Below are 64,412 nucleotides of genomic sequence, written 5' to 3'. Positions count from 1 at the left end.
TTCTTACCAGCCTATATAACCTGTGATCACCCCTGAATAAAGCCTCTTTGGCGCATACTCCTACGGGATGAAGAGTGTCTTGTCCTTATCGCCGCCCTCCACACCTTGTACGCCTCCCGCCGAGGACCTGGCCAAGTCCTCCGCCTCGCCCTCGCCTCCGGGAAAGAGCCCCCGCCGCCGGTACCCTTTAAGCAGCCCCGAGAGCTGAGGGCTCAGCTACCGGCCGCCACTCCCCCCAGAAGCAGTAACCGCGACCGCAAGCACCCTCCCGATCCCAGTTCCATACTCATGGCCTTAGAGGGGCCTTGGCAGCCGTGTGTCCTGCAGTCCCAGGTGCCCAGGAGATCTGTCAGGGAGGCAGAAGGTGGGTGCCTGGCCAGGGTCCTGGAAACACGGGGCAGAGGTACAGGGAGGGCTGACTGGGTGGGAGATCCGAGGTGGGCACTTGCCAGCAGGGCCAGAGTGGGCCCTGGGAGGTACCTCTGTGCCTTGCCCGAGCTGTGAGAGGCCCCTGGAGTCCAGGTGTCCTGGGCAAGTGGGCAGAGAGGCCCATGATATGAGGCCAGTGGCCTGGGCCAGGGTCCCATGGCCTTTTCCACAGGTGTCAGGGGACTGCCAGGCAGACGGTGGGTGAGCACTCAGTGCTGTTGGGGATATGGTGTCCTCTGGCCCAGTGCCTCCAGGGAGAAGGGGAAGTGCAGGGGACGAGGTCCTTACTAACAGCCTGGTTTAAACCAGAGGGGCAAATTATACACGATTAAAATCAGTCTTGAGAGGGCACGGGGCAGAGCACAGGCTGCTTCTTTAGGAAGGGCACTTCCCAAGCAAGCTGTGCCCTGTGAGAGCTGATCCTCTGCTGTCCTGCCCCGGGACCAGTCCCTCTGGATCTCTGGGGCCCTATCCTGGATCGCTGGGGAGCAGGTGCTGGGCAGAGGGCATTTTGTATGGTTTGGGGGGAAAAGAAGGCAGAATGGGTGCCCCCCAACTCTGGGTCAGGAACAAAATCTCGCCCAGCAGTGGGGATGGAGGGGCAGGCACACCGTGGGCCTGGGAAGGGCAGGCGAGGGCAATGAAGTTCCCTGTTGTCCCCATGGGGATCCCGTCTGGGGGACCCTCATCCTCAGCCCTGAGCCTTTCCCCACCAGCCTGGGCTCTTGGACAGTCTCCAGGGACGTGGCTGTCTTGGGAGCTGCCCCCAGATGTCCCCTCATCCTGCTGCGCGACAGCCGATGGGGCCTGGAGGGAGGTGGGGGAGTGAGGAGGCCACGCCTGCTGGGCTGGTGGAAAATGCCCAGCTCAGCAAGAGCATCTGCTGCCTCCTTGGGGCTCCTGGTCAGAGGCTTTTCCAGAAGGCAAAGTGACCCTGGCTATGGAGGCCGGGTGCCAACTCTGGCACGCACACACACACATGCACTCTGCAAACCTGCACACGCACACACAACACGCTCTGCAAACCTGCACACACACAATGCGCTCTGCCAACCTGCACACACATGCACGCACATGCACACACACACAATATGCTCTGCAAACCAGTGCACACACGCACATACACACAATGCTTTCTGCAAACCTGCATGCACACACAATGCTCTGCAAACCTGCACACACACACACACATACAACATGCTTTGCAAAACTGCATGCACATCAAGACACAGCACGCACTGCAAATCTGCATGCACACACAATGTGCTCTGCAAAATCAGCATGTACATACACACACAAACAATACACCCTGCAAACCTGCATGCACACGCACATGTACAATGTGCTCTGCAAACCTGCACATGCACAGACACACACGCATTCTTCAAGCGTGCCCACACATGCACATGTACACACACACATGCACACACACATGACAGCACACAGTCACAGGCCACATAAACCCCTGCAGCCTCCAGCATCCACTCTGCCCTGCTTAGTGGGTTGAGGGGGGTGGACGGTGGCTGAGCCACAGGGTCAGGTGAGGTGGTCCCCAGACACCAACCCATTCCTGGGGGATTTTGTACACACCCCCCACCGGGGTTAGATCACTGCCGTGCGGGTGGGGGTGGGAATGGAGGGAGGAAGGGGCCATGAACCCCTTCCCTGGATCCAGCTGACCCTTCTGGTCTCCTCCCTTTTACGGAAAAGGCAGCAGAGGCACCAGGGCCATGAGCTGGGGTCCGTGAGAATCTGAGCCCAGATGTGACAGGAGACCCACTCCGACAGCTCCCCCTGCTGCGGACGGGACAGTCTCCCCGGTCCCAGCAGCCCTGAGTGGGAGCTTGTGGGCAGGGAGCCCGTCAGCTGGAAGTGGGTGCTGGGAAACAGTGTCCCCCCACCAAGGAGTTGCCCCACGCCCTCCAGTCCTTCAGGCCCTGAGCTGGGAAGTGAGTGGGCTCCTGGGGGCATTCAGTTTCCATCCTTGAGGGGTCTGGCTGAGGGCCCAGCAGCTCCTGGGGCTGGGGGCTGCTGGAGGAGACGGCCAAGGATCCAGGAGGCCCCACGTGTGCCGGATTCAGCTGGGCTCTGTGTGGGCCTGGAGGAGGCTGAGCAGGCCCCCCTGGGGAAGGGGCAGCTACTTGTCACTGCAGTGTCATGCGGGATGAGGAGATGGCGAGAGGGGCAGGGGCAATGGACGGGGCAGGGGGCAGCTGGCCACACGGAGGCCATGGCCCTTTGTCAGACCTGGATGTCAGCCTGAGGAGCCAGGCTGAGCCGGGCGGGAGGGGGACAGGGACACCGGCCCAGGTGGGGTAGTGGGCAGGGGAGCCCGTTGGGTCTCCGCCTCACGTGGACTCAAGCTGTTCTAAGTTTGCAAGTTTGCACAGGTGTGGATGAGCACGGGTGCCGGGACCCACCAGGCAGCCACCCAGGAAGTTTCCTGTTGTCCCTCAATACAGCCCTAAGAGGTTTGTGGCAACTTTAGTTAATGAACTTGCCATTTAAGTGGCGGACATTTTTAAATCGTAAAATTTTTACTGCATATTGATGCCTGGTATGATTCAATAAATTGCTTGTAATTTAAAAAAACTAGTTAATATTCAAAATAAATATAATTACATATATATTTATTTTAAAAAAAGGGGGGGGATTTGACTTTCAGGAAGATGGAAATCCCTGTGTTTGGTGTTTGGAGGGGTCGGTGTTTGCAGGATGTCAGCTCTGATCACAGCCTGCAGAGCTGAATGGGGCTGGGGAGAAGTGGGTGATGCCTCGGTCCTGGGATCCCAGGGGAGGAGCCGGGAAGGGGCTGGTCTGACCCCAGATTAGCCTCAAAATGAAGAATGTGGGAAGACGGTGCCACTTTTCCCCCATCTCGGCCGGACCTGGCGAGACTGTTCTGTCACTAAGGGGGCTACAGCGACGAGCTGGCCAAGAAGAGATGTTTCTATTGGAGTCTGGGGCTAGCGTGGGCAGCTGTCTTCTGCCCACCGCCCGGCTTGTGCCTCCCCTGGGGCAGTGGCAGGGTGGGCACCGCGTCGTCCCCAGGGAGGCTTCACCATTGCCTCCTGGGGGTGACCGAGGCGCCAGCCGAGATCGCTACATGGCAGGGGCTCTGCACACCCCCCGTGGGCTCCCGCACCCCCCTCCCTCTGCTCGGTGGCTGGGGGTGTAGGCGTCCTGCTCTCCCTCCTCCAGCCTGTCTGGTCCCTGTCTTCGGTCTGCAGCTGGGGTTCTGGCGGCCGGAGGAGCCCAGCTGTGCTGCATTTGCTCCTCCTGGTAAGTTAGGCAGCAGTGGGCAAGACAGGGATTCTGGGGAGGGGGAGCATGAGCTGAGCTTTTCTAGAGACTTCCATGATCAGTGCAGACTGGTTCAGCCGGTGGGGGGAGTTCTCCCGGGAAGGGCAGGACTCGCACACGGAGCCCCAGGATGTAATGCCACCAGGTGAAGAAACGCAGCGAGTGGTGGCTTTTACCCGTCCAGTGGGGGCACATCCAGGCCCAGGAAGTTAGCAAAGATTCCCTCCCGCTGCCCCTCCTAGGCTACAGAACAGCCCCCCTGGGTGGGATTTGTGCCCAAGGCTTCACCGGATTCAATCATGAGAAAACAACATGCACAGACCTCGTAGGACAACAGCCCTGCTGGGCAAAAATGTCATAGCCAAGGAAGACGGAAAAGGGGAGAGGGCTCTCCTTGGTTAAAGGACACAGGAGACGCCGGCAGGTAGCGCATGGGCGATCCCAGACCCGATGGGGCCATGAAGTCACACGGCTCGTCACCAGGCCTCACTGTGTCCGTGTGGAACTTGGGGGACCTGATAACGGGGTTCAGTTTTTATAGCAGAATATCATTCTCAGGACACAAAGTGGTTAGGAACGAAGCGTTCAGTCGACCCTAAGTTATTCTGAAACATGTCAAAAATGTTGGGTCTGTGTGTGTAGGAGACAGAGAAAGCAAGTGTGAGCACAAGTAAGGGGTGAAATGTTGCCACCAGTGGGCCAGGGGCTATGGGCTCCTGTGAGCTATTCTTTCATGTTCTCTGGGCATTTCGAATCTTCATAACTCAGAGTCATCAAAAAAGCGGCCAAGTGTCTGCCTTTCTTTCAACCTTCCTCTCTGCTGCCCATCATCTTCCCAAATGCCGTACTTAATGGCTGCCAGCTGCCGTTCTTTGTGGCGATGGCAAGGAGCGACACTTTACTTTTACAAAGCACCCCCTACCCTGCATCGACTGCCACAGCTGCACTCATTCAGAAACTCAACCCGGAAGATCCCACCAGGCCGCGGCTGGAATGGCAGCAGGATGGCACGGCACATCAGTGGCAACATTTCAGCGTTTATTCCACCTGCTAACATTCATTCTCGATCTAGGCGAAACAATTAGGATGACTATGACTTGCTTTTCCATCATCAAATCATTTTTTTTTTTTTTTTGGTATGAATAACCCAAAGATTTGTTCTCAACTTTTTTTTTTTTTTAAAGAAGAAGCTATAAATAAATAAAGCTTTAAATGCTCCTGGGGTTCAAGTTAAAGTTTCAGTTCCCCAAAAAGTTCACAGACGCATTGCTGGCCCCTGGCCCTCCTCCAGGGGTCTCACGTCTGCAGGGTCTGTGCTGAGAAGGCCCTCTGGCCCCGGGCAGGTTCCCCACGGCTGGGCCACCTGTTCTGAGATGTCCTGGGTGACGCTGCAGGCCCAGGGCAGCCTCTGCCCCTAAGCCAGGGGTCAGTGAGGGGAGGGTTGGTGGAGACCGGGGGTGCGGGCAGGAGACAGGCCGTGCTTCCAACGTGACAGGAACTGAGGAGACACCCAAGCTTGCGAGAGAACTGGGCAGCGGGCCAAAGCAGGCACAGAACGGGTCGTAGGCTCCAGGTCTGCTGGCGGTGGGAACCCAGGGGTGCTCTCACCCTGGACCCGGCCACCTCCTGATGGGGGGCCTGGACCAGCTCTCAGCACCCCCCATGGCGCGGGAGCCTCTTCTTCCCCCGGGAGCCTCCCTGCATGCCCGCCAGCACTGCATCACCAGGAGCGCCCCGACCAGGCCGGGGTGGCCCTGAGCTGGCTGGGACCCCACCCTGACCCAGACTCCGGGGTGAGAGGCCCAGTGGAGGAAGCCCTCTTTAGGCCAGATCAGAAACCATTAAAACTGCTTTCTCCCTGGCTGCAGCTTCATTCAGCAATACCTGAGCTCTTCCTGTGTTCCAGAAGGTTCCTTGCTCCTGCTCCTGTGGCTACTCAGCCCCTCACTCCATGGTGGCAAGTGCTGGGGTGGCTGGAGGGAAAGTGGGGCAGGGAGGAGGGGGCCCCTGGTCGGATGTGCCTCCATTCAACACTGCCCCTGGGCCCCCGGACCCCTGCCCTGCCCACCTGCTTCAGGGACTGGATGATCTGGTCTACCCTCGTGCTCTCCTGAGTTTCTCTGTGGAGTCCCTGGGGTGCCCACCCAGGGGCTGGTCTCTCCTCTGTACCCTACCCTGGGTGAGGGGCTCACACTCAGCTCCCAGAGCCAGGCCTTGGGGCCCTGGGGGAGGACAGGCCTGGAGGAGCTGGAGCCCTGGCCTCCTGAGGGGTGAGAGTGGGGGGTGCAGGAAGTGGGCAGGGTCCTGGGGGGCATCTGGACACCAGGGAGGCCCAGGCTGGAAGTCTGTCAGCACGAGGGAAGCCCCTTCCCCTCCTACTTTGGGAGATGCCAAGTCCCTCTCGGATCACGGTGGCCTGGTGTGGCCGGGGTGAGTAGTGAGGGCTACTGGGTTCCAGCCAGGCCAGCTGATCATTTGCATTCAGGATCAGCAGACTGAGACCCACAAGCCCTTGAGTGTCTGAAAAATGGGAGCTTGGGGCTGGGAACAACATGCTAACCAATGCTGGAGGATCAGGGAGAACTGGGGCATGTGTATATTTTCCCAGCCCTTCCTGTCTGAGCCTAGTCTGGCCTGGCTGGCTGGGTGTCACCCCACAGGCCAGCAGGGACCCCTCTCTACCCAGGGAAAGGGGTACAGTGTAGTGTGGGAGCCACCTCCCCACAGCCCCCTCAGCCTGAGGCCTGTGGACATTGGACAGGGTCACCAAAGAGCGCTGCTTTGACCTTCTGACCTGAGGTTTAAAGCTGGCTTGTGGGTTTTAACCTCGGGCCAGGGAGGGGAGTGAGCTTCCTGGAGCCTGAGGGTCCTGCACTTTAAGTAGCTGCAGCCGGGTGCGGTGCCTGGGCCAGCCGCGGCCAGAAAAGGTACCCGTGAGCCGGCTGACAGCCCCGACTGGCCTCGAGGGAGGGGTGGAGAGGGGGCGTGCACAGGTGGGTGGGGGTCTTGGGGAGGTGGCCTGACTCTGCTTTTCTCTGCTGCCCACTACTGGGCTTGTTTGGATGGCACCCCTGTGGCCGGAGAGGCCCACTCCTGACTGGCTAAGGTCTCCTTCCCTGTTTCAAGCCTTCAGGCTGCAGTGACCTACCTACTTCGAGAAGGGAGAGGCCCCACCATGCCCTGCCCGGCTTTGAGTAGGACATGACCGAGCCCCCTGCAAGCACGCTCCTGGAACTGCACTGCCCCCGCCCCAGCTTGGTTTTGTGGAGGATGCGACGACCTCCCATCAGGCGGGCACGCGGGTGCTCTTTAGGTCTAACTCGGGGGCGGGCCGGCCACACGGGGGGCCCCGCGCCCCTACCACTTCTCCACGATGTGGCTCATGTAGTCCTCGGTGGGCACGCGGCCCGGCTCCTCCGCCTCGTCCCCCCGCTGCGGCGCCTCCTGGGCGCGGCCCCGCAGGCGCTGCTCGCGCCGCTCCAGCTGCCGCCTGTACTGGTAGCGCTGCTGGAAGAGGTCCCGCGCGTAGTCGTAGAGCTGCATGTCCAGGTCGTTGAGCTCCTCGATGCGCCGGATGGTGGCCCCGGGCACCTCCACGCCGCCGGCCCGCGTGCTGTTGTACTGCAGGAAGGGCCGGATGAACTTGAGGTGGAACGTCCGCTCGAACAGGTACTGCGTCTTGCGCTGGAACTCCGTCAGGCCGAAGAAGGCCATGTCCCGCAGGTTCTTCTTGGCGCTGTCGAGCAGCAGCTGGGCCCGCCGGGCCTCGGGGATGAAAGACAGGTTGTAGCAGCCCACCAGGCTGAGGTCGGCGAGCATGCGCACCTGCCGGTTGCTGGCCAGGTTGTAGGGGCAGTCCATGAACTCCTGCAGCGTGCAGCCCGACCAGTCCGTGCCCTCGTAGCAGGGCGGCAGCTCCTCGGGCGTGGGCGTGCGCCCGTCGCACATGTGCAGGGACGTCTTCCACGTGGCGCCCCGCTGCACGTGCCGCCACTCGCTCAGGTAGCGGGACACGGGGTCGCGCAGCAGCGTGATGTAGTAGAACTTCCTGCGGGGAGAAGGGACAGGAGGTGAGCTGGGGTGCAGGGGGACGGGGGTCCCGGGGACGAGTGCCTCCAGCTCTGACCCAACCCTGTGTTTAGTTGTCTGCACGACCCTTTCCAACCCAGGGTGGGATGTGAAGGGAGCTGCCAAGGACACGTGGCTACTGGGGAATACAGGAGGCCCCTCAGTGTTTCTTCCGCCAAGCCCCCCTCTCCTGGCCCTGGCTCCAGCGGCCTTCTGACAACCCGTCAGGGGGGTGCGAGCTGCCTGGGACTACAGGCTAATGAGCTGTTGGCAGTGGTGGCTGTGCTGCCACCGAGGGTGCTGAGCAGAAGGCCCAGGGGGTGGGTGGGGAAGGCAGGACCCCCTCTTGGTTCTCATAGGCTCCTCTCACACACAGAACAGGGAGGCTCTGCCACAGGCCTCCAGGGTGCCAGGAGGGCAAAGGCCTCCTCTGTCCTCTGGCTCAGCGCTGGTCTCGGGGCACACTCGGGGATGTGACTTTCAGCAGAAATAACCCCCTGGCCTTACTTTTCGCTTCCAGAAAATGGGGCTGGCTGGGAGAGGGGTCGGGAGTGGAGAGCAGGACTGGAAACCTGACTCTTGGTCCTTCCCCGAAGCCTGGGTTCTGTATGTGCTCTGTGCCTCAGGTCGTGGAACCTCCCAGCAGGCTGCCCAGGCCAGGTGGGGGTGAGCCTACCATGCCCCCAACTCCTCTGGAATCACCTCCTCCCTGCAGCCCCTGAATCTCACCACCCTGCTCCTATAGAACAGCTCTCGGTGGCTCTCACCCTTCCCTCTGGGGGAACAAAGTCCTCACAAAGCCCGGCAGGGGCCCTGTGCCTTGTCCTGTGCCTGACCCAGCCCTGGACCTCCTCTTGGCCCCATCCCAGAACCTGTTCACAGGCCATGCCTCTGCTGGGACCTCTTCCCTCCCGACTTCATCGGCCACCCAGGCTCGTTGGCCAGTCCTGGCTGGTGTCCCCTCCCCAGGGAAGCCCCCTGCCCTCCCCCCTCCACATGATCTCCAGTGTCAGTTTGGATGTATTATGTCCCCCAGAAAAAGGCATGTTCTTTGCTGCAATTTTGTGGGGGTAGATGTATTAGTGCTGATTAGGTTGGAACCTTTGAATTAGGTTGTTTCCATGGCGATGTGACCCACACAACTGTAGGTGAGAAATCTGATTAATTTCCATAGAGGTGCAGCCCTGCTTATTCAGCATGGGTCTCGATTAGTTTACTAGAGCCCTATATAAGAGCTCAGACAGAAAAAGCTGTAGCTTACAGAAACATTTTGAAGACAGCTGTTGAAAGCAGTTTTGCTGATGCATTGGAGGTACTAGCCCAGAGTTTGGCCGGAGAAGCTGACACTGGTATTTTGGAGAACGCCATTTTGAAACGCAACCTGGGAGCAAGCAGATGCCACCCATGTGCCTTCCCAGCTAACAGAGGTTTTCCGGATGCCAGAAGCATCCTATCACTAATGCCTTACCTTGTTCACTTTATGAACTTAAGACTGTAACTTTGTAACCAAATAAACCCCCTTTATAAAGCCAATCCATTTCTGGTGTTTTGCAAAATGGCAGCATTAGGTTATCTGACAAATGCTCCCAGGGAGGGAAGTGGGTGAGGAGGGAGCTGGCTCCAAGGTGCTCACTAGGCAGGGGTCAGGATGCCCCCTGGGGATAGGAGAGATGGGTCAGAGGGCCGCAGGGAGTCATCTCCTGAGCGCTGAGCCACCGGAAGGCCCCCGGAGCTCTGCACCTGGGTTGCCAGGATGAGGGAAGACAGCTCCCCCAAGCATGAGACACTGTTTTAGTTTGCTAATGCTGCAGAATGCAAAACACCAGAGATGGACTGGCTTTTATAAAAAGGGGGTTTATTTGGCTATACAGTTACAGTCTTAAGGCCATAAAGTGTCCAAGGTAACACATCAGTAATCAAGTATCTTCACTGGAGGATGACAAATGGTGTCTGGAAAACCTCTGTTAGCTGGGAAGGCACGTTGTTGGTGTCTGCTCCAAAGTTCTGGTTTCAAAATGGCTTTCTCCCAGGACATTCCTCTCTAGCAAGCTTGCTCTTCTTCAAAACATCACTCACAGCTGCACTCCGTTCAGTCTCTCTGAGTCAGCACGTTTATATGGCTCCCCTGATCAAGGCCCACCCTGAATGGGCAGGGCCGCGCCTCCATGGGACTATCCCACCAGAGTCACCACCCACAGCTGGGTGGGGCAAATTCCAAGCAAATCTAATCAGCACCAAAAGTCTGTCCCACAAGACTACATCAAAGATAATGGCATTTGGGGGACACAATACATTCAAACCGGCACAGACACTATAAGCCCTGCCCCAACAACGGCTTCAGGGGAGGCCAGGACAGGTGGACAGGAGGGCAGCCAAAGCCATGCTCGGGCAAAGGCAGGTGCAGCCGTGGACACCCAGCAGTCAGGACACACGGCCTCCACTGCCTTTCATGGATCCTGGCCCTGCCCTCAGGTCCCCGCTCTCCCCTGGGGCTGTCACCTGCACAGAGACACATCAGCTCTGTGGCATGGGGCAACTGGCCAGCATGGCCAGTTCCTCCTGGACGGGGACCCTCGCAGAGCAGAGCCAACACAGAGGCCCACCCACCCTCAGACTCAGCGTCTCTGGAGCCAGGACCCCTGGGTGCCCACGTGGAGACGCCTCCTCCAGCCCCTCCCAGGGCCACAGTGTCCAGTGGCAGGATGCTGCCCCTTCAAACTGCCACCTGCACCAAGGGAGGAACAGGACGGGCCACACACAAACCGCAGGCTTCCTCCTCGTGCACCCGAGGCTCTCTGGGCCCTGGGGCTCCTGCCTTCTGAACATGGGGGGACCACAGCCCCTGACTCCTCTCCCCTGGGCCCCCTGCAGCCTCCTGGACTTGGAGCACTGTCCATCTGTTGCCTCCTTTTTTCCTGACTCGGGCCTGCAGGCAGGAAGAGGTGGATGCCTGTCCCCACCACCCAGGGCTTGGCATGGGTGAACCACCGACTCTCCCCTACCGCCACTCCCCACCTTAAAAACTCAGCTCAAAGGATCAAACGGGTTTGCCAACAGGTGGTGACAGCAGGAGCCTGCCCCCGATAGCCCTCTGGGGGGCAGCTGAAAGAAGGCACCTCCCAGTTAGCAGGTGAGGGTCCCAGGTGGGGGTGGGTGGGGAGTTATCCCACCTGGCGGCCCGCACCTCCTCCAAGACACAGGGAGAGCGGAGGGCAACGAGGCACCTCTGCCCACAGCTACAGGAGCGGGTTCTGGAGGGCAGGCCCAGGGACCCTGGCAGGTACCGAGTCCCCTTGCCTCCAGGACCATGGCTGGTGGCTCACTGGGCATCCCCGGGAACTCAGCGGGTCCTGTGGCAGGAGCATTGGTGGGGGATGGGCTGGGGAGGGGGGCATAACGTGAAAGGGATTGGGTCCTTGGGGAGGCCCTTGGTTGCTGCACTAACGTTCAAACGACGTGAACTGCCCACACCCCAGACCCTTCAAGGACAGGGCAACAGTGATGGTTTTGGCGAAGGTCACTGAACCCTCCCAGCGTGGGTCCAGCTCTAGGAGGCTAGGAAGGAGTCGGAGGCTCAGAGGTGAAGGCAGGCTCTCGTGTCCCAGTCTCCAAATGGGGGGGGGGGAACCAAACAAGGGCAGTGGTAGGTGAGTACTGGGAAGGGGTGACCCCAGGGGCCAGGAGCACTGCCCCCCAAAAAGGTGGGGGTCAGGGAGACTTCCTGGAGGCGGTGACCTGCCAGTCAGGTTACAATAGAGGAGGACTCAGCCAGAGGGTGGGTAGGGGGAGTGCTGGGGGCTGAGAGGCGTGGCTGTAGGTGAGTGGAGAACAGGGTGGGGGTGCTCCACCAAGTCTGAGGCGCAGGCATGGGGCAGAACATGAAAGGTCCCGTTCAGTTTACAGCAAAACTGACTTGGCTGGGTAATGAGTGGAGCAGAATACAAAATCCACATGGATTTCAAAGTCCAGACACAAACCTGCAAAGCATCTCATGCCCGTGGGAGAATAATCACTCTGCATGGGCTGCAACATGCTTCACAGCCCACAAGCGGTACTGCTTGCACCAGTCACCTGCCACTTAATCACCCAATACCACCCTGAGGATTTGTGGGCCCTGGTTAGTGAGTCCCACAATGACGTAAGAACTCAGTGTGGTGGGTTGAATTACATAACCCGGAAAAACACGCTCTTAACTGTAATCCATTCCTGTGGGTGTGAACCCACTGTAAACAGGGACTTGTGGAGGGTGGGCCTTAATCTGTCGTACTTGAGGCCTTATAAAGAGACAGCCAAGGGAAGAAGCTTGGAGTCAGCGGAAACTAGAAGAGCAGAGAAAGGACGGGACACTGTTGCGGGACACTGATTACGTGCTTCGACTTGGCGGGCCTGGGCTGGGGGACCTGATCAGCCCCTGGGGAGGGTGGTGGGCACGGGCGACAGCGCCCTCCACAGCCCCCCAGGCCTGAGAAAGTGAGGCCGGAGGCAGGCCCCATTTCCTCACCCAAAATACCACCGTTAGGGGAGGCTTGCTGGAGGGAACCGCCTTTTCCCCACCCCCTTATCTTGCCCGCACACCCCCCGTTGCCAGAGCAACTCCCGCCACCACCAGTGCGCATACACTGTTGCCAGACACCGTTGCCAGAGCAACTCCCGCCCCTTTTCAAACAACTTCCGCGCCCTCTTAGAACCAATCCTAACCTCCGCACCCTCTCAGAACCAATCCTAGCCTTTATTCCCCTCAGCATTGGCTTGTAACAACCCCCGCCCTCTATGCCAGCCTATATAACCTGTGCTCACCCCTAATAAACGCTCTTGGCTTTACCCTCCTGAAAAAAGCGTCCCGCCTGTTCCTTTCTCGCCGCCCTCCATACCTTGCACACCACCGCCGGGGACCTGGCCAAGTCCCCCGCCTCGCCCTCGCCTCCGGGAAAGAGCCCCCGCCGCCGGTACCCTCCGAGCAACGCCGAGAGCCGAGGGTTCAGCAACCGGCCGCCATCCCCCCAGACGATTTAACTGCGACCGCACACTGTCATGTGATTGGAGGCAGAGACACAAGCCAAGGAGCCCCAGGTGGCCGGCAGCCAGTACCAGAAGGCCACCAAGTTTTGGGAGAGAGCAAGTCTTGCCAATTTCTTGATCTTGGATTTCTCCTAGCCTCGGAACTGTGAGCCAATACATTCCCGTTGTTGAAGCTGGCCCGTGCCTGTTGTGCGATGTCTGTCACAGCAGCCTTGGCAGACTAAGCCAGCCAAAAACTGCCGCTGGGCAGTGGCTGGCTCTCAGGTCTTCACAGTCTGGATTCTGGATTCTGAGGAGACAATTCTGCGCTGGCCTGTGAACCCAACTCCACTGCAAACACACATATGGAGCCTCTGGGAAAATCCAGTGAGGTGGAGTGGGTTGGCTTGGCGCTCCTTCCTGGGGGTGGTTGTGGGGGCACTGAGAGACAGCCGACAGGTTGGAAGACCAGTGGCCCTGATCAGGAGGGACGCTGCAGGGGGTTTTGGTTGTACCAGGGCTGGGGTCTGGAGACACTGCCCATCTTGCTCTATCCTGGGGATCTAGAACCTTCCTTCTTTCTGCCTCCTCCTGTGGGCCTCAGGCCAGTAGTGACTGCTAGGTCACTCTCTTGGCTCTCAGACAGACTCTGCCAAGGCTCACACGTTATGAATGTGGGGCCCAGAGAGGCGAGGTAACTAATACCTGGGAGTGGGAAGGAGCCAGCACCCCACCCTCACCCCTTCTCCCACCACTCACTCCCCAAGCATGCATGTGACCCAAACCCTGCACCTGAGTCTACCCACTCCAAACCCTTCCTTCTGGGGGCTCAAGATCCTGACCAGAAACAAGATTTTAAGCCTGGCTCAGGACGGGAAGGAGATCCAGGGTGGGGATGGGGGTGGGGGTATGAGGGGACAGCCTTCTGCAGCCTGGTGAGGAGCTCACGCGTGTTCACGCAATTCCACTTACAGGAAGGGGCTTCCTTAAAGAAAAAGGCTGAGACCCGCAACGCCCACTGCAGGAGGGGATTCAGCGCAGCCTTCTACATCTCGGCCCCGCGGGGAGGCAGAGAGAAGTGCAGACACGCAGCAGCTGGTTAAGACCTCAAGACACGCAGAAATGCTCGTGCCGACCTGCGAGGTGAAAATGGCAGGGCACGAACGGATTGCTCGGTGGTCGCCAACTTGTGAAGAACACATATCCGCAGTTACAGGGTTCTCTCAGCACGGCGAGGTTATGGATGGATTTTTAACATTTGTAAAAATTCTCAAACTCACAAAAAAAGTTGAAAGAAGTTCAAGGAACACTCAAACGGGTTTCCTTAAAAAGACATTTTCTTCCTATCTCTATTTCCTAACTGTCTGCAGCAGCCCACACTATATAGTAACGGAAATGATACAGTAGACGTGAGGGAGACCCCCGTCGCCGGGGAGCCAAGCGGCCGTCCGAAGCGCCGGCTGCCCCCGACCCAGACTCCGGGGAACCGGGGACTCTGCAGCAGCCCCGACGCCTTAGGGGAAGGAGGCGCTGCCTCTGGTCGGATGGCCGGGGTTCGGTGCCAGGGCTCCGGCCCGGAAACCGCTCACCTTCGGCCGCCACCTCCCGGGAAGCGCCCCCGGAGGCAGCCGCTGCGCGCACGGCACCGGCTCCCAGAGCATCCGGGTCCGGGAAACCGCGCGCGACGTTAGCGCGCAAGGGCGTGGCCTGCGCAGGCGCGTGGCCCCGCCCCCCGGGGCCCTGCCCATCTCCTGCCCGGAGCCCCCGCCCCCGCCCCCGCCCCCGCCCCGCCCCGCCCCGCCCCGCCCCGCCCCGGGGCCGCCCAGGGCACGGAGGAGCTGCAGTCCGCAGCGTCCTGGCGCGGCACACCTCCTCCCGCCCTCAGGACCAAAATGCACCACGGAGCCGGCGCCTGCAGGACCCCCTCCGAGGGCCGAGGGGCCGTCGCAGCGGGCGGTGGGCTGTTCCAGTCTCAGGGGAGCACATGGCCCGGTCAGCGGCACTGACAGGTGGGCTGGGAGGCAGGTCAGCTCGAGGGGCCTCGCCAAGCCCCATGCCCACCCCTCGAGGACCCCCTCCAGCAGGAGGGCTGGGCTCCCCGGAGCTCTGTAGGTCAGCCCACCTTCAGCAAAGTGGAGGCGCTTCCACTGCCCGCCCAGGGTGGGGGTCCACTGGGTTGCGAGGGGAAGCCCTGTGTCTCCCTTCCACAACCCTGTGGGAAGAAGTGAACCGCCAAGGGGGCATTTTTGGGGTCAGCTGAGCATTTGTCGCCCGGACATCAACCACGAATCCAGTCCTGGGATCGTGGGTGACAGACCCACAACAAGTCCCAGCAAGTGCAAGGTGGCAAAAGGCCAGGCAGGCACCCCACAGTGAAGGGCTGGGGTCCTTGAGGCCATGCTGCAGTGGGCAGGCCTCCTGCTCCCCTCACTAGGCCAGTGAGGCCTGTTGGGGGCAGGCACCCTCCACTGGCTGTGTCCACTGCGTCCACCCAGGGCCTGGCCCCAGGAGGTGCTCTGCGAGTGACCAACGACAACGAGCAGCTAATGCTGGTTCCATGCTCAGGCTGTGCTGTCACTTTCCTGGGTGCTCACAACCACCCCCTTTACAGATGAGGAGACTGAGGGTCAGAGGGGTGATGTGGGCCGCCCAGGGCAGGGGTTCACATCCATGCGACAGCCCCACAGCCCGAGTTCCTCTGTGGAGCGGAGATATCACCTGCTACACAGATGGGGAAAGGGAGGCCTGCGAAGGTGCGTGGGAGTCGGAGAGGAAGGTTCTGACCTGAGCCCTGGGGGAGGAGGGGCAGGGGTGTGGCCTCCCTCAGAGCAGGAGGGGTCTGCCGGGCGGGTGTGGGGAGAAAACAGGTCTGAAGACCCCCCTCCCCTCCTCCTAGTCAAAGGGAAATGGATCTCACCATGCAATCCTTCTAGTTCCAAAAATGCTCCCTGGAGGAGGGGAGGCCTGACAAGGGCTGAGCAGGTAGTGTGGACAACAGCCGCCCCCTGTGGACTGGGGTGCAGGTGTCCCATGGGGGGTCCAGGTGAGCTGAACTCCTAAAAGACCAATGGGAATGGAGTCCAGCTGTAGGGAGCAGCACTCCTGGTCCCCAAGGGGCTCCCAGAGGCTTAGGAAACAGCATGGAAGTCCCTGAGGACAGGGAGAAACTCGAGAGCTGGCTCAAAGACCTAAAGCCCAGGGCTGACTTTTAGGAACACAGCAATCCATTTCTGAACTGGAAGAGAGCCCTGTGTTTTCTAAAACTGAAGCACCAACCCTACAGAGTCCCTGAACCTTCTGCAGGCCCTGGACCTAATGAGAGGAAGAAGATAGGACTGGGAGGGGTGGGGCAATGCAGGGGACTTGGGGGGCAGCCTCCTGAACACCAGGCAGGGCTGGACGCCCCCACCCTTGCCCAAGCCCAGTCCTGGCCTTCCCCAGTGGCTAAGGTCCAGCATCTCTGAAAGCTGAGAGGCCACCTGCTCCCCCCTGTACACAGCCACGACCTTCGGCAAGGCCACCTACCCCAAATGGATGGAGCACATGTTCAAAATGGCTACCCCTGCCCAGGAGCAGGGCCAGGCCAGTCCCTAAAGCCAGTGCTCTGGACTGGCGTGCATGCCCGCCGCGTCCACCCCAGTTCAGCCAAATGCCAGAGCTGCTCCTGGTAGTTGCTCTTTCCTCCTTAGTAACAGCACTCTGGTTGTCCACAGGGCATGGCTGCCTGCAGCTCAGACTGCCTGACCTGCCTGTGTGCAGCGTGATGTGGCTGGCAGACTCACTGCCATGAAGACACAAGGGCAAGTGTCCTTAGAGACACTCGTCTTCTCCCTGCCTTCCTTCCACTGGCTGGAATGTGAATGTGACTGCTGGGTGCCAGCAGTCATTTTGGGCCATGAGGTAACCACCCCCCCCCCCACCCCCACTCCTGGGGAAACAGGGCTGAGCCTCTGCTGGGCTCCTCTTCAAGGGGAGAGACATAAACAACATAAACGGCTTCCCTGTTTCGGTCTCTGAACCTGCTCCCTCTATTCAGGGTCAAACTACCAAGGCCCTGGGTACATCTGTGAGCAAACTCCTGGGGGTGGGGGCTGGGGTGCAGCCTGGCAATGTCAGGGGCTCACTGGTAGTGGTTTACTGAAACTGCCATGCTTTACCTGGCTAATGGATGCCCGCAGACAGGAATGAGGCCCTCTTTGCAGATGGGAAAACAGGCCCAGAGAGGTTCTTAAAACGCTAACCCAAGTCACACAGATGGCCAGCGGGTAGTGCTGGGCTTGGGGTCCTGGCCTGCCTGGACCCAAATGAATTGATGAGACCTGTCCACCTGCTAAGCCCCAACCCCAGGTGGGCACCACCTCACCATGCTGGGGCAGAGCAGGCCCGACAGCACGGCCCCTGAAGCACCTGGAGGGCCAGGTGGCCTGCACCACACCTTGGGCCCTGGAAGCTTTCAACTGAACTCTGGGCAACAATTCCAGTCCACTTCCTTGAATGCACACGGAACCAGCTAAGAGGCAGAAGCGACCTGCGTTGAGAAAAACTGCATCCCAACCAGCTGGGGTCAGGCCCCGCGATGGAGATGTGTCACCAGTGAGCGGAAAGGGTGTCAATGGTAGTGGTGCTGCCTGTCATGACACGGGCGTCCCTGGCATCCCGGGCAGAGTGGCAGCCCTGGACTTTGGCCTCCAAAGGGGCTGTCCTCCTGCTTGCTGACAGGTGGCTGAGGACACCACGGGCCAGGGCTGGGTGCAGAGGGCTCCGTCAGTCTGAACAGTGCTCCTGACCTGCCAGGAAGCCAGCTGGCAGGAGGGCGTGAGTGGGCAGCGAGACCTCCAGGCCCACTGGCTCCTCTACAGGGTCACCTGGTGGGGCGGTGGGGGGACGGCCCTCTCCGTGGCCCCCCTCGCTGGCCCTGCTGTCCCAACCTCCCCCCTGCTGGGGGACGGGGAGAGGGGAGTAGCACCTGCCCCAAAACCTCCCATCTGGAGGGGCTCAGTGGGAGGGCTAGCCCGAGCCAAGCCTGCCCAGCATCCAAACCCTGTCCCTCCAACCAGCTGTGCCCCCAGGGTTCCTAGAATTCAGGGACCGGGAAGTCCTGGGAAAGGTACAGGTGACGTCCCTCACCACTGGGCTGCGGCCTGAGTGTGGACGCCCGTGGCTGCCACGGCCAAGGGCCACCTCTCTGGTGCTCTATTAGACGTGGGAACCCTAGCTCCAGGCCTTCCTCCTAGAGACCCTTCTCAGGAACAGCACCTGGTGGGGAGGCCGAGGATGTTGGATGGGATCACTGCCTCTGTCACCCATCACACGGGCCAGCTTCACAGGCTCTGAGGATGCTCTGAGCTTGGTACTCAGCTACATATACCACATCTTCCCACCCCCAGCCCTGCCGGTGGCTGCTACCTCTGGGGGATGGGGGGGTCAGCCTGGGGGGGGGGGCCCAAGACCAGGAGTGATGTGGATGGAGTCATGCTGCCCAAGGCTCTGCTCAGGCCGTCTACACGGAGCAATCAGGGAGGCCTCCTTGGAAGAGGCGCCCAGGGCCATCTCTCTGAAGACAAGCTGGTGGTCTCCAGTGGAGTGAGGGGGTGCTGCCTGGCCAGGTGGGTCTGGAACCGTGGGAGGGCATGAGGGGGTGGTAGACCCCTGAGAGCACAGAGCAGGCAGAAAGCCGGGCTGCTGGCGGGAAGGCCTCTGTCTCCTCCCGGTGACTCCTCTGAGCCCAGCGGCTGCTTCTGCCCCACCAAGAAACATCTCTCTAGGGCCAGCCTGGGTGGGGGTGAATGCGGCCAACTCCTGGGACCACAAGATGTGGGCACCGCACAGCACAGAGCCCACCACAGGCGCAATCCCCAAATCCTACGGCAAGCAAACGGAGAGGGGCGAGGGCCCCGCACCTGCTGCAGGCACAGACCTGGGCAGGCTGGAGGCAGGGGCAGCCCCGCACCCTCCCCAGCTCCAGGGAGCCCTCCCATCCTCACTCTCCCCTCCACCAGCCTGCGGGCTTCCTGTTCCCAGCTCAGGAGTGGGTTTCCTGGCCCAGACCTGGTCTCAGGAGCCTGTGGCCAGATCGGGGGGATGTGTGTGTGTGGGGGGTCTAGGCATCTCAGGGTGACCCCAACTTGACCCCTGAGCCCAGGGCCACCAGCACAGGCAACCCCTGCACCCCCAAGGCCAGGCTGGGAGCGCCTTCCTCCCCCAAAGGCCAGGTGCAGCTAGTTGCCCCTTTTCGGGGAGCTGCTCTCTCTCTCTCGAGGGGAAGGACGTTTCCTTGCCAGGCAGGCCGGAAGCCTTTAATGTCCAAGATCTTGGCTGTGAACTTCACCAGATTCTGGGATAAAATTAACCGCATCCCCTGGGGGCCAGGGCCTCGTGTCCCCACTCTCTGGCGTGGCCCTCCCTGCAGCCCCGGGCCTGGGCGTTTGGTAGGGGCCCTCTGTCCCCAGTGTCCCCGGCCCTTGAGTGTGGGATGGGGCGGGGAGGACACGGCAGCCCAGTCCCTGCAGGGTTGCAGCTCTCCAACCTGTGTGGAGCAGAGAGGGGCTGGCCTCGCCCTGTGGGGGTGGGGAGAGGGGGGCATCTCCGTGCCCAAAGCCCCCGCACAGCCTCGTCCCACCTCACGGTGACCCGAGCCCCTCACCTGGGCACTTGCCGCTGCCATGGCCTGCCCAGCTCCCACCTGGGGGTCCTCACCCCATGACTGGGTACGCTCTCCCTTGGTCAAGGCTTCTCTGATGGCATGGCCCCCGGAACAGGGCCCCCCAGGCTGAAAGCCCCTCCCACGGGCTTCCCCTGCCTGCACCTCCCTGCCCTACTGGGCCAAATCCTGCCCTGGAGCTCGTGCCTTCTCTCCCGCCCACAGCAGAGCTGCTGCCCGCTGCGACCTCAGGCCTGCACCTGCCTCCCGGGCTGGCATCCACCGAGAGACCTCCCTGTGCCGGCACGGAGATGCGGGGGCGTCCGCCTCCACCGCTCTGCCTGGTGGGGAGGCCGAGGATGTCAGCCGGACAGCCGGGGCTCCTGCGTCCTGCCAGTCTAAGGCTTTCTCATCGGCCTCAGGCAGGCAGATGGCAGCTGAGGCCCCACTCTGCCCGCTGTGTGACCTGGGGAGAGCCACCTGCCCTCAGCCTTAGCCGACATAAAGACCCAGGGCCCAGGCTGCTGGGGAGGACGTGGCACATGGATGTGCCAGGGTGAGGGCTCGCCCTGAGGAGCAGCAGCTGGTTCTGAGGCAGGGTCCGCAGACGCCAGGAGCCCCCAGGCAGACGTGGGAACTGTGAGCCAGGACCCGGGCAGGCAACCTCCCCTTCTGAGCCTCAGGACCTAGCGGCCTCTCCTGCAGCTTTGCGACCTTCTGTGTCCCATGCCTTGCTCCTCCGCTCACAGGAACATTTACCGAGCACCTGCCGAGTGCCCTCCTGCAGCCTCTGGACAGTGTGTGCTGACTAAGAGATCAGGTTGCCCCAGGACGGGGAGGCAGGGACCTAAATTAGATTTGGGGTCAGGCAAGGTCTCTGAGGATGTCTGAACTGAGAGGTGAGAGCTGAGGGATGATGAGGAGGAAGCCAGGCAAAGAGCAGGGAACAGCATTCCAGAGAGGGGGAATAGCATGTGCAAAGGTGCAGAGGAGGCAGACAGGCGTGAGGTGAGGCTGCGGTGGTAGGCCAGGGCTAGATCACACGCATGTTGAGACTTCTGTTCTATCCAAGTGCAAGAGGTGGGAGAAAGAGAAAATGAATAAGGGTTTCAACAGGGTTGGGAGACTACTATTAAGTGGTAGAAAAACAAAGCTTTCCATCCTTGTTTTGAGATGTCAAGTTATTTATACAATAGAAGACAGAAAGTCTTATTATTTTAGGTTCAGAAAACACCTTAAAAGAGCTCTCCCTCCTCTGACAACACCTGCTGTTATAACCGGCAGGAATGAAAACCTTCGCTTGCTGTTCAAACAAGGTTAGAGCGAAGATGAGGCTGCCACATTCAGCCCCCCTTCCTGGAAGGCAGAGGTGCCAACTCGGCCACACATATGGGAGAAACTGAGGCACAGCCAGGCCAGGCTGCGCAGGCAGTGGGGGCAGGGTGCTGGCAGTGGTGTGGCTGGCTAGGGGCTGGCATGGAGGTCCCCAAGGTGGGGGGCCCCCTGAGTGGGTCGCAGGGTCCAAAGCCCTCACCTCCCACCACCCCCCAGATCCCTCTGGAGACTCCCAGGGTCCCTGAGACCCTCAGGACAGAGTAAAGACACAATGATCAGTCCACACGTACTCGAGGGGTGCTGGGAGGCCATGGCCTCCCTCACCCCTGCAAGGCGGTCAGCAGCGTGCACTGTCACTCAGACAGAGGGGAGGGACAGCCCCAGTGCAAGCCAAGGTGCTAGGAAGGCCGAGCCGTCCAGGTGTGGCCACAGCCCTGCCTGGCCCAGGCCTCCCGCCTGGTTCCCCAGTCCCCTCCTGCGCCCCCCTGCTCAGCCCCTCTCTGTCCTCCCAGTTCCCCTCATGTGCCTGGCTGCCCCCTTCCTGCCTGGGGGCTGTGCCCCTTCCAGAGCGCCTCCCGGCACACACCCAGGACCTGGGGAGAGGGGCGTCCTGCCCGCGGAGCTCAGACAAGGCGCCTTCCTTGGGGCAGCTGCCTGCACTGCCTGCACTCCTGCCCGGTTGTCCCTGGCGGCCACGGCAGTTCTGGAAGCCTGGCCAGGGCTGGATGGCTGGAGGAAGAGGTGGCCCCTGCCGGGTCCCTGTGGGGTCTCGGGATGGCTCCCCACCAGCCGCGGCCCCACAGTGGTCTCCCCCTACCCTCCCAGCCCTAAAGGAAGCTCTGGTCTGCTGCCCCAGGGGTGGCCCCCTCACACCAGGCGGGGCCCGGCCAGGAGCTGCCCCTTCACGCTCACACACCTGGCACCGCTGGCTTCTGACCCCCGGCGGGCGTGAGCACACACTCACAGCACCAGGTCACGGGAAGATGACTCAGACCCAGGGAGGGAAGCAGCCCAGGGCGGGGCAGCCCGTGGCCCTGACGGCTTGGCTGGGACACTGCCCCCATCCCCGCCGGGCCGGCTGAGAGCACCCGGGCTGGCTCTGTCACCCGGGGTGCCAACCACTCTCCCCATTTGCAGGGTGACCAGCGCCGAGGCTGGGGGAGGACAGGATGGCAGGACGTGCCCAGCTCACTCATCTCCACCTGCTGGTGCCCTCCGCTAGGCAAGGCCGGCCTCCAGGGTGTCGCCCTAAACGCAGGCCAAGGCCAGGATGGAAGGCCCCCCCCGGTGGTCTAGGGCTGACAGCCCCCGTGGGGTGCCCACAGCCGGCAAGGAAAGCACTTCTGGGGAGTCTGTGAGGACTCAGGGCACAGCTGGGTGCTCCCCTCAGGCCACGTCAGAGCTTAGGACACAGCGTGGACACAACTCTGAAAACCCCACAAGCCAGCCGCGGAAGAAAGACAGGACAGAAGGACGCAAGAAACGCCAAACAGAGGCGGCCGGGCCCTGGGGGTTTGGGGAGGGTATGGGGGAAAACAGTTTCCATATGCTTTGAATTTTTCTGTATTTCCCCAGACGTATAGGACCAAGTTATATTCAGAGACAAACCAATTAATTAAAAGCCTTTTACGTACATGACCTGAGCTGACCCTCCCAGAAGCTCATGAGGGTCCGAGAGGCCTGCAGGCTTGGGGCTGCCCCAGTGGAGCCCCCTCCAGGCTCTCCTGCTGACCCCACAGCTGGGGGCTGCCCCTGAGAGGACCCCATCTCCTGGTTCTTCCTGCACAGCCCCCAAGCTTCTGAACAGAGGCTCTGTTTGCCCACGTCTGTCCCTGTGAGCCCAGCGTCAGCCCTGCGCGCCCATCTGGCATGTTCCAGAAGGATGCCATCCGGAGTCCTAGCTTGCCGCAAGGCCCCTTCCCCAGCCCAGGCCCACTGACCTCCACCCTCACAGGGCCATGCGCTGGGAGAGCCAACTGCTGAGGGGTGACCCTTGGTCCTGGGTCCAGACCCCAGGAACCCCCCCACGCCATTTGTGGTTGACACCTGGGGGTGTGGTGGGGGGGAAGGGTTCTCACCGGCTCATTCCTTCACCAGCGCCCAGGTGGGCACTGCTATCAGACCTCTCTGCAGGTGAGCTCTGCGGCCAGCGTCTGCCAGCCTGCAGGTGTCTGACACCAAAGGCCACAAGCACGGGGCTCATCTGTCCCAGCTGACCTCACCGAAGCACGGGCTTAAGAAGGGCAGGGAAGGGCACCCAAGGGTGTGTCTGGCATCTGCTTCCCCGCTGCACAATGGGAGCCAGCCTGCAGGCCAGCACCGGCCCGGTGTGAGGGAAGGAAAGGCCAGTGGGGAAAGGAAACAGCTGGAGCAGACTTACCTGCTCTCGCCAACCGCGGCCGGAGGCACCAGGAGAACATGCAAGGGACAGAGAGAGAGAGAGAGAGAGAGGGAAAAGCCATCAGTCAAATCATTCGCATGAGGTGTTGGAAATAAAAATCACACACAGTCCTATAATCTTAAAAAAAAAAAAAAAAAAAAAAAAAAAAGTGCAGTAGGTTAAAAATCTCCCCATAAGCATTTAAGAATGTCTACAGCTGAATTTCAAATGGTTCTGCCAAAAAACAAAAGTAATGAATAAACACACACACACACACAGACACACACAGCATGTGTGCAAACACAGCAAGACATCAGGAACTGGTGATTCTCAGCAAAAGAGATGAGGTACGTCGTGCTCCTATTTCAATATTTACTTTGTAGGTTTGGTAATTATCAAAGAAAATGTGGTTGGGAAATTCCTACGAAGAAAATGCCAGGCTATTTCTACCAGATTCTAAAAGAACAGATTATCCAATTTTATACAAACCTCTCTAAATGACAGTAAAGCAGTAAACACTCCCCAGCTCACTTCTATGAGGCCAACATAACCCCAAATCCCCAAATCAGACAAACATATAAGAAATGAAAATTAAAGGCCTTCTCATTCCCAATACAGATGTAAAAAGCCCAAATAAAAACGTCCAATCAAATCCAATAGTGCGTGTGAAAGACGGCACACACTGGCCAAGCCAGATTAGCCAGATAAGGATGTTTAATATCAGAAAATCCACACACATGGCTCATCCTATCGGCAGATATCATGGAAACGTTAAGAGCTTTTGCTAAAATTCAACACCCATTTGTGATAATAATTCTCAGTGAAGTAGGAATAGAGGAGAACTCCCTTGAGATCTGATAAAAAAGTATCCAAAAAACAACACAAACCAAGATAAAAACAAAGCCTAGTATACTGTCTTTAAGGGGAGGAATTAAATTTCCTCTGAAGCCAGAGGAGGACAAAGCTGCCTCCAGGCCTGTGTCCAGGCCCCGCTGCACTGGAGCTCTTGGCCGGTGTGATGAAACAAGGAAGCAGAGACCTGCAGCGGACTGAGTTCTCTACCCCAGGAAAACCCGTTCTCAATTGCTCATTCCTGAGGGTGTGAACCTACTGTCAACAGCACTCCTGCGGACGTCATTTTCAGTTGAGAATGAATCACGATGCATCTTAATCCTATCACAGAGAGAGCCACGAGCGGCTGTAAGCTGGAAGTCGACAGGGCCCACAGGAAGCAGGAGAGGACAGGAGAGGACATTGCCACGTGACGGGGCAGCCCAGGAGCCCCCAGGGTCGCTGGCAGCCAGCCCGGGAATGCCACGGTCTTCCGGGAGAAAGCATCGCTTCATGATGCCTCGATGTGGGACTTCTCCTGACCTCAAAACTTTGAGCCAATAAATTCTGGTTATTGAGCCAACCCATTGCACGCTATTTGTTTTAGCATCCGGGAATCTGAGACCAGGCATAACCATCAGAGGGAGGTCTGTCTGTCCGTCATGTCTTCAACGGGAACCTGGGGCAGGTGCCCGTTACTGTCTCGAACTGCAACCTCACCACGGTAGGAGCTACTGCTCACGGCCTCTGGCCCAGGCCCCAGCATGCCCAGCGGGTAGTGTCTGGGTTTGCTCTCGGAATGGGGAGGGTGGGGGTCCCGGGGGAGCAGCCTCACTGGCCCCTTTGCCTTCCTGCCGGGGTCTCCTGGGGCTCCGGCAGGGAGGGCCCTGGGCACTGGTGACCTCAGCAGCCGCACCAGCTGACTTCCAAGGCGAGAGCCACTGGCTCAGGCCGAGTGGGTGTCCCCAGAGGCTGAGCCCCTCGGCCGGAGCCAGGCTGGGCCGGGCGGGAGGCATGTGCCGTGTGCCTGGCCTGGAGTGTGGGACGTTGGAGGGGGGCCTCGCACAGAGGTAGCGTGGGGGGATGCAGCCGGGCCCCCGCTTAGTCTCTGACAGCCTCTCTGAGTCCCTGAGCCCTTGTTGCCTTCCGGCAGCCACCTCTTCTCCTCATGGGGCTGAGCTCGGAGGCGGGAGCAGGTGCGGACTGTGCTCAGGAGACAGGGGCCTCTGGACAAACCTCACAGGACACGAGCATGCGAGAGTGCAGGTGGGGGCTCTGAGGGCCGAGGCCCCATGCTCTCGGGGGGCTCCGGCTCAACTTCCGGCACACACTTCCCTGGGAGCAGCTCTCGGCTCTCCTTGTCCTCCGTCCACCTCCCTTCCCACCTGATGGGCCCCCAGGGGCTTAGCTCCCAGTGGGCTGCAGGGGCTGAGGGTCCCGCGGGTGGATGGAGCCAGTGGGGGGCTCCACCAGGCATCGGAGGTGCTGAGGGCAGACTGGGTGGGGTCGGAGAGTGGAGCAGGCCCAGGGAGGATGCTGGGGGCCCCCCGACTTCCCTGCCCTGCAGGCCCAGCTTGGGTGAAGGGGTGGGAGATGGCACCCCCCTCAGGCGTGCTTGCCTGACCCATGCCACCCCGTGTGTGGCTCCAGCGCTGGGTGGGGGGCCAGCCCTGACAGGCTCTGGGGAGACTGCGGGGAGCCCCTGGGGGGCAGCTGACATGGTAGGTGGGTCCCAGGCTCCTGGCCCGTCCCACAGATCCCCTCGGTGACCACAGACACCCCCGTCACGGATCGTGGACCTCCACCCCCTGTGGTCTGGGCTAAAGGCCAGGCCGTGGGAGATGGTGTCCAGGAAGGAGCACAGGGCAGGGGGCCTGGGGACCCAGCTGTGGACCTGCCTCGTGGGCTCCCCAGGCCACGCGATCCCCAGTGGAGACGCCTGCATGAGAGTGTCATCGGCAACAGCCCCCCAGAGCCTTCCCCACCTGGCTGACTCCCAGGCAGAGGTTCCACTGGGGTGACCCCCGCCCCTGCCCCGGCACTTCTGGTGATACCCGAGGCAGGTGCGCAGGGGTCTCGGGGGCTTTTGGCCCCAGGCGGCTGGGTAGCTGCCCACCCCTGCCCCACAGCCCTCCACCTCTCCAGAGCCCTCTGTGTGGGGTGGAGGGACCCCAGGGCCCTCTTATTGCGTCTCCGTTTCTGCAATGACAGCAAATCTCGTGTGAAGGCCATTTCCTGTCCCTTACAGTCTTGCCCCAAGTGGGCGGAGGGGGCGGTCACGGCCGGAGGGGTCACCGACGAGGGGAAAACTGCCTGGGCTCTGAAAGAGGCCGACGGGAAGGAACTTGACACGCGAGGAGCCATCCCCAAGTGTCTGCTGCTCGTGAGGAAGAAAGAAATTCTTGTTCTAGGATGTTTCTGAGTCATCGCTGGTTCTGAAGCCTGAGCTGCTGGGGGCACGTGTGTGCTGAGTGAGACCCAGTGTGTGAGTGTGTGAGACCGTGCACGTGTGTGTGTGCGAGGGTGTGCCTGTGTGAGTCTACGTGTGAGTGTGGGGGAGCGTGCGTGGCATGCGGCCTCTGGTCAGCCGCAGGAGTCCCCTGGGGTCAGGGCCACCTGCCTCGTCCCTGTGGAAAGGGGCTGACGGTCTCTGAGGCCCGCATGAGCCCAGCTCCCTCCTGGGGCCGCTGCCAGGTCAGGCTGGGGGGGGACACAGAGGCGCAGCTCATGAGGAAGAAAGGCCTCCAAACCGGCCGAGGCTGTGCTGGTCCCCCAGCTGGCGGGCCCGGCAGGCGTGGGGGAGAGGGGCTGGAGCCTGGGGACCCCGGTGGTGGGGTGTCAAAGCCCTCAACGTGTGAGGGAGCAGAGTTCTTTGTGTGTGGGGGGTGCACCCCCAGGGACCCCTCCACCAGCCCGCGGAGGCCGGAGGGAGCACCCCCCATGGCCACCTGGTGCCTTCCCCATGAGAACCGCCCTCGAAGGTCGTCTCCCGCACTCCTGACGCAGCCGAGCCCCGGCTCTGGGCAGGCAGAAAGTTCCCTGCTGGACCTATGCTGAGCTGGGGGGTGGGACGCTCACAGGGACAGCCCCGGGGACCAGGGTGGGCTGCCTGGGTGCCCCCGGGGACAGCTGGCCGGCTGGAGCCCCTCCCTGCACAGCGCGACCCCGGGGGGTGGCTGCAGAGATGAGGGCCCGTCTTGACCTCCACACCCTGGAGCAGGCCGGCGAGGGGACACTGCCCGTCTGAGCCCAGCAGGCGGCTCCCTGCTGGCCCAGAGTCACAGGTGTCCCAGTTTACAGATGCTGAGGGGAGACAGAAGACATGGGCAGTGGGCTGAGGGGGGCAGGCCGAGCTGGCTCTGGGGGCACTGGCCTCCTGGCCAGGGAGGAGTGTGTGTGCATGTGTGCGTGTCTATGTTTCTGTGTGTGTGTGTGTCCGAGCCCCGAGCTGGGGACACTCCCATCCTCAGAGGTCCCCCGGGACAGGTGGGGGCTGGAATAGCAGATGTCACAGACCCGTTTCCTCACTGCAGCCCCGTGCTGCCGCCCGACCTCAGAGGCGGGTGCCCCTCTCTGCCCCCCACCTGGAGAGGGATGGGGGCTGCTCCCCACCTCCACTGCCGGGTGTTGCCTGGGCTGGGACCCAACAGGTGCGTGTCTCCTGGGGATGGACTCGAGGTGCCCCCCAAGGGGTCTCTTCTCACCTGCGCCCACCCGAATCTGCCCTCCAGAGGTCTCTTTCAAGAAGGAGAGCTGAGCAGGTCACAGGAGCAGGGCGAGGGACGGGCCTCCCGCCTGGGGGTGAGTGCACAGCGACCAGCCCCCGGCCTGGCTCCGGCCTTGGCACTGCTCTCCGAGGGAGGGCTCGTGTCCATGGGGTTCATGTGAGGATGGGGAGGGCGAGGGGCGGCCTTTGGCCTGGGGGCCTCTGCACACCACGTCCCTTGGTTGGAGCCCCCTCCCGCCCTCTGTCACCTGGTTCCTACACCCACCGCCAAGGAGACTGGCTGTGAGCATGACAGCCCCCTCCCCACCGAGGACCACACCCCCCCATCAACCACTTCCTCCTCTGAGGACCATGGCCTTCCTGATCATGGATTCCGGAAGGAAGGGGCCCCCAGGAGGGAGCAACCCCAAAGAGGGAGGGATAATGACCCCCCCAAATGCCAGCCATCCCAAGTGCCAGTCATGGGCTGGTTTCTCCTACAGGCCCAGAAGCGCCCACACCTGGCTCCCAGCTTTGCCAGGTCGTCGGGGCCACGGCTTCCTGACCCCCACTGATCCCCGTGGGAGCAGCCACCAGGTGGGGACTGAGGCCCTGCAGCCTGGGTGACCTATGACCCCCCTCCCCCCTTTGCTTATGGCTCAGTCCCCCGGGTGGGGATCCCTGGGGCACAGAAGTCCCCGAGCAGGCCTGCTGGGGCGAGGAGGGGGCCAGACTCTGTAACTCTGTAGCTGGGAGCCCCTCGGGGCCGGGGAGATGGGGGCCGAGTCTCAGACCCTTGGCTAGGGGCCAAAGCAACCCCCAGGGCCTGCCCCCTTCATCCTCCCCTTGCCATGCTAGGGTCTCCTGAGGATGCTCAGCATGAGGCAGCAGCGGGCGTGGGACCAACCCTCTTAGGGTCCCACCTGCCCCGGGGTAACATGGGAGCATTCCTGCTCCCCACCCTCACCAGCACCCACCAACTCCCTGGGCTGAGCTGAGCAGGAGCTGGGGGAGGTGGGGTGGCCACAGCCACCTCCAGGCCATTCCCCTGCTGGGCTCTGTGCCACCCACCTCCCGGATATGCGGCCCCCAGAAAAGACTGGAACAACTCAGCCAGGATGAAGAGCTGGGTCAACACCTAGTGGGCGGCCAGAGGCCCCTGTGTTGTCCACCCCCAGGCCCGCACCCTGACCGAGAGCCATGGACACCCACCCCTCCGTGCCCAGGCTCTGCCATCTCTGCCCTCTGAGGAGTGGGCCGGGGCCCAGTGTGGGCAGAGCCCAGGGGAGGGCATGAGGGGCTGCAGGGCCGCCCGGCCAGCTCCACGCAGGCTCAGCTCCCATCTCGCTGCCACCGCACCGGGTAAGGCCCCCGCTCCCAGCCACATGGGGTCCCTGGGAGCCACAGCCACTCAGACCTGCTATGCCAGGTGGGCAAATGGGGGGTGAGTGGGCCCAGGGGCTCACAAGGAGCAGGGAGCCCCCCGGCCTGAGCAGGGAGGCGGCCCAGGGCTGTGGGACAGAGCTACTCAGTGGGGTGTGGCAGTGCACCCCGCAAATGCCTCGGTGGCACTCATGGAGCTCCTGTCCCTGTCACTGCTCCAGGAGACCCTCACACACAGTCCCCCTGAGCCCCCATATCCTCCTCTGTGAAGCGAGCTGGGCCCAAGCCCTTGCCTGTCCAGAATGTCGTGGCCTTGGGCTGGGTATGGGGGGGTGCAGCCGCCTGTCTCCCCGGGGTCTCCCCTGCTTGCTCTCCGCCTCTGGGAGATGCCCACTGGGGCGCCCTCTCGATGGAGCTGCCTGAGAGCGGGGTGTTTTTGCTCCTGGCCTGGCCTGGCCCCTCTCCAGTCCCAGCACCTGCCTTTTGCCCACTCAGCTAAAACCTGACCCCCTCCTGCTTTATAAAAACAGGGTTTCCACTGGGCGCTGTGCCAGCCTGGTTCCGGGAAGGCCGGGGAGCAGCCTCTGCTTTCCTGCCGGACGTGGCTTCCCGACAGGATGGTTTCAGGGCAGGACTTGGCTGGCCCTGAGCTTCCAAGGGGTCCACGAGGAGGGCCGGAGGGGCAGCCTGTCTCGACGCGTGGGAGCGAATCGACTACCCAGAGCGGTCGTCTGGGGGGCTCACCGAGCCCACGAGGGAACAGAGGCAAGGAGTGGGGGGTGGGGGAGCTACAGCGGGGCGGGAGGAGTGGGCCATGGCAGGCGAGGCCTTTGTTCCCGGCTCTGCAGGTGCCATGGCAGGGCCTTTACAGGTGACCTCGGAGCCCCTCCCTCAAAGGCCATCTGCTCTCCCTCCCTGTCCACCTGCCCCAGGTGTCCTCAGGGAGTGACGCATCAGACACATCAGCCTCTGCTGCTTCCGGGCTCCGAGGAGGATGGAGGCAGCAGTGGCTTAGGGCCGCCAGCCCCCAGGGGACCCCTGCATCCTCCTCGCTTCCCGGGAAGGGCTGGCCTTGAGTCAGGGACCACCCCCCCAGCAGGGACCCTGGGGCTCCTGGTCACCTAATGGGGCCCAAGACGAGACTCCAGAGCCGGGTGGCCTGTGTGGAACCCCGGCTGTCACTGGTCCCATAAGCTCTCTGGGCCTCGGTTTCCTCACCTGCAAACCCCAACCCTGAGTGGGGGCTTTCGGTGCTGCCCACTCACCTCAGCCCAGGCCCCAGGCTGCACCCTCCCCTTCCCCAGCCTGCACGTCACCAGGAGGGGGCTCGGTAAACACCCCCAAACAAAGGGACAAGGTGACTGCATGGCATGTCACCTGGCCCCACAGTGTCCTTGCAAGGCCCCGCAGCCTGGCCAGGCAGCTCCCCCACACGCTGTTGAGGTTTTCCTGAGTGAACGTGCACCAGTGCTCCGGAGGAGACCACCACCTCACAGCAAAACCCCGTCTCCACCCCTCGCCGTGGTGGTTCGTGCTCTTGATTTCAAATGCAAACCCTCATCTTTGCAGGTCCCCGTTTCCTGAGGATGCCGAGGCTCCAATACAGGGCAGTGCTGCCCAGGCCCCAGGACTCAGCCAGGCGGGCCTCTTGGGGTGGGGTTGAGGTCTATTGCCACCCCATCCCCCTTTCACTCCTTGCCCTGGGCACCCCCGGCCAGGTCATGGTCTCTGAGGGGGAGGCTGTGACACCAGGGAACATTCCAGCTCCTAACTCTAACTGCCTCCACTGCAGCTCCTGGGGGGCCCCCCGAGCCAATGAGAGTCACTGAGTAGGGATGAACCGAACCTTGTGCTGCTTTTTGCAGAAGAGAGCCCACAGTGCCAGGTGCACTTCCAAGCACCCACCTACGAGGCAGACAGCGTTCTCCTGCCATTCACGGAGGGGAAAGTGAGGCACAGAAGGCACAGAGCCCATAAGCGGCAGTGCTGGGATTTGACAGAGCTGCTCTGGCTCCCAGGCTGGGGCCCTTGCTGCCATGGACACCCCACTTCCCATGTTCATCTCTGCCCCACTGCCACGGGGGACGGAGCGAAGTTTATGAGTCCTGATGACGGCTGGGCCCTGACACAGCCTCCCTGAATCCGGTGCCCCTGTTCCACTTACGGGCAAAGGGCCCAAAGCTCAAAGAACTCCTGTGGATGCTCAGAGGCTCGAACGTCCACCGGGCAGCACTGGGCACTTCTGAGGACGGCCTGGGCTGGCCAGCACACAGCCCCCCACACCAGGGGGCCCGGAACTGCCCGCAGTTTCCTGGGGCAGCTGCAGCGGAGGCCCGACCCCGAGTCACCGGCCCCAGCTCCCCCACAACCAGCCCTGCCCTCGGTTGGCTTTGCAGCTTTGTAAACAATTAACTCCAGAGTTTTAATCCTGCCAGACAATTATCGATTTGCTCTGATTTCCCCCGTTGGGACACGGAAACAAATGGAAACAGCTGCTGCACGTGCTGCCCAGGCCGGACACCCGCCGTGCACCGGGCTGTGCCATGGCCGTGGGGCCCGCCTCGCCCGTGGCCGCCCATGGCCCCCGTGCATTCACGGATGAGGAGCAGCCCGGCCCCTGTGGCGAGGCCTGTGGCCAGCCATGGAACTGTGCTGACTCAGACTGCAGGATCATACGAGGCTGTGAGGGGATGTGGCTCCGGCAACAGGGACACCATCTGGCCTGGACGGGCCGGGAGGGCACGGGCAGCCAGGGAACCAAACGTCAGACACGACACCCGATTCACCGCTGGGGAGCTGAGGTGTGCAGAGGGGGCGTTTGCCTGGGCCCATGAGCCCACTGCTTCCAGCCACAAGGCAGGAGGGTGGCCAGGGTGGGGGTCTCCTCTCTGATCCTCAGGTTTCCGGTGGGGCCTGGTGAGGCCCCGCCTATGCAGTTAAGGGATAACTTATCTCGACACATGTCCTGGAGTGAGTGGCGGCTGGGTCCCCACCTTGCCTTGGGGAACTTGGGGTGGTCACTCCCAGCAGGCAGCCCTTGGGGGGCCTGGGTTCAGCTGGGCGAATGAGCAGACGAACACCCAGGGCTGGCTTTGCCCCCTCTTCAAAGGACACCACGGCTGGGATGAGACCACGGGCTGGTCTCTAGCGCCAGAACCCCTCACCTCGCCCTAGTGACCCCAGAACCCACCTGGTCCTCTGTTTCCCCTGGCCCAGGCTGTCTGGGACCAGCCGGGACAACAGGCTATGAAAGCCGGGAACCTGGGACAACGCCACACCAGGGTGTGGGTACTTGGCAGAGCCGTGGACACTTGGACCCTCAGGCCTCAAGTCCCACGACTGGAAAGGGAGGGGACTGCACTTGACGCCGGGGTCTCAGCCTGCCCCGCTCTGAGCTGTAGAACCTTCCGGTCAGGGCCTCTGGCCTCTCCTGACCTGACCCCTCACACCACTGCTCAGGAAAGGATTCCCAAGGCCCTGCTCCCCAGCCATTCCCATTTGGAAAACCCACATCCGGCCTGAAAGTCACCAGGTGAGGGTGCGCGTCAGCTAGCAGGCCCCCGGCTCCCCATGTACTGGGACAGGGCCGGCCTCCAGCACAGGGGGATTAACAACATGAGCAGGTACCAGGGCAGGAGGAGCCGGGCTGCCGGGGGTGGCTGGGGGCCCGGAGCTGCACCCCAGCACAGGAGTCAGCCCAGGACGCCGAGGAAGCCGGGGAAACAGCCAGCTTTTGCCCACACTGTGCCCTCCTGTCATCCCTGCAAACCGAGACGGACGCGAGGACAAACTGACCAAGGCCCCGTCAGCCCAGGCCCCCAAGACCTGCTCGCTTGGTGGTGGAAGGGGGCAGCCATGCAGCACCCTGAGTTCCCAGACCCTGCTGGACAGCTCAGACTGCTGGCAGGGCCCCGGGGGTGCGGGCTGGTCCCCGCCTTATGGCTGCTTGGCGAGGCCGCAGGGGTTCCCTGTAAAACCAGCAACCGGGTCTGCAGGCTGACCTGCCCGTGTGCCCGGGGGCTGCTGGGCCTCACCTTCTGAATCTCGGGCAAGACAGCACCGGCACCTACGGTTCTCTTTCTGCAGAGGGTCTTTCCCAACTGGGGGGCTGTGGGGCTGTGACAAGGGCTGGGAGGGGCACCCCCGAATCCCAGCTCCTGCCCTCCATGCTGCGGGCCCCTGCCGAGCTCCCGGCTTTTCTGGGCCTTGACCTCCTGGTGTGGAAAACAGGGGGCAATCAAGAGAACCCATTCCAGGGACCCCCGGGCCTCCAGCCAGCCTCCCTGTCTGCACCCTTCTCTCTGCAGACTCTGGCCTTTCGCCTAGGTTTGGGCCCCCAAGACCCATCACCCCTCTCTTCCAGGCACCCTGGGAGAGGCTCGGAAACTGGCCACCCAGACATCTGTGAGCTGACGGGGGAGGCATTTGGGGGTACCTGAGGCCCAGCCCCCCATAAAGTGACAGGCCACCCCCAAAGGCTCACTAGCCAGGCAGGATGTCCCGATGAAAACCACAACATAAACGCTTTTTGCTGAGTTAAGATACTTTTTTGTTTTTCTAACCCAAATACCATTCGTTACCAACGAGGGTGCTGCTGAGATGGGCCCTCAAATACCACAGGGGGCAGGTAATGGGGTGAAGAGCACTTCTGGGGCGTTAAAATGCTACTGATGGATTTAAAGTGTTCAGACCGTTCAACACAGAAATTCCACTCCTTGGAACTTCCAGAGGAAACCGGAGCCACAAAAAATATTCACAGATGAGAGGTCCACGGCAGTGTTACTTACAGGACTGAGAATTGGAAACCGAGGGTCGGCCACGGAGGAGACGGGAAGGGAGCACCCAGGGGGGCAGCTCGCCCGCAGCCCCTCAAATGCTAAGTCTTTAGCGGGTGTGGCACAGCATTTAGGGTTCTGGTTACAATGGAGAAACCCACCTCCCCATCGTCTCCCACAAACAATGCTTTACAACTAAAGAAAGAGAAGTCTGACAGGCAAAGGCGCAGGACACCCCAACGACAGCTGGGAGCAAAGCCGGCCCCCCACCCCGGAGGGTCCCAGACCAACAGGGTCACTGACGGCCGACTGCTTGCCAAGCAGGGCACCACACCACGCGGGCCTCCTGCCGAGAAACCAGCCCAGTGCCAAGGTGCCGGCGGGTGCAGGGGGACCCGGCCGTGGGGAGGGGGTCCGTGCTTGGCCAGCTCAGAGCTGCCCCGCCTGCCTGGCTGGGCGCCCGGCACCCACACTCCTGTGACCCCGTGGCCCAACACCGCTCCAGTGGAGCGGGTTTTGTGGGTGAAGTCCCTGGAGCACCAGGAAGGCCTGGTCTCGCCAACTCCACGTTGCCCATTAGCCCAAGTTACAGAGCGGAGGTGACGTCACAAGCCAGAGCACCAGTGAAGACAGTGCCGCGGGCACACCCTCAGAGGCCTGCTTCTTGCATGTGTGCTTAAAAAAAAAGGAAAGGGTTGTCCTGGGTGGGCTTTTATCAGCAATCTAACCCTGCACACTTGGATCTGGCATTCCCTTCCAGTCTCTGCCCAGGGGCTCCCCTGAGTTTCTCCCGGCAACAAGGGTCCGTAGCGGGGCCCCTGCCAAGCTAAGTCACTGCGGCCCTGCTTGCTGGGCCTGTCACCACCCTGGGCCCATGCAGGTCCCGGGCCTGACCTTGAGTAGCACACGTCACTCAAGGCTGGGCTTGCCAGGGGCTGCTGCTGACACGTCAGGGAGAGGCAGGGCCAAGCCCGGTGCCTGGAGGGGCTGTGGGACCAGGAAAAAAGGTCCTGCTGGTGATGGGATGTGTAGGGTGGCCAGAAGGTGTGGGAGCCCTGGGAGGGGTCGGGGTGCCATCAGGAAAGGCTTCCTGGAGGAGGAGCCGGGGGTGATGGGGAGAGGAGAAGGGCACATGGCAGAGGCAGCAAGGAAAGCTTGGCCGAGTGCACCGGAGGTGTTGGGAAGCAATGTCCGCACAGGCAGCCATCAGAGCCAGACTCCTGGAACCCGCAAGGCCACGTAATGGACGGCAAGGCAGAAGCCCACCAAGGCCTCCTCGAGGGGTCTGCTGCAGGGGGCACACAGGCCGAGCCCTGGTGCCCTGCCAAGGTGGGCCCCAAACGCCCTCGATGGCCGCAAAGGAAGCCCCCGAGACTTCAGGGGCAACCTCCCGGTGGCCCAGGCATGACCCGGCCTGTGTCTTCCAGTCCATCCCGTTCCTTCCAGGAGGGACACCTGGAGTCGGCAGCAGATCTTGGACCCTGAGGGCTGACCCTGGAATGTGGGATGCTGGGACTCACAAACCCTGAGGGCTGGCCGTTTCCAGGGAGCCCTACTTCCGGTGCAGCCTGATGGGCGGACCCCTGCTCCTCTCCATCAAACCAGGAAGATCCCACCCACGGGCCATGAAGTTGTTAAAAGCCTGTCCATCTCCATCTCTCACCTCGGTGCATGCCCCAGCTTGGGGTGACCCAGGCTTCCGGTTATGTGTGATGGGTGTGTGCACGCACAGGGACGGGAAAACCTTCCTGCCTGCCACTCTTAGACCCCCAGGACCACCGAGGCTGGGAGCTGGGAGCCTGGGGGCCATGACAGGGCGTCTCACCCAAGCTCCCACACCTGTTTGGTGCTGGGGATGCAGAGAGGAGGAAAAAGGGGTTCCCGCCAGGCCCAGGCTGCAAAGGCCCTGTTGGAGCAGCCCATGGAGCCAGGCCCTCCCCTCTGGTCCACTGCCCAGCCAGGCACCCAAACGCCCACCAGGTCATGGAGAGGGCAGGGGAGTGTGGGTGCTGACACCCTGGGGTGGTGGGGGTGACACTGAGGCTCCCCACACCAGGTGTGTCCCAGAGGCCCAGGCATCCCTACTGCCTGCAGTGGGTGAATTCCCCAACCAGCCCCCTGCAGCACCCCAACTTCCACAGCACCCCGACCCAGCCCCGGGCTCGGAGAAGCAGCTTGCCAGTAAACCTCAGCGGCAGACTGGCTTGTGTATGCACAAAGCCGAGATGACCTCAGTTTCTTGAGGAAGCTCATTTAAAAAAGCAATCTATCTGGGGGCTACAACTGAAAAGAGAGGGAGAAGTGGGCCAGGGGGAAGGGTGCTGGCAGAGCCTGGGTGGCCAGCAGCCCCGCTGCCCAGAGTGGAGGGCCACGGGGGCATCCCCGGAAGGCCCTGCAACCCTTCTGGTGGCTCAGCACGGCAACAGGGTAGGCTGGTGGCACTGCCTCTCCATCCTCTCTACCCCTCCCCCCGGGCAGGGGTGCCAGTGCCTCCCTCTGGCCCTGCCAAGAGGCCAGGGGACCTTCATCCTGGTGACCCAAACAATAAATCAGCCTCAGAAGACTGGGCTGCAGGAAGACTTTCCTGGTTGCAAACTGGCCTCCAGCAGCCCAAAAAGCAGTTTCTGCACACCGCCTTCCATGCTCTCCCTGTGCCGACTCCCGGCAGACGGCTGGCTGGGTGCCCCCGGTTGGTGAGGGGTGTCCCTGAGCCCTCTGCACCCCAAGCTTGTCAATAGGCCAGCAAGGGCAGAGCGGAGAGCTGCTGTCTGCAAGGGGTGCAGTGGGACAGCCAAGGGGCAGTGGGCTGTGGCAAACCCTCCCCAGATCTAGGATGCTAGTTTCCGGACAGTCGGAGAGTCTCTAGCAGACACACAGCAGTGCCACGGACCGCGTACCAGCTCCTACTAGCCTGATGCCCCGGCCTGCACCCCCAAACACAGCAAGGCCCCTGCACCTCCTCGACCCCATGGAGCACCGATAAACACACGTGCAGACACACACCCAACTCCCCTTGGTCTCTGTGCCAGCCTGTCAGTGGATTCAGTCCCAAGGCAAACTCTGGAATAAACAAAAGGTGGGTGCTTGGGAAGAGGCTGGGCAGGGCACCCCTGCAGAGTGAGCTGCACAGCTGGAACATGAGGGAAAGAACCCCAGCTTCAAATGCCGTGGCTTCTGGCTACAGAGTGCTCCCCAGGAGCTGTCCCGTCACCCCTTCTTATGCTGGCACCCACACAGGGCGGCCTTGTGTCCCCAACCCCCAGAAAAGGTGCCTGGTTGCATAGGTGCCCCCAACCCGCTCGGCTCTCCTGTCCTGGCTGGCAGGTTCCTGGGGAAGGGAGCCCCACATCGGCCAGCTTTGTTCCCCTGTGGCCAGAGCCGTCTCCTGCTCAGCTCAGGGCAGGTAGGCCTGCCACCCTCGCGCCTTTGTTTTACCTGCACAGGCCCCAGGGGCACACCACCTGCCCCTAGCAGCTCCTTCCCAGCCAGCTCGGGCCACAGTGTGCATGTTGGGGGGTGGGTGGGGGCTGGCCCCACAGGTGCAATGAAAAGGCCCTCTCTTCCTCTCTTGCTCTTTTGGTGCGAATGTAGGTAGAACCAAAGGATCCAGGCGTAAGACAAACCCCCAGGAACCCACTTCCTGGCCACAACTCAGGGGCTGCAAGGGCTCAGCCTTGGATCTATAACAGACCCACCAGCTTCCACAACTGCAATGGGGAGGACACCCAGTGAAGTAGGTGGGAACCCAAAGAGGAAACCGGGACACTGCCCCGTCTGACAGCGAGGCGGAGTGGAGACAGAAAAGGGTCCCCGGAAAAAAGTAGATGAAACCAAAGAAGTCAAAAAGCATAAGAACCGGCAGAAGCTTAACAAGATATGGCCCCGCACTCCTCCCCACACCCCACGTCGGAAAAGAGTGCAGAGCGGCCGCAGCGGGTGTAGGCCCCAAGGAAGCAAGCTACAAAGGTGGGCAGAAAAGGGTGGGCGCAGGCAGCCGGGCGGGACAGGGGAGGCGCAGAGACCGGGCTGGGAGAGGACCCGCGAGGGAGGGACACCTGCCGCCCTGAGTACCGACGGCGCCGCGCCGAATAACCCCAGCACTCGGATCCCGGCTCGACGCTTCCCTCCCACTCCCCCGCCCAGCGCTCACCTGGGCGTGCATCCCCCGCCATCTCCCCTCTCCAGCGCTTACCTGGGAGTGCATCCCCTGCACCCCACTCCCCCCCACCCTGGCTCGGCGCTCACCTGGGCGTACGCAGCGCGGCCGGGTCGCGGCGGTCCAGCACGCCGGGCACGCAGTTGGTGAGCTCGGTCCAGTCGGCGTGCAGCCCGCAGCTCCAGCCGGTGGAGAAGCGGGAGAAGAGCCAGGTCTCGCGGCGATTGGGCCGGTAGCAGGTGCACTTCTTCTGGCCTGGCCGGCAATCGCAGGGCACCTCGAGGCGCACGTTCTGCACGAGGTGGCGGCCGAAGGTGGTGCCGCCCGTCTTCTGGATGTGCAAGAAGACGATGACGTCGTCGCCCTTCATGTCGAAGTGCAGCGAGCGCTCGAGCTCGCGCACGGGGAAGTAGTACTTCTTCTCGTAGTGCGGGTCCGGCGTGGGGAAGAGGTCCAAGTCGTCGGGGGGCGCGCGGCCGCCGGGGGCGCCCAAGCCCAGCCCCGGGCCCGCGTACTGGTAGAGGATGAGCATGAAGCACGCCGAGCCCGCCACCACCAGCACGAACTTGCTGGCGCGCTCAACCATGGTCCTGCCGCCGGCGCGCCGCCGCCGCATGTGTCACCATCGCCGGCGGGCCGGGCGCGGCGCGGGGCGGGAGGCCGCCCGCCGGGTCCCCGCGCCCCCGCTGGTCCCCGGCGCGCTCGGCCGCGGGCGCCCGGGAGGCCCGGAGGGCGCCGCCGCCACCACCGCCCGCCCGCGCTCCGGCCCGGCCTCAGCGCCGCCCGGCTACTCGGCACCGCAGCCACCCGCAGAGGCGCGGGCCCCGGTCCTGCGCGGCGCCATGGCTGCTCCCCGCTCGGGTCCCCGGCCCCCGGCGCCCCGGCTCGGCTCCGGGTCCCGCGCGCCCCCCGCACCCACCCGCTCCGCTCCGCGCCGAGAACGCTCTGCGCCGCCCCGCGCGCCGCCGCGTCTCCGCAGTCCGCCGCCGGCCCCGCCCCCAGACCCGCCCCTCGGCCCGCCCCCCGCCGCCGCGCCGCCGCTTGCCGTCGCCGCCCGCGCGGGTTCCCGGCTCCGCCCAGGAGTGCGGGGGTCGCTGGCTGGGGCTGAGCGCGGGGTGGGGGTGGGCGCTCGCGATCCCTGGTCTCGGTCCGCCGCAGAGGCCAGGGGGGGCTCGCTCCAGGTGGGGCTGGGTTGGGGAGGGCAGCAGCCGGTGGAGACCCTCCATACCGTCCCCCCGTTTCCCCGCCCCCCTCCCCCCCTCGGGCAGTAAAAGGGGGCAGCCCTTGACCTTGCACGCTGGGCGCTGTCAAGTTCCCCACGCGACAGGGCCGGCGCTGGACGTGCAGGGACCGAGGGCGCGCTGGGACCCGGGGCTGGGCGACGGGCGAGGGGCCGCGGTGGGGAGGAGAGGACGGGGGGAGCCCGTGCGACCCGGGAACCCTCTGCTTTTGACCAATCACCCGAAGGAACCCCAACCACCCCCATCCCTACAGGGAAGGAAGAGGAGCCGGGATGTCCGCAGAGGCCTGCGGGCCTGTCTTCTGCGGCCCCTCGCTCTGCGAAACCAATTCCAGCCACGTGCGTCTTGTGCTCCGGGTTATGATACTCCAATGAAAAAGTTAAAAAAATGGAGGCACTCTTTAAAGATTGTGAGAGTCCACCAAAAATGCCCCCTTCCAGCATTGCGGTGGCTGGTCGCTGCCCTGCAGCGTGCCAAGCTGCTGCGTGTGCCTCCCCCTGCCCCACTCACCACCGAACTGTGAGCCTGGGGTCTGGGATTGGGATCCTTTGTCCCCTCCCCAGCCTGGTATCCCGTCCTTCCCCTGTACATGCAGCATTTTGTGTTTGCCAAGCCCCCCATCCCCCCTCAGCTGCACCCCAGCTGAGCAGGAGATGGGGGTCTGGTGTGTAGTGAGCTGCCTAGAATCTCATAGTAACAGGGACAGCGGGGTCGGGGTGGGGGGTGAGGTAGGGGGTGGGGGATGGGGTGGGAGGGCGGAGTGGGGCTGGGGGTGTGGGGGTGATGGGCCTGGTTTTCTGGACTCAGGTGCAGCATGGCCTCTGGGGGGAAGTCCACCTGACAGGCCTGGGTTCAAATGTCCACCTGCCTGCTGGTGCCAGCTCACAGCATTTTCAGTCCTGTTGGGGGCCTCAACGTTGCGGGTGCGGGTGAGAAATGTTGTGACATTTATGCAGGGCCAGTGTGTACTGGGGGGTGACTGGTACGGGGTGGCCCCTGCCTGCAGACCGTTGCCCCATCTGTAGGAGGAAGGTGGTGGCGGGTGGCCCGTAGGGCAGGGGGTGGGAAGCCCTGGTTGCGGGCAGTTAGGGGGTCTCTCAAGCCAGTCCCCTTGCCTGGACACCCATCCTTCAGGCCGCCCCTGAGCCCAACACAGACCCGTCCTCAAGGTCTGCTCAGACCCCCCGCCCTGACCTTCCACATCTGCTCTCCCAGCACCTTTTCTGGGGCCCGGCCCTGGGTGGGCTCTGCTGGCAGGAGATGCTTTAGTCACCGCTGGTGGGAGGGACATGGTGCCTCCATGCGGTGGGCAGGGCCAGGAGAGGGGCACCCAGGGCTGGGGGTCCCCGAGAGGTGACTAGTGGTATGCAGGTAAGAATAGTGAAGAGGGGTCCAGGGCAGAGGGGCCAGTGGGTGCCAAGGCAGGTATGATGGGAGCAGACCTTGGCAGTGCCATTCAGACTTTGAGGAGGGGGTGGGGCAGACAGGTAAGGAGGAAGAAGGTTGTGTTTACCTTGCAGGCCACAGGTATCACCTCGGGTGTACAGGACAGCAGAGACTCAGTTACCAACTGCTGGAGCTCAGCATGTATTTGGAGCAGGGGTTGTGTGATTGTGCTTGTCCCAGCTTTAACTCTGCTACCCCAAACTGTCATCCCAGCTGCCACCTCCCTCTTCTGGGGAGATGGTCCCTGCTGTGTTGAGCTAGTCATATTTTTCCATTCCTACCCTTCCTGACGAAAGAAAAATACATGATCTTTTTAGCAAATGATATGTGAGCAATTGGAGATCCATTTGTTGCATCAAAAGGGACACCAGGCCTAAAAGTAAAAACTAAACCTGCCAAACTTCTCGAATAAAATCTAGAAGACCTCTGTGGCCTTGGGGCAAAGATTCCGTAGCTCCAACGCCGAAAGTATGATCCAGAACAGAACAAATTGATAAATCGGATATCAGCAAAATAAAAAACTTCTGTTTGTCAATAACAGTGTTAAAAGAGTGAAAGGGAGGGCCCAGGCTGGGAGAAAATATTTGCAAATCATGTATCTGATAAAGGACTTCTATCTGGAATATATAAAAAGCCCTCAAAACCCGACAATAAAATAAAAAACCAACGACCCAATAAAAACAGGCAAAAGATGTGAGCAGACATTTCTCCAAAGAAGGTAAACAGAATGCAAATAAGCATATGAAAAGATGCTCAACAGCGTTGGCCATTAGGGAGAAACTGAAAAAAAAAAAACACAATAAGACCCCAGGACCCACTTACTAGAAGGACTAACAAAAAAGGCTGAACATATCAAGTGCTGATGAGTGTGAAGTGTCTTGATTTGCCAGGGTTGCGGTGACATATACCACCCACTGGTTGGCTGAAACAACAGGGATTTATTGGCTCACAGTTTTGGAGGCTAGAAAGTTCAACAGCAGTGTCTCAGCCAACTGTGCCTTCTTTGAAGTCTATAGCATCTGGTGGTGGCTGGCTGGCAATCAGTCTTCCTCTGTCCCATGGCCATCTGTCTCTTTCTCTCCCCTCCAGTAACTACCACTTCTGGAGCCTAATTTCTTTCACTTGTGCGGACCCCTGTCTTTTGGATTTATGGCCCATCCTGATTCAGTTTGGCCTTATCGTAACAGGATCTTCAAAGATCCCATCTGTGAGCTATTCCATGCCCATAGCACCAGGGCTGAGGACGTGGAAACATGATTCATCGACCAAATGGAGGAACTGGAACTCTGATACCTTGCAGGTGGGGATGTAAAACAGTGTAACATAAAATGGTTCACACTGTTGGAAAATGCCTGGATTTCTTACAAAGTTAAACATACACCTGTCCTGCCACTCCAGCCCTAGGTGTTTGCTCACAAGAAATAAAAGCGTGTGCTCATATAAAGACTTGTTTACCTGAAAATTTATAGCAGTTTTATTTGTAGCAGTCCCAAACTGGAAAGAACCCACAGATTCATCAACACGTGCATAGATAAACAAATTGTGGGGAAAAAAAAAAATCCTACAGTGGAATACTAAGCTATGAAAATGAATGAACCGTTGAGACGTACTACAACATGGATGAATCTGTAAGTAATTACACTCAGTGAAAGAAAGAAGCCAGACAAAGAAGAGCACACCCTGTATCATTCCATTTCTATAAACTAGGAAATGCAGCTTCATCTACAGTGACAGGAAACAGATAGAGGTTGCCTGGGGAATGGGAGCGATTGCAAAGGAGTGGAAGGAAACTTTTGGGGGTTTTGGTGTCAGTTTCACCCATGCACATACACACAGATCAACTGTACACTCTAAATATGTGCAGTGTATTGCATGTCAATCATATCTCAATACATCAAAGATTTATCAAATCACACCGGAAACCTTCCTCGAAGCTACTCCATAGAACCACTGGCAAAACCCAACTAAGAGGGAGGGTGCAATTTTGGAAAGGGGCTGAAGGGTCACCCCCTCTGGACAGACTGGCACAGCATCCTGAACACAGTAGAGTGAACTAGGGTCCACTGTGGAGTCTGCAGCTCAGAGGAGAGCTGGGAACCAAAGCTGGTCCAAGTGGAACGGGGCAGGTGGACGCCCCCAGCTCTCAGCATTAGCAGGCTGGACTGCGGCTGGAGGCCTAGGACTTCGGCTTGTGGGGGCTGGGGAGGGCCGTGACCTTGGACCCCATTCCAGGACCATCTGTCCATCCATCTGAGGATGCCATCCTGGCCAGGCCCTCAACAGCTCGATGCCTCCTTGGGTATACCTGGGACCAGCTCAACCTACCTCTGGGCGAGACCAGGAACCCCCCAACCCCCCTGTCTGTCCCATAAGCTGCTTTAAAACTGTCCCTGGCCCAGGGAGGACCGGGCTTGCCAGGTGTGGGGGCCTGGTCTCCCCAGGTCAGACACAGTGGCGAGCCTGGAGCTGCCTCCGTCACTTGAACCACACCCCCCAATGCTGCTGAGCCCGATCTGTCTCTGTTGAGGGGCCTGGAGGCAGCACTGAGACCCTCTGGGGCCAGCCCACCAGGTGTCTTACCCAAATGACAATCCTTAACTGCCTCGCAAATCATGCACCCACTGTTAACCAGGAACTACTGTGTGGCCAGCACGTGTTCTTTCCCCAGGGGGCACAGACTACGATGCCCATTTTACAGAAGAGGGAATTGAGGTGCACAAGGTGAGGACCCTGGTTTTAAGGGCTGATGACACTTCTCCTGTTTGAAAGAGTAAGCTTTGAGCTCTGTTGATCTCGACCAGCACCCCTGTCCCCCCCAGCTGAGTCCCAGGCATCCTCCGGGGATGGCCATGCTTCTCTCTGATGTGAGCCTCAGCAGAGCTGGGATTCCATTGAGGCTGTTTGGCCCCAGAGACCGGCCTCACCCACCCCTGCTCCCACGCCACTCCCCTGGGTGATGGGGAGGCCCAGGCTACTGTGGAGCTGAGGCTGAGAGGGGTCTAAGAGGGGCTGCTCCTGGGCTCCTGGTGAGGGCGGGGACTGTGGGCTCAGGGTGTTCCAGAGAAAGGCCAACAAAGCCCTCTGAGGTTGGCCTGTGGCCCCTCCTCGCCAATGGGGAAACTGAGGCCCAGAGAGGGAAAGAAGGGCTGGGCACAGGGTCCAGTGGTGGTTGCCCCGTGAGGAGTGTACCAGCCGGGGTCCCCAGAGGGGCCGCGGATCAAACCTCCTCCCTAACAGGATGGCAGAGAGCCAGCGTCTTCCTTAGCCAGGAAGCCCTTTCTTTCTGGAATTCTCTTTCTAGTTGGCTACAGGGATTTTACTCAACTCCCCACTTTAAGTTAAGCCCCGCTTGTGCCGGTGAAGCCCAAAGGCTGTGGGTGAGCGCCTGGTGTCTCAGGGTCAAGCCAGAGGAGCCATCGAGAAGGGCCTCAGTGGGTGCCCACCTCGGGGAGCAGAGCGGGTCGCCCCGGTAAAACTCTGCTGCGTTTTCCCAGCGGGGTCTCTCCCAGATGCAGGGCCAGCAGCGGGCACGCCGCGGGTCTGCTTTGCTGGCTGGTTCTCTTTTCCTGCTAATTTTGCATCTGAGTATACAGGGCCAAATGGTGGCTGGAGGCAGCGCCCAGCGCAGAGTGTTTCTAGAGTGCAGGGAAAATCGATCTCAGCAATTCTGCTCCGTGGCCAGCTTTGTTCCCTGAACGTTCGCTTTATAAATCCTCTTTAATGTATCATCTCTGATTTAATGTCGAAGAAAAAGAAAAGAAGAAAAAAAAAAACATGGCTAGTGGCAGGATGTGATGAGCAATTAAAAACAAGCCATTGTACTCTTGCTCCCGGAAAGTGGGACCAGTGATAAGATTTCGGCTTTAGGAATGAAAGGCGATTTCCTTTGACCAGAAAACAGCCTCCGCACCCGCTTTCCCTCCCTCCCGCGCCTGCCTGCGGCGAGGCAGGAGTCCGAGAACCAGGAGATCAACCCGCGCGGCCGCCCCGCCCCCTCACCCCGGCGCAGTCCCGGGGGCGGACGCCAGGGGTCAGCCCCGCAGCCGCCCGCCGCGCCCCGCAGCTGACATTGCAAAATTGGGAGCTTTTCCACGCTCGCTTCCCTTCTTCTCTGTCGGCCGGTCGCCCATTGTTGCTTCCGAAGGGGGTGGAGGCGCGCAGCCGCGGCCGTGCTCGGAGGCTCCTGCGGGGACTCGCTTCCCGCGACGCGCGGGGACGGGGTGGGGGAGGGGGCGGCGGGGTGGTTGGGGACAAACTTTTAACGGGAACTCGGGGTCGCAGCCGAGTCGGCCTCGCCTGCGATTAGACACGTCCAAGCGGCCGGCCCGGACCCCGCTGCGTGGCGCCGAGGGCGCAAGGGGGACTTGGTCCGGGGGTGGGGACCCCAGTGGGGCTGCGCCGGGCACGGTGCTACCCCCATCTTCCTCCCCCTGCTCTCCGCCTTTAACTCCCCGCCCCCACCCCCACGGAGGCCACCTGCCTGTGCCCTCTGCCGGGGACTCCGAGTCGGCCCGGGGCCCCCGGGGAACCGCCTATCCTCTCCCGCCGCGCGCTCTGGGGCGTCACCTGTGGCCAGGGGCGTACCCGTCTCTGCGCTGGCGCCGTCCCGTGCCCTGCGGCTCTGCAGTGTCCCCTCCTCCCACCCCCACCCCAGCTGCAGAGGGGCACTCGGGGACACGTTGGGACGCTCCCCCGGGGAATCGCTGCCCGGCTCAAAGACCGCAGACTCCATTGGGGGCTGGCCCCCCCCCTCCTCCTCCGTCCATCTGAGCTTTGGTGCCGGGCCCTGGGGAGGGGAGGTCGCCTCTGGCCGCCTCAGCACCCCGATTCTCTCGCCTCCGAGTGGCCGCGGGGCGCTGGGGGAGGGGCAGCCAGAGCAAACCCTTTCGGGACGGTTCCCGCGTGTCTCAGCCTGTCTCCGGGTTCTCACTTTCTTTGTGTCCTCTCTTGCTGCTTAAATCCTTTGGGGAAGAAGGTCAAGTATAAATAGATTGGTAAGATAGGAACGTTTCAGACTGAAACAATGTGGCTCCCCAGTAGCCGAAGTCCCGGACCCTCTGCGGCCAGTGGGAGGAGCGTGTATGGTGTTTTCCAGCCCCCCTGATGTTGGGCATCCTGGCTTGGCCACCTGCACCCCTGGACCCCAGCCTGTACCCCAGCACATCCCTGCAGACTTGGGGTGCTGATGGCTTGGTGGGGAGCAGTGGGGCAACTTGTTAACTCATGGGCATCATCCTCTTGTTCACACGTGGAACTTCTAAAGGGAGGTGCCTTTGGAGACCTCAGGGCTCTTAGCCCTGTGTCTCAGGAGGGCCTACAGGTGGGGGGACGGCCATCACAGATCTGTGCCATTGCTTTCTCAACCCAGTGGGCTGGCTGCGGGGCACAGAAGGGAATCCCGTGCCGCTGGGAGGGCAGTGGGGAGAGGGTGTGGGAGATACACGGGTGGCACACTCCTCACGGGGCACTGATGGCCATTTTGAGGGTTAAAGGTGTCCACTGTGGCCCCCCTGAAGCTGTGTGGAGCCGTGGCTGGGTGGGAAGTGGGGTCTGTGCCCTCCAACAGCCTCGACCCAGTGCCCTGTCCCCACTAGCCCGCTGGATGCCGGCCTCTGTCTCCTGCTCTCCCGCTTCTCATTGCCCACTTCCCTGTCCATTGAGTTCACAGGCTGTGTTCTGCTCTCACACGATTGCCCTGCCCTCCTTTCCCTTATCTGGCCCAGCGGCTTGTAACCGACTCATCTCCACTGTTACCAAAGTTTTCCCCTCCCTGGGGCCACCTTCCCTCGTGACAGTCAGTTGGTTTTTCTGTCGGAAGCTGCCTTTTGCGGCAGGGTCACGGGCCTTGCAGGGGTTCTGGGCTGCACAGAGGTGAGGTTAGGGGTGGCTTGGTGGTTGGGACCCCGGTTTCCACAGCCCTGACCGAGCTACCTTGGGCCTGTGCAGCCCCCACCCCATTGCTGGCAGCCCGTTGGGAGGGGGTTTCATCTGTGGGGCCAGGCCACAGGGCTCTGTCCCCCCTCCCTGCACACCCCCCCTTTGGTGAAACCCTGGCTGACCATGACCGCTTTCTCCTGGCTCTGCAGAGACTCTCTTTCCTTTTGTTCTTGCTATTGCAAGGCTCCTGTGAGTCATTTTTCTCACTTTCATCTTGAACTGCCTGTCTTTAAAGGGGAGTATTTTGGTGATACTTTGACATTCAGAGGAAGCTTGGCCCTAGCCCCAGGGTTCTGAGTGACCACTGGGGTCCAGAGGCCAGGGAGGGGGTCAGGAGAGCAGCAGGAGGGGGACAGCTCTGTGTGGGCTGCGAGGATGTGGGGAGGATGTGCACGGCACTTGTGGCCTGAGTGTCCCATTTAATCCCGCAGTGACTGGAGGGCAGGTGACAGGACGGGCCAAGGTGCGCTGGGTGCGGGCATGGGGTGCCACCCAGGTGTCCCCGACTGAAGACCTGCGGCTCCTGGAGATGCAGAACCATGATGGTGGGGAGGCATGGCTGGTCATGAGCTCACAAGCGAGGTGGGGGCTCTGCTGGCACCCTCTGGCTGAGGGGGCTTCTCAGGCAGAGTCTCATTCTATCTGCCTGGGACCCTGGACTGGTCTTGTTCATTCACCTTTACAGAAGAGGAAGCTGAGACTGAGGGGCAAGGTCACTGGCCGGGGTCACAGAGCCAGCAGGTGGGGAGGCAGGTGCTTCACCTGCAAGGCAAAGATGAGCAGGGGGTGGGGGATGGGGGTCTGCACTGTGCTGCCTGCGTTCGGAGTCCTGGGCCAGCCTGGGACTGGGTGAGGGTCTCATAGTGGATGTTTTGCTCCTGACTTTGGCTTTTGAGGTTACTGGGGCTTGGGACCCTCCTTCCCCCATATGCGGACTGGGTCTCAGCCTTGGCCATAGGAAGACAGAGTCAAACAGGGCTGCCTGGAGCAGCCCACCTGCACTCACGTCCCACACACTTGTCTAACCAGCTGTGTGACCTGGGGCAAGTTCCTGAACTTCTCTGAGTCTCGGATCCTTTACTTGTAGCATGATGGATAATGATGGACCTCTTTCATAGGGTCTTCTTGAGGATTCAGTGACCTAATGTATGCAAAGGGCTAAAGGGAATGCCTGATCTGTCATGAGCACTAGATTAATGTTGGTATTAAAATGAGAGTTAACCAGCTACTACTACGTGCAGGCCCTGAGCTGGTCTCCTATGTGCATCAATATATTAAGTTCTCTTGGCTGATCTCTAGGCTTGTCCCATTTCGCAGCTGGGAGAGCGGAGGCTGAGCTGGTATCAGTTACCTGGCCAAGGTCACACAATCCCACTGCCTGGTAAGAACCTGGGTGAGGGTTGTCTCTCCTCCCCACATGCTGGCAGCCCAGGCTTTGGGGGAACTGGACAACCCAGCTGTCCCTTGGCTCCTGTGTCCACAGCCTGGAACCCCTGTTCTCCTTGCATGGCCTTCCCCTTGCACGTGCATGTATGGGGATAATGATTTTTGAAATATGTCAATACAGCCGTCTCGTTAGCATCTCCTGGTCCTGACATCTCCTCCTCCTGCTGGAGGCATCTGCTTGCCTCAGGCAGTTTGGGCTGGTAAGAGTGAATCTTCAGCTTCAGAATCTGGAAATGAGGCTCTTGGAGCCCCTGCTCAATGGGCTTGAAAGCCAGACTTTGTTGAGAGATAAAGACTACTGCCATCTTTTATCTTCTTTTTGAACACTATAAGAGGGAAGTAGGTGTGCCTGAAGGTGGCAGTGTCTGTGAGGGAGGTCCAGTCTTTTGGGGGTCTCTGGGCATGGGGGCTCTGCAGGGCAGTCTGAGGATGGGGAGTCCCCAGTGGTCACTACCTGGTCAGGAGGGTGGAGGAGCTGAATGTGCCCCATCCCAGCTGCCCAGGGTTTCTTTGTAGAGAGATGGGGGCACAGAACATCCTTATGCCCCAAGCAGGGGTGCAGAATGTGAAAGGGTGGTTCCCTGGGTACCCCTGGGGCTGGGCTGTTTGTGACAAGGCTGGGTCTGGGGGCTGCAGAAGGCCCAGGGTCCTGCCAGCTGCACATCCAGGCAGGGCTCGATCCAGGTGACGGCCCGATTCCCATGAGTCACACCCTCTCTCTTGCTCTGGGGTCCTCTTGGACTCCTAAAGAGTTCAGAGTTCTGAAAGACCAAACATTTACCTGAGCCATGCAAGTAGAGACCAAGTTGTCCCCAGAGAGGGTTAGAGTTTCTTTCTCAGTTACAGGTACAAAGGGAAGCACTTACAGATGAAAGGACATGATGTCTGGAATTTGCTTTAAGATGCTCCACTGGGGAGTGGGGTGGGTGGGGCTGGGGGGTACTTATGGAACACAACTGGTATGGGCTGCTAATTGTGGATGCTGGAGGAGAGTAGTTGTGGGTTCATTGTGCTATCCCGTCTACTTTTGTGTGAATTTAAACTTTTTGTAAACAAAAGTTAAAAATTAAAATAAAGCCCTAACAATTATTGGATTGAATTGGGATTATCAGACGGGACTAAGTGAAGTTTTCTTTGCTATACAATTGTATGGGGTTCTCAAACTGATCAGAGCAGATATGGAGAAATAAAAAGCAATTATTTGATTTCTGGTCCAGACAAGGTGGCATAGATGCATTTTCCCCTGCTCCTCCCTGCTAAGTATAGCTACAGACCCTAAAAATGGCCCAAGAGGTGACCAAAAGATGCCTCTGAAAGGTGGGAGCAGAAGGCAGACTGCTTTGGGACCTCAGGACTGGAGGAAAAACACAGCAGCACCCAACAGAAGATGCCCTAGACCCCATGATTCCTGACTCCCAACCATCCAACAGAGGGTGGTCCAGGTGGGCTCACTCCTCTGCAGGATGAATGACAGCCACCGAGAACACCAGGTGAGCCTGGCAGCAGCAGCAAGGAGGATCGATGGAGTGCCCCAATGGCAATAAGCACCAGGGAAGCACTCTCCTTCCTGGCTGGGTCTGGGACTCCCCCCACCCGCAGAAACACCAGGTGGCTGGGTGGCATCAACAAGGGGGGTTCCATCAAAAGTGGCCAGCCCAAGAAGCCTCTTTGCCCCATGGACTGGAGAATCACTTTGCTTACCTAGAGGCACCATGTGACCTGCAGAAAATCTTTCTGCCCTCCTCAGGCACTAGCAGGGACCAGTGGGAGCCCCAGCAGAACCAGATAAACCAAGCAAACCAAAATAACCACAACAGCACCGAAGAGTAAATTCTTATTGGAACTGCAATATAAGAAAATTAGGCCAAAACCTTTGTGCCAGTTTGAATGTATTGTGTCCCCCAAATGCCATTATCTTTGATGTAGTCTTGTGGGGCAGATATTTTGGTGCTGATTAGATTTGCTTGGAATGTGCCCCACCCAGCTGTGGGTGATGACTCTGATGAGATATTCCCATGGAGGCATGGCCCCACCCATTCAGGGTGGGCATTGGTCAGTGGAGCCATATAAATGAGCTGACTCAAGGAGAAGGAACTCAGTGCAGCTGTGAGTGATGTTTTGAAGAGGAGCTACAGCCAAGAGGGACACTTTGAAGAAAGCACAGGAGCTGCAGATGAGAGACAGTTTGAAGATGGCCGTTGAAAGCAGACTCTTGCTCCAGAGAAGCTAAGAGAGGACAAATACCCCAAGTGCAGCTAAGAGTGACATTTTTGAGGAACTGCAGCCTAGAGAGGAACATCCTGGGAGAAAGCCATTTTGAAACCAGAACTTTGGAGCACATGCCAGCCACGTGCCTTCCCAGCTAACAGAGATTTTCCAGATGCCATTGGCCATCCTCCAGTGAAGGTACCCGATTGTTGATGTGTTACCTTGGACACTTTATGGCCTTAAGACTGTAACTGTCTAACCATATAAACCCCTTTTATAAAAGCCAATCCATTTCTGGTGTTTTGCATTTTGGCAGCATTAGCAAACTAGAACAACCTTCATGCTAAAGCTAAACAGTGGCTGACTGCTAAAATAAAATATTTAATAGTAGACACAGTCTCTTAACATAACAGGGGAAAAAATGTTGAGGATACAATTGAAAATCACCCACCAGAGCAAGAACCAGGAAAATTGCAGCTTGAATATGAAAAGACAATTGGTTCTGATACAGAGATGAATAAAATGTTGGAACTATTTGGCATGGATTTTAAAAGAGACATCACAAAGATTGCCTTGGAAACAAATTCAAAAACAGACAATCTCAGCAAAAAAAGAAGTTATAAGAACTATACCTGAAAAATACAATAACAGATATAAAAATCCCACTCGATGGGCATGATAGTAGAATGGAGATGAGAGAAGATAGACTCAGAGGAAAGAAGAATAGAATTCACACAATCTGAACAACAGAGAGAAAACAGAAAAAGAAAGAGACAGAAAGAACAGAACCTCAGGCTCCTTTGGGACAATAACCAAAAATCCAAATACTTGTACCACTGGAGTCCCATCAGAGAAAGGAAGTGGGACTAAAAGAGTAGAAGAAATAATGGTTGGGAACACCTCATATTTGGTAAAAGACATAAACCTACAGATTCAAGAAGCTGAGAGAATTGCAAATAGGATAAACCTAAAGAAATCTACACCAAGATAATAATAACTATTAATTAATATCATATTTAAACTTCTGAAACTAAAGAAAAAGAAAAAAAATCTTGGTAACAGCCTTAGAGAAATAACACATTATCTATAGGGGAACAGTAATGCAAATTACAGTGGATTTATCATCTGAAACCACTGGGCCAGAAGGAAGTTGCACAACATTTTATCAAGTGTTAAAAGAACTGTCAACAATGAAATCTATATCCAGAAAACCTATTCCTTAGGAAGGAAGGGGAAATGAAAACTCTCAGAGGAAGGAAAAATGAAAGAATTTGTGGTTTGCAGACCTACCCTTAAAGAATGGCTAAAGGCAGTTTTTCAAACAAGAAACAATAAAAGAAGGCATCTTGGAGAAGAAAGAAAGAACAACAGAAAGAGCTGAAATATGGGTACATACAATAGATCACTTTCTCATGAGTTTTATAAATCATAGTCAATGATTGAAACAAAAGTTATGGCATCATCTGATACTCAAAACAATATTTAACGATGGGATTGTAAAGGGATCTGCCCACACCTCAAGACTGCATGCAAGTCACCTTTATATTTTTCTAGTTCCTTTATTGTATCTTTTTAATAATTAAAATTTAAATCCATCTGGAATTTATTTTGCTATAATGTATGAGATAGAGATAACTGCTTTTTTAAAATGATGGGTCAATTTTCTCAATAGCATTTATTGATCAATTCATCCTAACCATGAGAACTAGTGGATAAGCTATGAAAATCATGGTTAAAAAGAATTCATCAGAGCTGAGATTATTAAAAAGCCTAAATGTACCAAATTCCAGAAAGTGGAAAAAGTCTATGGCTGGTTTTATCTCTGGTGGAGTAGGGATGGGGGAGAAATCTGCTATGATGGAGATAAGGAGAAAAGAGCCAAAATTTTAATGACGATTTAGCAACTAGGCTGGCAGAATGGATTAGAATCTGGTGATTCCTTAATCACAGAGTGTGTGCATCCACCTGCCAACTAAAGCTGCACTAAAGCCCAAACCCAGCTCAACCCTCAGCAATATTGGCTTAATAGAAGGGAAATGTCCTTTATTGGGAGTAAACATCATGAACTTCAGTCTTTACTATTATTCTAAAGACAAAGTTTGGTATTAGAAAAAGTGAGGAGGCACACATAAAAAGCAAGAAAATGTGACTCCCGGTATTCTGGTTTGCTAATGCTGCCATTTTGCAAAACACCAGAAATAGATTGACTTTTGTAAAGGGGGTTTATTTGGTTACAAATTTACTGTCTTAAGGCCATAAAGGTGTCCAAGGTAAGGCATCAACAAGTGGATACCTTCAATGAAGAACAGACAATGGCATCTGGAACACCTCTGTCTGTCTGCTGGGGAGGCACGTGGCTGGTGTCTGCTGATCCTTTGCTCCTGGGTTGTGTTTCAAAATGGCTTTCTCCAAAATGTCTCTCTGGGTCTGTCTCTCTTAGCTTCTTCAGGTCCTGTGCACCTAAACATCTGGGGCTCCTCTCAGCTTCTCTGGAGCAAACTCTGGTCTGTCATCTCCAAATGTCTCCAATCATCTCAAAGCATCAGCAAGCATCTCTTCAAAAGTCTCTCTCAGTTGCTGTCTGTGCAAGCTCCGTTTAAATGACTCCAGTAAACTAATCAAGACATACCCTGAATGGGTGGGGTCCATATCTCCATGGAAACATCTAATCAAGAGGTCACACCCTAATCAAAAAGATTAATCAATCTGCCCCCACAAGATTGCATTAAAGAATATGGCTTTTTCTTGGGGACATAATATATGTAAACTGGCACATTCCAACCCCTTGGACCCCTAAAAGACATATTCTTTCCATATACAAAATACATACATCCCATCACAATATCACAAAAGCTTAAATCCTTTCAGTAACAATCGGTAAATACAAGATCCCATCAAAATCAGTTACAGTTATGGACTGTCCTAGGGCAAAATTCCCCTCTAGCTGTGGACCTGTGAAACTTAGAACATGTTATCTGCTGACAATATAAAAAGGAGGGGCAGTCATAGGATAAACATTCCTATTTCCATAAGAATAAACTGAAAGGAAAACAGGGTTCATAGGACTGAAGCAATTTCTAAAACCCACAGGGCAAACTTCATTTGATTTCAAAGTGAGAAAGTCATTTATCAAATGATGTTTTACCCTTGGGGTTTGAGAGAACAGGAGTCCAACCCTTTCCATGGGCCTGCATGGCAGCTCCTTTCTCTCCAAAAGCTGGGGTGAGTGCTCCAACATACTCACACATTGGGGAGACCACCTTCTTCTCGGCCCTACCCTCCTCAAACATCAGCGTGCCACCTGGACTCGGCTTCTCTGGGGCACATGCTCAACCCTTCAGAACAGTGCAATAGTGGCCAGGCTCTCTCCAGTCTCCAGGGAATGTGCCTCAGAGGCCTGGGGTGGCAGCACTCTTCATGAACATCAAGGCAAAAGGCCCACCTTCTTTGTTTGGGGCAAGCTCACCCTTTCTGCATGCACGGGTTGCTCTGCTCTCCTGGCCTGAGATTTCTTGACTCTAGACCTCAACTTCCATGGTTCTGTCTTTGAAGAAATTTTTCCTTCAATTTGTTCCTTCTCCATCTCCTCCAGTCCAGACTGGCAGTGGTTCTGTGTATACAGATCTTACAAAAATTTATTGGCTTGGTGTGCTGGTTTGGATATATTATGCTTCCCGCAAAGCCATAATCTTTTTTTTTTTTCAATTTTTTAAATTGAGTTTGTTCACAAACCATACAATTATCCAAAGATCCAAAGTGTACAACCAATTGCCAACAGTACCATCATACAGCTGTGCATCCATCACCACAATTAATTTTTTTCAATTTTTAGAACATTTTAATTACTCCAGAAAAGAAATAAAAACAAAAAAGGAAACTCAAATCCTCCCATACCCTTAACCACCACCCCCTCTCCATTATTGATTCATAGTTTTGATATAGTACATTTGTTACTGTTGATGAAAGAATGTTAAAGTACTACTAATTGTAGCATATAGTTTGCAATAGGTATATAAGTTTTTTCCTATATGCCCCTCTATTATTAACTTCTAGTTATAGTGTCATACATTTGTTCTACTTCATGAGAGAGATTTCTAATATTTGTACAGTTAATCATGGACATTGTCAACCACAGATTCACTGTTTTATACATTCCCATCTTTTAACCTCCAACTTTCCTTCTGGTGACATATGTGACTCTGAGCTTCCCCTTTCCACCTCATTCACACACCATTCAGCACTGTTGGTTATTCTCACAACATGCTGCATCACCTCTGTCCATTTCCAAATGTTTAAGTTCACACTAGTTGAGCGTTGTGCTCATAACAAGCAACTGCTCCCCATTCTTTAGCCTTGTTCTATATCCTGATAACGTACATTTAATGTCTATGAGTTTACATATTATAATTAGTTCATATCAGTGAGACCCTGCAATATTTGTGCTTAAGTGTCTGTCTTATTTCACTCAATATAGTGCCATCAAGGTTTCTTCATCAAACCATTTTTTAAGGCAGTTTTGTTCACACATCATACATTCCATCCTAAGTAAACAATTGTTTGTTCCCTGTATAGTCATGTATTTATGTATTCAGCACCCTCACCACTATCTATATAAGGACATCTCCATTTCTTCCTCAAAGAAGGAGGAAGAGTCAAAGAAGGTAGAGGGAAAAAAGAAAAAGAAAAAAGAAAGAAAGAGAGAAAAAATGACAGCTAGAAAGCAATAAAAGGAAAGATAGCATTAATGTAAAGTAGAATAAAGAGTCAGATAACATCACCAATGCCCATACCCTTCCCCTATGCCCCCCCCCCCCCAGTGCATTTAGCTTTGGTATATTGCCTTAGTTATATTAAAGGAAGCATAACACAATATTTCTGTTAATTATAATCTCTAGTTTGCATTGATTGTATTTTCCCCCCAATCCCACCCTATTTTTAACAACTTGCAAGGTTGACATTCATTTGTTCTACCTCATGTAAAAACATATTTGTACCTTTTATTACAATTGTTGAGCACCCTGGGTTTCACTGAGTTATACAGTTCCAGTCTTTATCTCTCCTCTTTTGTTCTGGTGTCCCACATGTCCTAACTTTCCTCTTTCAACCATGACTGCAGTCATGTTTGTTCAGTGTACTTACATTGCTGTGCTACTATCTCCCACAATTGTCCAAACCTCTCACTCCTGTTTTTTCCTTTCTGTCTGCAGTGCTCCCTTTAGTGTTTCCTGTAGAGCAGGTATCTTGTTGACAAACTGTCATTGTCTGTTTGTCAGAGAATATTTTAAGCTCTTCCTCATATTTGAAGGACAGTTTTGCCAGATATAGGATTCTTGGTTGGTGGTGTTTCTCTTTCAGTACTTAAATATATCACACCACTTTCTTCTTGCCTCCATGGTTTCTGCTGTGAAATCCAAACAGAGTCTTATCAAGCTTCTTTTGTATATGATGGATTGCTTTTCCCTTGCTGCTTTCAGGATTCTCTCTTTGTCTTTGACATTTGATAATCTGATTATTAAGTGTCTTGGTGTAGGCCTATTCAGATCTATTCTGTTTGGGGTATGCTGTGCTTCTTGGATCTGTAATTTTATGTCTTTCATAAGAGATGGGAAATTTTCATTGATTATTTCCTCTATTATTGCTTCTGCCCCTTTTCCCTTCTCTTCTCCTTCTGGGACACCAATGACATGTACATTCCTGCATTTCATTTTGTCCTTAAGTTCCTGGAGGCATTGCTCATATTTTTTCATTCTTTTCTCTAACTGTTCTTTTCTGCGTAGGCTTTCAGGTGCCTTATTCTCCAGTTCCTGAGTGTTTTCTTCTGCCTCTTGAGATCTACTGTTGCATGTCTCCATTGTGCCTTTCATCTCGTATGTTGTGCCTTTCATTTCCATAGATTCTGCCAATTGTTTTTACTAATGTTCGATTTCTACCTTATGTGCACCCAGTGTTTTCATTTTACGCTTCATTTCTTTTTCTATATCTTCCCTAAACTTTTTGAATTGATTTAGTATTAGTTATTTAAATTCCTGTATCTCAGTTGAAATGTAAGTTTGTTCCTTTGATGGGGACATAACTTCATTTTTCTCAGTGCAGGTTTTAGTTTTCTGTTGTAGGCATCTTGTTTCCTTGGTTACCCCAATTAGGTTTTTCCAGACCAGACCAGGCTCAGGTCTTAGAAGAAGGCATTAGTATCATGTCTCCCTGAGGGTGTGTCTTAGAAGATTGGTGCACCCTGTGAGGCCTCAAGTCACTGTGTTTTTCTGCCCAGCAGGTGGTGCCTGTCAGCCTGTAGCTCCAGACTGATGTAAGGAGGTGTGGCCTGTGGCTGTTTTCCCCCAGGCTCTGGGGTCCAGTTATGAATGCAGGGCTGGCAGTAGAGCTGGGCCCCACCTCTTTCCTCCTAGGGAAGATAACCCCCATAGGGAAAAATCATTAGCATTTGAATAGAGTCTACTTGTGCTATCTCCACCCTTGTCTGGGTCAGAGCACTGGAAACTGAAAATGGCTGATGCTTTCTCCACTGAGCTGTAAAAGGGACAGAAATCCCCCTCCAGGGCTAGTCTGTGGCCACCCTCTGGCTCTCCAAGGTCAGTTGTCACCAAAAGCTTCTGTCTGCTTGTTGGGAATTTATTGTATTGAGCAGTCCACATTTGTTAAGTAAAACCCCAGTTGAGCTCAACTGAGTTATATTTGCTTGCTGGGAGAGTGCTGCTCTCTAGCATAGCAAGGCTTTGCAGTTCAGGCCATGGGGGGAGGGGGCTCCTGGCTTGGATCCACAGTTTTTAGTTACAGATTTTATGCTGCAGTCTGGCATTCCTCCCAGTTCAGGTTGGTGTATGATGAGTGGACAGTCATGTTTGTCCCCCCACAGTTATTCCAGATTATTTACTTGTTGTTCCTGGTTGTTTAGTTGTTCCAGGGGAAAAACTAGCTTCCACTCATCTCTATGCTGCCATTTTCTTCCATCTCCTCAAGTCATAATCCTTTAATCCAATCTTATGGGATATTTGGATTAGGTTGTTCCATGAAGATGTGACTCACTCAATTGTAGGTGATAATTTTGATTAGATTATTTCCATGGAGGTGTTACCCCACCCATTCAGTGTGGGTCTTAATTAAATCACTGAAGCCCCATAAGAGCTCAGACAGGAGGAGCTTAGTGCTGCAGCTGAAAGAGACATTTTGGAGGTGGCCATTGAAAGCAGACTTTTGCTGATGCTTTGGAGATATTAGCCCAGAGTTTGCTCCAGAGAAGCTAAGAAAGGAAAAAATGCCCCATGAGCAACATTTTGGAGAATGCCATTTTGAAACCCAACCTGGGAGCAAAGGAAGATGCCAGCCACTTGCCTTTCCAACTGACAGAGGTGTTCCAGATGCCATTGGCCATTCTTCAGTGAAGGTACCCTATTGTTGATGCCTTTGTTTGGAAACCTTTATGGCCTTAGGACTGTAACTTTGTAACCAAATAAATCCCCTTTATAAAAGCCAATCCATTTCTGTCATTTTGCATCATGGCAGCATTACAAACTGGAATACCAGGCATACAACATACAGGGGTCACAGCCATCAGACAATAGGACTTTCCACACATCCTTTCTGGATACCTCCATCTCCAATCCTAGCTTATACTGAAATGGCAGTCTGGGGCAGTCCATGTCAGGCTGTAACCTCTGGGGTCTCACTTTCTGGAAGCTTAGAATTTTCCAAACTATCAGTTTCAGGTTTCTTTGTGCCCAAGAATTAACTTCTCATCTATCTCTTTCCTCTCACATTTTACCGTAAGCTGTAAGGAGAAGCCAGGCTGCATTTTCCACTTTTAGTTTCTAAATCTCTTCAGCTAAGTATCCCAACTTGTTCGCTTCCTTTAGTCTCATACAGAAGTTGTGGTTTCAAAACACAGTCAATATCATCCTTTTCCCTTTAGTCTGGTTTACCTTAGTTCTAATCAAGTCCCTTTTGTTCATACATCTAATTGAAGTCTGATCTTTCTTTCATCTTTCAGCTTTTTAAACATTTTCTGTATGGAGTAATGCTGACATTCATAACTGCTGAACTCTGGCTCTGAGTCTCAGGTGTCACACAGATACCCAAAATTACATGGACCAAGGAGCTCAGCATCTCAGGATTTAGAGTTAACCATTACAACTCATGAATAGACATGACTGTAAGAGCTTACAATCTAGGGACCTTTACCATAAGCCTTCCCCTGGTTTATGCTCTTAGATTCAATTCTCAGGGTTTGCACATTATAGTTAGTCCATATTTGTGAGGCATTATAATGTTATAATGTTTGTCTTTTTGATTCTGGCTTATTTCACTCAACATGATGTCCTCAAGGTCTATTCATCTAGGTGCATACCTCACAACTTCACTGAATCTTGCCACCACTCAGTATTCATGTCACCATTCCATTTATCAGTTGACGTACCCTTAGGCCACCTCCACTCATTGTGAATTGTGAATTCTGCCACCATAAACACCAGTTTGCAACATACACTTGTATCCCTGCTCTTAGACCTTCCAATATATACCCAATAGTGGGGTTGCAGGACCATATGGCAACTGCATAGATTCCTGTGGAACTACCACATTGCCCTCCAGTTGGGCTGAGCCATTTTACTTCCCTACCAACAGGGAATAGGTACATCCCTCTCTCCACATTTTCTCTAGGACTTGTATCCCTCTGTTTATTTTTTAACAGTTTTATTCACACACCATACAGTCCACCCGAAGTAAACAATCAGTGATTCCCAGTATAATCACATAATTATGCTTTCACCACCACAATCTATATGAGGACATCTCCATGTCTTCCCCAAAGAAAAAGGAAAAGGAGAAAAAATGAAGAATAAAAATACAAAAGGTAGAAGAAAAATAAAAATAAAATACAATGAAAAGGTCAGACAATATCTCCCCCACCAAGAATCCCATATTACTCCCTTATATACCCCTCTTATAGACATTTAGCTTTGGTATATTGCCTTTGTTACAATTAATGGAAGCATCTTACAATGTTACTGTTAACTATAGACTCTAGTTTGCATTGATTGCATTTATTCCACTATACTATCTGATTTTCAACACCTAGCAATGTTGACATTCATTTTCCCTCATTTAAAAACATTCATATATTTGTACATTTAATCACCATCATTGACCACTCTAGGTTTTGCTAAGTTATACAATCCCTATCTTTCCTTTTGATGTTATACCTGCCCTTAGCCTTCTTCTTTCAAACCTAGTCACACTCATCTTTGTTCAGAGTATTTACTATGTCTTGTTACCCTTACACACTATTATGCTATCCATTCCATTTCTGAATCTATTCAATCAATCCTGTTGAACCTTCTGAACTCCTTCAGTGTCAAATGCCCAATCTCCAACCTCTTTCTATCTTCTGATAACCTGTGTTCTCAACTCTCAAATTTTTCTCATCAATGTTAGTCCATATTAGTGAGACCATACAGTATCTGTCCCTTTGTTTCTGGCTAATTTCACTCAGTGTTAATGTCTACTGTCTACCATTTTGTCTTTTGGATTTTATATGCCATATCTTATTTTATTTTTATTTCCCCTCTTTCTCCTTTTACCTTTACAGATAGTCTTCATTTCTATACTCTTCTCTGAACCTCTCTCTCCTGTCTTTTTATATCTGCCTGTTTTGCTCCCTTTAGTATTTCTTGTAGGGCAGGTATCTTGTGTACATACTCTCTCACTGTCTGTCTGAAAATATTTTAAATTCTCCCTCATTTTTGAAGGAATGTTTCATCAGATATAGAATTCTTGGCTGGCAGTTTTTCTCTTTCAGTATCTTAAATATATCATATCATTGATTTCTCACCTCCATGGTTTCTACTGAGAAATCTCCACATATTCTTATTGAGCTTCTTTTGTATGTGATGGATGGCTTTTCTCTTGCTGCTTTCAGAATTCTGTTTTTCATTTGATAATCTGATTATTAGGTGTCTTGGAGTTGGTCTACTCAGATCTATTCTGTTTGGGGTATGCTGTGCTTCTTGGATCTGTAATTTTATGTCTTTCATAATAGATGGGAAATTTTCATTGATTATTTCTTCCTTTATTCTTTCTGCCCCTTTTCCCTTCTCTTCTCCTTCTGGGACACCCATGACACATATGTTCATGTGCTTCATGTTGTCACTCAGTTCCCTGAGACCCTGCTTATATTTTTCCATTCTTTACTCTATCTGTTCTTTTGTGTATAGGATTTCAGCTGCTTTGTCCTCCAGTTCATGAATCCTTTCTTCTGCCTCTTGAAATCTGCTATTGTACATCTTCATTGTTGTTTTCATCTCTTCTATTGTGCCCTTCATTCCCATAAGTTCTGCCAATTGTTTTTTCAAACTTTTGAGTTCTTCCTTATGTTTGCCCAATGCCTTCTTTATATCCTTCATCTCTTTTGCCATATATTCCCTCAATTCATTGATTTGATTTTTGAATTGAATTAGGAGATTTGTTGTGATTAATAATCTAGTTGTTTTCAATTCCTGTATCTCAGTTGAAGTGTAAGTTTGTTCCCTTGACTGGGCCATATGTTAATGTTTCCTAGTGTGATTTGTAATTTTTTGTTGTTTAGGCATCTGGTTTCCTTGATTGTCCCAATCAGATTTTCCAAGACCAGACAGGCCCAGGTATCAGGAGGAGGCTGTGTTCAGTCTCAGGTTTCCCTGAGGTTGAGACCCAGTGGATTGTCATACTTTCCTGTGAGGCTTCTAGATGCTGTACTTTTCCTGTCCTGACCAACAGGTGATGCTTGTCAGTCCACAGCTCCCCACCAGCATAAAGGGGTGTGTTCTATTTAATTCTCAGTGGATCCTTTCCTGGCCAGTGACCAAGGGTGTCAGAAACCAAGCTTAAGCTATTTCTGTTGTTTTTTCTTTTTCCACCCCCAGGCCCTGGGGTCTGAGTTCTCTGAGGGAAGACCAGCACTTGAGATGGGCCCCACTCCCCTTTTCTTAGGGAAGATAAGCCCTTTGAGGAATTGTCTCTTTTTTTTAAAATTCAATTTTATTGAGATATATTCACATATAATGCAGTCATACAAAGTGTACATTCAATTGTTCACAGTACCATTATATAGTTGTGCATTCATCACCAAAATTAATTTTTGAACATTTTTATTACCACACACACAAAAATAATAAGAATAAAAATTAAAGTGGAAAAGAATAATTAGAGTAAAATAGAAAACTGGGTACCCCTCTCCCCCTTTTTTTTAACTCCCATTTTTCTACTTGTCCATCCATCCACTGGACCAAGGAGAGTGTGGTTCATATGGCTTTCCCAATTGCATTGTCACTAAGGAATTGTCTCTTACACTTGAGTTTTTCCTTTGACTCTCTGACTATCTTAATTCTACCCTTGCCTGGTTGAGTGCTGACTATTGAAACTGCCCAAAGCTTTCTCCAATGAGCCACCTAGAATGAGAGAGAGAAAAAAGGAAAAAAGCAAGATGTCTCCTTTTCAGAGCCAGTCCCCAGCCCTCCAGTTCACCAGGCAAGAATAGAGTCAGTACCTGGCTCTGTGAGCCCCCTTTTTTTGGGACACAGCCCTTTTTCAGTATTCTGAGCTCAGCAGACTCCAAAAGCCTCTCTTTTCATTTAAGTATCTTTTCCCCATCATCCCTGCCTTCTCTCTGCCAGGATAAACCTCTGAGTTCCTTTCCTGTTTGTTCTAGGTTTATCTGTGCCCTTAGCATGTATCAAGCAGTCCAAATTTATTAATTAAAACCACAATCGGAGCTTGATTGAGTTACATTCCCTTGCTCCTGGCAGGGACTACTTCTTTTCTTTTTCCCACAGCAAAGTTTTGTAACTCAGTGTCCTGTGCCAGTGGGGGAGGGGCACCAGCTCCACAGTTTTGAGGAGCTTTATTTACAGCTCTATGCTGTGATTTCAGCCATTCCACCCATTCCAGACTGGTATACAATGTTGTCTGGTCAACGATGTCCGCCCCATAAGTTGTTCCAGAATATTTTCTAGTTGTTCCTGGCTATTTACTAGTTGCTATAGCGGAATAACTAACCATCAATTGATTTTCGATCAAGGAACCAAATGAATTCAAAGGGGGAATGGGAAACCTTTTAAATAAATGGTGCCAATACAACTGGATATTTGTAAAAAAAAAAAAAAGGTAACCTTAATGCCACATGCAAAAAATAATTCAGTGTGGATCGTAGATCTAGATATAAACCTAGAAACATAAATGTTTCAGAAGAAAACATAGTAGAATGCCTGCAACATTTGGGAATACAGACACTAACCAAACTAGCATATAAAGCACTAACCATACAAAAAAAATAATACATTAGATGTCATCAAGACCAATATTTCCACTCAACAAAAGATACAACTAAGAAAATGTACAGGTAAGCCACAGATGAGGAAAAATATTCCAGATATCTGATGAAGAGTTTGTATTCAAATAAATGAATAATTCTTAAAAATCAGTAATGGAAAACTCAATTAAAATGGGCTAAAACTTATAGATGCTTCCCAAAAGAAGATAGATAAATGGCCAATAAGCACATGAAAAGATGCCCAACATTATTAGTCATCAGGAAAAAGGAATTTAAAACCAACATGTGTTATCATGCGGCACCTACTAGAATGGCTAAAATTAAAACAACTGGCAATATCAAATATTGGTGAGGATGTGGAGCACCTGGAGCTTTTTGTACTTTGTTGGTAGGTGTGTAAAATGTGGCAATGACTTTGGAGAACTGCTTGGCAGCTTATTGTACATCTACCCTATGACCCAGCAATTCCACTCTGAGGGTCTTTAAAAAGACTTGTATGTAGATATTCATAGCAGGTTTATTCACAATAACCCCAAACTGGAAACATCTGGAGTCCATTGATAGGCAAATGAATTAAACACTTTTTGATATATTCCTACTCTGGAATACTACCTAGCAATAAAACAGAGTGCACAATTGATATACAGAACTGCTTGGCTGAAATCTCGAAAGTACTAGGCTGTGTGAAGAAACAAGGCACAGAAGAATTCATAATGTGTGTTTCCATTTGTATGAATTTCTAGAACAGGCAAAACTAATCTCTAGTGATAGAGATCAGAGTAGTGTCTGATTCTGTATGTACTTGTGGGGGCAGGGGGTAGGTATTGATGGGAAAAGAGCCGGAGGAAACCTACTGGGGTGATGGAAATATTCTATATCTTGATTTGGGTGCTTTCAACTGTCAAAACTCATTGAATTGAACCGTAGAGTTCCGTGCAGTTTGCTGCATGTAAATTATACCTCAATTGAAGAGAACAGCACTGTGGGGGAGTTCATATCTAGATATTTACTTTTTACTGCTGTTTTTAATACAATTCGTTTTTTTCTATTGTATTTTTTAACTGATCCCAGCAATTTTATAGTCAAAGTCTATCAGACTTTTAATATGAAATTCCCATTGAATTTCTTTGGTGCTCAAACTTGATATAGTTAGCATACACTCAGACACACACACAACTCTAGGCCGAGTTCACTTTTGAATATAAATGTAAAAATGCTAAATACTAGAAAATTAAATCTAATAACCGTATATCATGACAAAATAGGATTTAATCCAGGACTACAAGGAGAAAAAGCACAAGATTATCTTAAGCACACCAAAAAAAAAAAAGCTTTTGAAAAGGAATGGGATTGGAACAGGGTGGGAGGGAGACTTCCTTACAGCGTTTTGAGGGTGGAGTGTCTCTCTGACCTTGGGGATGTTGCTCCAGGAGGTCAGGGGCTGCTCCCAGAGGCTCAACACACACACCAATCGACTGAAGGATGAACTGAGCAACCCATGGCCTCTGGCAATGATAAGGCACGCTCTAGCACTGCAGCCTGCTTGCCCTCCAAAAGGTGTCTAACCAGGCACACCTTGGAGATACTCCGGCTTCACTTCCAGACCACCTCAATGAAGCGAATATTACAGCAAAGCAAACTTGTTGGTTGCCCAGTGCATATAAAAGTTATGTTTATGCGGTACTGGGGTCTATTAAGCATGCAAGAGTATTATGTCTAAAAAACAATGTATGTACCTTCATGAAAATATGACACAGAGACAAGAAGTGAGCACATGCACTATAGACTTGCCTTCAATTTGTAAAAGAAAACTT

The 64,412-nt window shown here is 55.9% G+C and overlaps 1 protein-coding gene across 1 annotated transcript; it reads right to left on the bottom strand.

Moving 5' to 3' along the window:
* Positions 1 to 4,829: 4,829 nt before the first annotated feature.
* Positions 4,830 to 38,849, bottom strand: HS6ST1 (heparan sulfate 6-O-sulfotransferase 1). Its single transcript, XM_037849671.1, has 2 exons — positions 38,094 to 38,849; positions 4,830 to 7,780 (listed from the first exon to the last, which is right to left on the bottom strand). Exons 1-2 carry the CDS (start codon positions 38,618 to 38,620, stop codon positions 7,090 to 7,092), a joined length of 1,218 nt encoding a protein of 405 aa, XP_037705599.1. The 5' UTR covers positions 38,621 to 38,849; the 3' UTR covers positions 4,830 to 7,089.
* Between the last annotated feature and the right edge of the window lie 25,563 nt (positions 38,850 to 64,412).

Source organism: Choloepus didactylus, chromosome 9 (genome assembly GCF_015220235.1).
Source record: "Choloepus didactylus isolate mChoDid1 chromosome 9, mChoDid1.pri, whole genome shotgun sequence".
Classification (NCBI taxonomy): Eukaryota; Metazoa; Chordata; class Mammalia; order Pilosa; family Megalonychidae; genus Choloepus; species Choloepus didactylus.
This window is presented reverse-complemented; position numbering and strand designations above follow the sequence as displayed.

Coding starts and splice junctions, on each gene's coding strand:
- HS6ST1 (XM_037849671.1), bottom strand. CDS start 38,620: ATGCGGCGGCGGCGCGCCGGCGGCAGGACCATGGTTGAGCGCGCCAGC. Junction 7,781..38,093: donor GCCGCGCTGCGTACGCCCAG/GTGAGCGCCGAG, acceptor TTCTCCCCGCAG/GAAGTTCTACTACATCACGC.